The sequence below is a fragment of the Geotrypetes seraphini genome, chromosome 3 (assembly GCF_902459505.1).
Source record: "Geotrypetes seraphini chromosome 3, aGeoSer1.1, whole genome shotgun sequence".
Classification (NCBI taxonomy): domain Eukaryota; kingdom Metazoa; phylum Chordata; class Amphibia; order Gymnophiona; family Dermophiidae; genus Geotrypetes; species Geotrypetes seraphini.
In genome coordinates this window covers 186,740,927-186,813,015 of record NC_047086.1, presented here as the reverse complement: position 1 = coordinate 186,813,015, position 72,089 = coordinate 186,740,927, and positions in this window count along the sequence as shown.

Below are 72,089 nucleotides of genomic sequence, written 5' to 3'. Positions count from 1 at the left end.
GACCTTTGGGTACCAGTCTGCATGTGGGAGGCATACTAATAGTTGACAATGTAGGCCCTTACTAATAAAAAATCATTGGGGGTGCATGGGGAGAGGAGGAACACATATGGATATAGGTGGGGTTCTGTAGGGTTGGGGGAGGCACAGAGGGAGAGAGTGGATTAAGGGAGGCCATGTGCTGAGAATATGTAATGGGCTGCTGGTTTTGGACTTTTAGGTATGTTTTGCAAAGCAGCACCTTAACCTATGGAGCTGACGGTGGTTTATACAGTGAGTGTAGTTTGAGGGGTTATCAGTTTAAAGGTCCAGAGATATAGTGAGTGCCCACTGTCATTGTACTGTCTATCATCCCTTTCCCTTCTGTCAGCTAATTGTATGGTGTAGTGGTTTGGCTGAGGGGTTACAGTGCCAAGGTTTGGGGGTTAATACCCAGTGTTGTGGTGACTCTTTTTCTTCACCACCCCCACCTGCAGCAATGAATAATATATGAGTGTGTGGAAGAATGTATCCTTTAGAACTGATGGATGGTGCATATATGCCTCCCCCTCCCCCTGCCCCAATCATTCCTATATTATCCCATTGGTTGAGCTCCTGGGGGTAGCAGGTACAGAGAAGAGATGAGTGCATTACATCTATGACATGATGTAGGACCAGGGAGGTGTAGGGTTACATGCATCAGATAAGGACTGGGTTCTCCAGGCACACCATCCTATAGCAGCGCCTGAGGGATTCCAGGTCCTGGTGGATGCTGAAGCACCTGCAAGACATAACTTGGTGGAAAATAGGGTCAGGAACGGGCCTTCTTGGCTTCACATACATGATTATTACTTGTATCATGCTATTCAATGCTCCACATATGGCCTTACACCAGTGGTCTCAAACTCAAATTCTTTGCAGGGTCACATTTTGGATTTGTAGGTACTTGGAGGGCCACAGAAAAAATAGTTAATGTCTTTATAAACTATAAAGAATTTTACCTCATGCAAAATTGTCATTTCTTTAATAAGACATTAACTATTTTTTTCTGTGGCCATCACAGTTAAAGTTTAATATCTTTCTCAAAACTGACACATTTCAATTACTATATTGAAAATAAAATTATTTTCTCTACCTTTGTTGTCTGGTGACCTTTATTATTCTGTGCTTCTAACTATGTTTTCAGGGCCTTCTTGTCTTTTGACTGTTTTTCTCTCCATCTTCACTTTTTGCCTTGCATCCATTTCTGGCATTAACTTAACATTCAATTTTTCTGCTTTCTTTTCAAAATCTACTTTTCCGTGTCTTACCTTCCTTTCTTATCTCTCTCTCCTTCCCTCCCTATTTCCAAGGTCTGACATCTCTCTCCTTCCTTTCTCTCCTTCCTTCCTTCCTTTCACCTGGTCTGGCATTGTCTCCTTCCCTCCCACCCCATGCCCTGGCATCTCCTTTCCTTTCCCTCCCTCCCATGGACTTGGCATCTCTCGTTCCTCTCCTCTACCCTTGTCTTCCTTCTCCCTCCTTCCCCCTTCTCTCCACAATTGGGTGCAGCAGCAGCATTTCTCTTCCCCCTTCCCTTTCTCCCCCCTCCCCTTCCCTTCCCTGTGCAACAGCAGCAGCAGCAGAAGCATTGCTCTTCCTCCTTCCCTCCCCCCCTTCCCTGTGCAGTAGCAGCCTTTCTGGCGGCTCCCTTGCTGCAGTTGGTTGTTCTATTCAAAGCCGCAGGTTGCGGCTCCTCATGTCGGAAGCCTTCTCTCTGACGTTGTGATGTCAGAGAGGCTTCCAACACAGGAGCGGATCGCACAAGGAGCGGCCACTGGCTGCGACTTTGAATGGAACAATCGACTGCAGCAAGGAAGCACTCGATCATCGTGTCCAGAACGTGGACCACAAAATAGCACCTGGAGGGCCACATGTGGCCCATCATTGGGGCCCCTCATATTAGGAGGCCATGGTGTTATGTGGGCCCTCTGACAGCTCCTGAGGCCCTAAGAAGCACAGCTTGCCTGTGTCTAAGGCTTCGATAATGGAGGCCACTAGATGACACTCACCTCTGGAGGATGCTCCAGATAAATCTCCAGGCCCTCAGGGAAACACTGCAAGGGGGCCTCCATTGATTAAACTCAAAGAGGTGCCTCCTTTAACAGAGGCATAGTTCCACCAGAGCCTCTGCCTCCCATGGGGAGTAATTGGCTTCCTTTCTTTCCCCCATCACATCCTCTTTCACTCACACATCACTCACTCGCATACTCTCTCGCGCTCTCTCACAGTCTGTCACTCTTACACTTCCTTTGTCTGTCTCTCTCTCACACACATTAGCACTTTCTCAGTTTTTCTCACTGTCACTCTCACTCAGACTCTTTTCCCACTAACTTCTCTCACTACACCACTAACTCTCTTCTATACACCAACAACTCCTAACTACACCCACAAAGAATCGGCATTCAATGTTCAGGGCTATATATACAGTACATGTGTAGAATGTCGTAAACAACCTGTTACTACCACGGTAACATCTGATGTCACTGGAGACATTTTAAAGAGACTTCTACTTTGAACATCTTGCGAGCCATATTATTGAAACTTATGAGACATATAACTTAGACATTTAAGGGATGATATAATCGACAATCTTGGACATCCAGAAGAATGTGTTTATACAGCGATCATCTAAATGTTTATCTAGTTCATTTTTTAAATGTCCTGTCTTCCTGGATGCCTTTTCGATTATGGCCTGATATTTTAGACATCCAGCTTTGGCCGTTTCGATTTGAGCTTAGATATCCTATTGAAAATAGCCCTCCACATGTGCATTCCCACATATATTGCGATTATTTGTTTATGACTAGAGTTTGTCTGCAGCCTCATTTACTCAATGCGCTAGAGAAAGACCTAAGGCTTTTCACAGGGAACTGCTTCATGTCCACAGCTCATAGATGAATCTACTTAATGACCCAGTGCATGAATGTGTGTGTTTGTATATGTATTTGTGCTTGTGAATGTGTGTCTGTGTAAATGAATATGTGTGTGTGTAGTGAATATGTAAGTGCGTGTGTGAGAGTACAATGCAAGTATTTGTATATGCACACACAGAAAGAGATAGGATTTCTCTGGCTTTGCCCCCCCCCCCCCCCCTTTCACAGATGTTCTTTCCAGATGCTCCTGTCTTGTGCTGGTGCTGCCTTCCGGAATCTCCTGTGCTTTCAGCACTGGTACAGCAGTGTATAAAATGTCATTGATCGCTATAGTTGTGGACAGCTGACTCTGATATGACAGAAGGGCTGCCAACCAACTGTAAATTTACTGTCAGTAAAAAAAGGAGAAAATGACATGTCCATAAAAAAAATTATTTCAAGTCAGTACAAACATCATGAGTGATGGGTCCGTGCCTCCAGTGCCATGGGCTCAGGCTCAGGCTCAGGCTCCGCAAGAGTGCACTATTTGGGAATCATAGACTACACCTCGGTGGAAAGGTGGGTTTGTCAAAAGCCAGACTGTCAGTGAAAATCTAGAAGACCATCAGTAAGGAACATGTCCATGAGTGGTTGGGGCAGCTATACAGGCCTAGCACAGTCTGAGTTTTGTAGTTCTAGTTTTCCTCAGAAAAATAAGACTATAAATCTCAGAATCCCTTGAGATGCTGAACTAACTTAGCTATCTCAGAGATTTTGTTTGGATGTGGGGGGTTTTTTTTTTCATGTAATCAGTTTTATTGATGTTCAAAAACATACAAGGGGGGTGTTGAAAAGTTCTCAGCCCAACCAAGAACAGAATGACAAGGATGTGGTTCAATCAGTGATCTGAAACAATCTGCAAATTGGCACTTAATGAAATAAGATAACACTCTTTTCAGCTGCAGTGGCAAAATAATGCTCAGAATTTAAGAAGTTGGTTGGTTGGGCTGAGAACTTTTCAGCACCCCCTCGTACAAAAAAACCCAAAGATAATGACAAAAAATTTCAATAAGATCTAAGGTCTCCTTTTACAAAGATATGGTAGCAATGTTGGCGACGGTAAATGCACCGAAGCCCATAGGAATTGAATGAGCTTCGGTGCATTTACCATGGCAGCTTCACAACCACAGCTACAATAATGAAAGAAAGAAATTTAGTTATAGACCACATTATGGGATTAAACCTACTGCCATAAAGGCCTATTTAAAACAAAATAAATAAATATTACAATGAAAGCAAATTTTAATCTTGAATACAACAGAAAGAACAGGTTCATCCAAAAGAAATGACTCCAGATGGGCAGAATCTTACATAAGAATAGCCTTACTGGGTCAGACCAATGGTCCATCAAGCCCAGTAGCCCGTTCTCACGGTGGCCAATCCAGGTCACTAGTACCTGGCCAAAACCCAGAGAGTAGCAATATTCCATGCTACCAACCCAGGGCAAGCAGTGGCTTCCTCATGTCTTTCTCAATAACAGACTATGGACTTTTCTTCCAGGAACTTGTCCAAACCTTTCTTAAAACTAGCTACACTATCCACTTTTATCACATCCTCTAGAAGACATACCTATTCATTCCATATCTAATCAGGCATTTACATGGGAATTAAGGAAAAAAAAGTAGCCTCCACAACTAGTGAACAAGAGAAGCTAGACTATACAATGTCACCAGGACTCTGAGACTGACTTTAGAATGTGAGATAAACATTAGGATAGGAGCACTTTATCCTCTTATGACTGACACTTGCCTAGTAATGTCTGAGATGCTGGAAGCAGTGTGGGCATGAGAGGGTACTCTGTGAGCCCTGAGAGCTGCACCCAGCTGCTACACTAGAAGCTCAGATACTCCAAATGACAGTAGCCCTTTGTCTCAGAAGACCCTAAACAGGTGCTGACGGTGTCAGTTTTAAACCAGCTGAAACTAAGGGGGTAAAAAAAATGAAGAGGCACTGAATAGCTTGCACCACAGAGAAGTGCATGTGAATCCCTTGTTTACTCTTTCCCAAAATACTAGGACTAGGGAACATGCAATGAAGCTATTATGCAGTAGATTTAAAACAAACCAGAGAAAATATTTCTTAAAACAACATGCAATTAAACTCTAGAATTCGTTGCCAGAAAATGTGGTGAAATCAGTTAGCTTAGCGGGGTATAAAAAGGTTTGGATAAATTCCTAAAAGGGAAGTCCATAGACCATTATTGAGATGGCTTAGGGAAATCCACTGATTATTCATAGGATAAGCAGCATAAAATATGATTTATTACTTGGAATCTAGCTAGGTACTTGGGACCTGGGTTCGATCTGTCCCAGTATGGCAATTCTTATGTTCTTATTTATTTATGTTAATAAAAAAATTGAGATAGAGAAATTAATATGTAAAATTGCTGCTTAAATCCTTCTACAAAATCTAACACACTTATTCTGCTGCCTTCACTATTATCACATTAGTATGCAGAAAGAGAACCTGAACCCAATGTAACCTTAGTCTACCCTTACACCTATATTTATCCTACCTCTCACCCAATCATTGCTATTAACCCTAACCCTAAGCCAACTTGGAGCAACTTCTAACTCTAAACTATAACCTCTTCTTTCTCTTTCCCTTTGCCTAATATAAAACAACCTCTGACACTAACCCTGACTCTTTTCTATCCCATCCTTGTCCTAAACGTGATTGTAATCTACCCTAATCCCTACTGACTACCACCAGGTAGTCAAACTCATGGCCCACGGGTCATTTTATGCAGCTCCGTGGGCGGCGGCAGCTCCTCCTACCCGCATCCTGCGCCTGAACCAGAAGCCTTCTCTCTGACGTCACAAGGAAAATGAGAGGTGAGGGATTAGGAAGGAAGAGGGATAAGAGAAAGAAAGTTTGAGATTGTGCAAGACAAAAGGAAAGATGGAGAGGGCTAGGAGAAAGGCAGCAAGGCTGAAGATAGCTAGGGTGGGAAGGGAGGAGAAGAAGATCAGCAGCTGGAAGATGAACACAATGTATGTGTGAGAATTGGGTGTGGGAGAGGACTGATGCTGGTAGAAGGAAGTTGACTGGGTTGGTTTCAGAAGTTGTCCATTCCTGAAGAAAGGCAAACACTGATCTCACACAGTGAGCTGCGTTCTCATCTCCTTGACCTTGCCAGAGCTTGGAGGGATGCATCTGCAGTACTTCGAGAAAAGGATAAGCACAGTTTTAAAATGAATGTTTGCAAAATACAAATGTTTCACAGTTGCTACCTTTTCCATGGAAATTTATCTGTAGCCATATTAATACAAAATCTGCATGGACTTACCAAGAGCTTCCTTTATCTACATCAGAGGTCTCAAAGTCCCTCCTTGAGGGCCGCAATCCAGTCGGGTTTTCAGTATTTCCCCAATGAATATGCATGAGATCTATGTGCATGCACTGCTTTCAATGCATATTCATTGGGGAAATCCTGAAAACCCGACTGGATTGCGGCCCTCAAGGAGGGACTTTGAGATCCCTGATCTACATCCTCCCTGTTGCTGTGTCTTGGGGATGGCATATGAAAGCCACCAGTAGAAAACTGTAGCCCAAACATTTAAGATTCCCCTCTGCCGCTGAAGATGTTATCTTGAGCAAGGCATGTTTATCTACCTGCTCCTCCTGAACAATATATTTATACAGGTACTGTACAAACTAATTCACCCCGCCTTCTTAGATCATTAAGGTTAAGTGGGCAGTTCCTATGATCCTAAAGGAGCCAGCAGTTCGCTTATTTATTTATTAAGAAAACATAGCATCCTGCATAGCTTGCTCCAACTGAGGTTATGCTGGAAATGAGAGTTTACGAAACTCCTCTTGGATTTAAAACCCAGTGTTGTCACTTCCAGCCCATTTTCTAGTAATTCCTTGTTCTACATTGGGAAAATTGGGTTCAGTTTCCAGCTCAGATCTTTTATCTCTGGGTCAGTGGGGCTAGGCTACTGTGAATGCAGAATCCACAACCACTGGGGAGGAAAAAGCCAGTCATCATACAAGGGCAACATCCCCACCTAGTGGCTAGATTTAAAGCCCATGGACTGTGCTGAACGGATTTAATTTTTATTGGGATTTATTAATTGCCTTTATGAAGAAATTTTCCTAAGGCAGGGACTAAAATAAGTCAGAGGAGGGTTAAAAAACAGGAGGAAAATCCTAAAGCAGTTGTGAATAAATGCTCTTCATGCTGGATTCTGGCCTCATTTATAATTGAGCTAGAAGCCTAAAAGAGTGCCAGGATAAAAACCTTTGTCTACTCTTACCAGCAGTAAGAATGAATGAAGAGAGACAAGTGAGAATGAGAAAAAGAGACAGATCCATGGGTTCTCTTATTCAATGAAGAAAGACAGGGCAAAAGAGACAGAAAAAGAGAGAATGAGAGAGAGGAGTATAGCGGTAGAGTCAGGAAGGAATGTGGGATATAAAAAGAGAGAGAAAGCGATAGAACAGGGAATGGGATAGGAGAGACAGTGAGAAATGGATTGGGAGAGATACAGAATGGTGAGATTACACAGAAGGGATGGTAAAGAGAGGCATGAGAGAAACAGAGAAGGAAGGATAGAGGAAAATTGTGCTAAAAACAAGAAAGAAAATGGGGATAGAGAGAAGAGACAAATTTCTGAACTTGCTAGGGAGGGAGCCTACAGTTCCTCCCTTTGTATCTTCTAATTTTAATCTGCAAGGTCAAAACCATCCTGATGTTATTAAAAATATAAATGTTGCCAAAAAAAAAAAAAGGGCAGTGAGCAACAGCAAAGGCGAGGGAGCTGGTAATATTTTTGTGAAGCTCCGTAAGACACTGAGTGCTGGCAATGAAAAACATACACACTACACTGATTTTTAATTTAAGCCGTTAAGGTCAGTGGCAACAAATGGGACAGAGTTTGAATAAAAAATTAAAAATAAAACATGAAACAGAAAAGAGGAAAATTCTGCTCACAAACAAAATAAAGCATAATAGCAAATGTACAGTGTCATGTCTGCATTATGTGGGTGTGAATTTTAAGCAGGGAGCATGGCTTTTAGCTTTTATACCTCACTAGCCAGCTTCTGGTCTGATGGCTTGTTAATTAATTAGTGGAGTTTCTCAGCTGCTGGCTGTCACAACAAGAGAATGAGCCTTGTGTTTTACTAATCACTGTGAGATCTCGGGAATATGAACACAATGCATGCATAAATTACTCCTGAGAGATTTCTGTGCAAAAAAAATTGAAAATTCTGTGAAATTTAGCAGACTTTGGATTGCTTTTACTAAACTGCAGAAGAGCTTCTTACCACGGCCGGCGAGGTAAATGCTCCGATGCCCATTCAATTCCTATGAGCATCGGAGCATTTACCTGGCTCTTCCACGGTTTAGTAAAACCCAGCATTTATTTGTAATTTTCATATGCAGAATTCCATGGTTATACGGTTGGCTTCTCCCCTCAAACATAAAATATCACCCTCTCTACCACCATCACATCAGTTTCTCTCCTCAGATTCCCCCCCTCGCCCATTTCTCTCTTAGTTTGTCTCCCCTTCCACTGTTAAGTTTAATCCTCAGCTTTCTTTACCCCTTCTTCACAGTGAGTACCTCCAATTTTACTCCCCTTCTTCCACCCTGTTTTTGTTCACCTGTTCTCTACCTTCTAGCAGCACTCAGCCTTCTAGAGTTCTCTCTCCCCCATCTCTCAGCCTTCACTACCCTCCCTTTACTCTCCCCCTAGGTCCCAGCAAGACTCCTGTTCTGTACATCATCAGGTATCGTCCCCTTCTCTCAGGCAAACATCCGCCTTATTTTTCTCTGTCCTAATCCCCACAGCACACACACTCCATCTAGGTTTTGCAGCCCCTGCCCCTCCCCCTCCCATGGTACACCCATCCTCCATCCACATGTTTCTAGCCTTCCACTCCATAACACACAAATTATCCACATTTCTCCAGTCCCCATGACAAACGCACACTATCCATCTTTCTCCAGTTACTTCCTATCCATGACACATAGACATACACCCCATCCTCTGTTCTCCAGCTCCCCTACCCCCCAAACACACACACACACACATACAGACTATCCAATTTCACTTTTCTCCAGCCTTCTCATGGTATACACCACATTCATCTTGCTTCAACCCTCCTCACACAATACACAACCCCATCCACCTTCCTGTAGTCTTTCACCCCCTTCCCATGCGCACATGCACACAAATCTCATTCACCTTTTTATAAGCTTCTCCATCCATCTTTTTTTTTTCAGCCCTCCCCCAACAACACACATACTCCATCCACCATTTTTCCATCCACCTCCCCTCCCTGCCTCTCTCCCTGCACACACACACAACTCTTGCACATCAAGAAGAAGAGCGTCCCAGAAGAATATCAGACTGCTTCCCCCTTCTCTGCATCCTGTGTCTGGCTGAGCCACACGGGCCTCCATACAGCCACACAGGTTAAAGGAACTGTCGAGGACAGCAGACGAAGAGGAAGGAAGCAGCCCGACCTGTGGCTGGGCAGCTCTTCTCTCGTGCCTTGCTGAAGTAGAGTGTGTGCAGGACAGGGAGAGAAGGAGGGAGGCAGCTGGAAACAGCACAGATGCTCTAATAGCAGACCGCAAGGGAAAGGCAGAATTCTTCACATTCTGTGGAGAAGGGGAATTAGGCACAAATTCAGCAGTAGCGCAGAATTCCCCCAGGAATAATATATTGCTACTGCTTAGGCACACATACACACAGCACAATATCCATGTGACAAATAGTCATGCATAGGGTTACCATATCGCTCCACAAAAAGGAGGACGGATTGAGACATCCGGGTTTTACTCCCACTGAAAGCAATGGAAGTAAAACCCAGATGTTTCAATCCATCCTCCTTTTTCTGGAGCCATATATAGGGTTACCATATTTGGAGCCTCACAAACCTGAACGCATGGCCCCGCCTCATTTTGCCCCCATCCCCGCCTCGTTCCGCCTCAAGCCCTGCCCCAGTCCACCCCCAGCCCCGCCCCCTCAAAGCCTTGTCTTCTTCCTCAATGAGCTCTAGCTGCGTCTGGAGGGCCTCTAGCATGTGCGGATGTGTGTGACATCATCTGCACATGCTCAGAGGCCCTCCAGATGCGGCCAGAGCTCGTTGGGGCTTTCCAAAACTCAGGCAAACTACCGGGTTTTGGAAAGTCCATCCAGGAACCCGGACAGTCCTCTAAAAAGAAGACATGTCTGGGTTTCACCAGATGTAGTGTGACCAGATGGCTCCAGAAAAAAGGGGACGGATTGAGACATCCGGGTTTTACTTCCATTGAAAGCAACCAAGATGTCTCAATCTGTTCTCCTTACTTCCATTGCTTTCAATGGAAGTAAAACCCGGATGTCTCAATCCGTCCCCTTTTTTCTGGAGCCATATGGTCACACTAACCAGATGTCTTGTAACCTTAGCCATATGGTAACCCTAGTCATGCATCTAGACATTCCACATATCAAAGATATACACACCTCCCACACATAGACACATATATAACTCCATATACATATACACATTCCCAATGCACTGAATTGTACATGGACAGTAATCTGCATCCACCTGGCACAGGACTAAGCTTTCACCAAGGAAGCTTCTACCACTATAGCAACTGAACCCAGAGAGGTGGTAGAGAGTTCCTGATGTATCATTTGGAAGAGTACCTACTTAAGGTTACCGGGTTATTGGCAGGCAAGTCTGGGATACGTGTTTTCCAAGGTCGCCCTTAGATCCAGAATTGAGAAACAGCATAACACAGTCCAGGGGACACAAGTCCTGGTTTGATCACATCTGTTTGCAGAAATCTGGAGAACTTTCAGGAAATATTTTACCAACCAATGGCCAATAAATACCAAGGGCAATTCTACGACAGGGTACTCGCATTGAGGTCCCATTTGAGCGTATAAGGGTGCAGAATGCTGTCACTCCTGCGAATAAGTGCACATGTACAATAGGTGGCAGCAAAACACCTAAGCACTATTCTGGAGTGTGCAGGTAACTGCAAGGGGGCGGAGCATTGGGGATATGGGCGGGGCTGCCACTTACTGTACATGTGCAACTTACAGAATACTGTAAGTTGCATATGCCCCTGCTGCATCGTATTCTCACTTTCGAAATCGTTTGAAAACTTATCGCTTTGAACGTGCTTTCTGTTAACTGTGTAACTAGTAGAGAACACATCTCTGCAGTGATAGATCATGAATGGTTTTCTATTTTCTGTATGAAAGTAGTGTACTATCCTATTTTAATAGTGTTCCTTTTTTTGTTTTTATTTGATGTATTTTCTTGTAAACCGCCTTGAATTACGCTGTAACTAAGGCGGTATATTCTAGTTCAATAAACGATTTGGACACCTGCAGTTATATCAGGTCTATGGCTGGCATAATTGTGGACACCTAAATGTAAGGTACACTGATACTGGTTTACGCTCCATTATAGAACTGGCTCTCTGAGTAGTATCAGGGAATCTATGAATTGTCACTAAAATGTTTTTCCTGGAAAAAAAAAGATGCCAGCACTCATATACAGAGTATGGGCCTGTCTTGTAGAGGCAACAGTGAGCATCTGGTGTCCTGTTACTACAGTACCCTCTTGCAACCAGCCATAAGCTTATAAAAAGACAGCCTGGGAAAGCAGAATAAGCCAGACTGCTACAGATCCTTACACAGAAACTGCATATGAATGCTTCACTTCGGTCACAAGCAGAACATGGACAGACCCTCGTCACATACAGAATAAGGAAGCATGCATTAAAAAAAAAAAAAAATAGAAATCTGCAAAAATTGATTTAGAACCTCTAAGAAGCCAGGCTCTGCATGCCGTACTAGAGACACACAACCAGTAACTGCCAAATGCAAATACATCCAAGATGCTGCACATTCATATTCCCCAAAGTAGCCATGTTTGATTTATGAAGCCAAACATAAAATGGTTTTCTTTCTATTTTTGTCAACAGGACATTGTGAAGCTTAACTTTACATGTTTCCCCCACTCTCTAAACACACACAAACAAGAACAATGAATGGACTGAACAGTCCCAACATAACACCTCCTGCCCGGTGCTTACTAGCACTGAATTTATGAGGTGGCAAACTAGGCGACTGTCAGAAGTTTCACACTGTTAGTGGATCCCAAAACGTCGCAGCTGAGTGAAGGTTTTCCAAAGAAGCGCCTCCAGTCATTCCCACATTTGCATTTTGACACTCAACTATGTAGCTAATTGTTCCAAAGAATAATAAAAACATTCATGACGCAACTTTCAGTGCAGTTTCATGAATAGGGCAAAGCGTCATTGAAACTGAAAATGTCAGGCTTGCTTATAACAAACAAGACAACTTCAAAAATAGTAGAAGCCACAAAGCAAAAAATGAAACCGATGTACTGGATCAACCAAGTTTATTTCAAAATATACTACTATTACTATTAATTATTTCTATAGCACTACCAGGCGAACTTGAAAGCAAGCAAGCTTATTGAACAACAATTTATACAGATGTGATAAACTGCAGCAAGGGGACTCTACACGGTCCGTGTTTCGTCCAAAAATTAGCCTTCCTTAGGGGTCTGTTGCTATCCTGCTAATGGTGTTAAAACAATTCTCCAACGCTGCTAAAATAGCCAGGTGAAATAATCAAGCAAAGAATGCCAAAGCCAAAATTATAGGTCATTAAAATTAAATAAGAAGCATCAAATGAAACTATAACCAAGTGCATGAATTACTCTCAGGCCACCACTGCCTGGTCCTTTTGGTCTGCCAAATTACTTTGTAATATTACATCATACTAACAACAGGGCTGCAATTTTGATCATAAGATTTTTTAGAAATTCAAGTAAATTCTGACTCCCTAATGATCTGCTCCCACCCATGGAGCTGTCTTGGAGACCAGCCAGGGCAGATTACCATATGTAGGGTTACCAGATTTTAATCCTGTAAAATCTGGACCCATAGCCCCAACCCTTGGCCCTCTCAGTTCCACCCAACCCTGCCCCATTATACTCAAGTCACGCCCCGTTCTGCCCCGGCCTTGTCCCCAGCCCCACCCCCTCAACCTCTTCTCTTCCTCAGCACTGCCTTGGGAGGGCACCTGAGCATGCTTGTTTGCAATGTGATGATGTCACAAGCAAGCGCGCGTGCACATGATGTCACTGCGTTGCATCCACGTAGGCGTAAATGCCCTCCTGACGCAGTCCGGACAAAGTGCCGGGTTTTGAAAAGCCATCCGGATACCCGGACATGTCCTCTAAAATGATTAGGGCTCTTCAGCTTCGAAAAGAGATGCTGAAGGGAGATATGATTGAAGTCTACAAAATCCTGAGTGGAGTAGAACGGGTACAAGTGGATCGATTTTTCACTCTGTCAAAAATTACAAAGACCAGGGGATACTCGATGAAGTTACAGGGAAATATTTTTTAAAACCAATAGGAGGAAATTTTTTTTCACTCAGAGAATAGTTAAGCAGGATTAACCAATAGGCCAAGTAGGCACATGCCTAGGGCCCGAAATGGTCAGGGGGGCCCCGATGGAGGGCATCAACATTGTTTTTTCCAAACGGCGATGGCCCCTCCAGCATCGATTGGCAACGCGGGCTCCCCCCCCCCCGATCAGCAACGCAGGCCCCACCCCGATCGGCAACGTGGGCCCCTCCCATTGATGGAAAGTAAGACAAGCAAGCAACGTGGGTAAGAAAGGTAAGAGGAACTGTAATTGTGCAAGCGGTGCTGCTTGCCCAAAGCTTCCCTCTGGCACAGCTTCCTGTTTCCGCCTGTGCGCATGGTGGGGTGGGACGAGGCAGGGGGCCCAGTGTACTTGTGTGCCTAGGGGCCCTCAACAAATTAATCCTGTCCTGCCTTTTGGACAGGTCTTGATTGGCCTTTGTATGTCACCTGTGTATGGTGAGAGAGAGAAAGTGCACAAACTGAACAGAGTAGAGTTTGGACTTGGAGGAGTTTAGATCTGAACTTGGGAAGTTCAGCGGTGCATTTAGAGGAGAAAGAAAAGCAAACAAGAAAAGAAAACTTCCTGGTTGTCGTGTATCCCATCGGCTGATAGGGTGACACTGTTCTGTGTCTGAACACTAATGAACTTTGTCTCTGGGCTGCAACTTTTCCACAAAGAATTAGTAGCTGAGTGCTTTGTGGCTCTTATCTGACTGAAATACCTTCTACTAAAGCAGTGCTGGGATTTTGGATCTTAACTGCTAGGACTTTTGGGCTCACTGGGAAGCTTGTAGCCTGAAGAGCCTACATTTGTTGCTGAAAAATGGTGAGAAGTGATTCTCTTCAGTTTCTATCTAAATAATTCCTTGGCTTGCAAAGGAGGGGCTATTTTCAGCATAGTAGCCAACTTTTCAAAATGACTGGGGTTGCTCAAAAGCTCCACCCCAGACCCCACCCCATAATAGTACTAATTGTAATGACATTTGTCCATTCATTTTTCATATATGCATACAATATAATCATATTAACAATACATAATGGTTAACCACAAAATTAAACTTCACTGTATGCTTCTCAACATTCATTTCTACCAGAACACCTGGCCTTGGTCACACATGCAGAACACAGATAGCCCTTATGCAAATATAAGACCACAAACAAAAAGTAATAATATACACAAACAAAACCCTACGATGCCAGACTCTACATGCAGTACAATACCAGAAATAAAGAAATTAATTTCTTCCTGAATAGTGCAAAATATGGACAGCAGATATAAATTCTCAAAACTGACATATTTCAATCTCTAAATTGAAAATAAAATCATTACCTTTGTTATCTGGTGATTTTATTTTTCTAATTATCTTTTCCCAGGCTCTGGTTGTACTTCTTTCTGTCTGTGCTCTTAACTGTGTTTCCAAGGCCTTTTTATCCATTTGCTGTTTTTCTCTCGTTCTTCACTTTCTACCCTACATCCATCTTTGGCATTAAAGTTTAACATTCAACTTTTTTACATTTTTCTGCTTTCTTCTCAAAATCTAACTACTTTCCCATGTCTTACCTCCTCATCTATCCATGTGTACCATCTCCTCCCTCTTTCTTCTCCCCTATTCCCATCTATCTATAGGAAGCATTTCTTCTATCTCTCTTCTCTTCCACACCCATTGCTATGCACCATCTCCTCCCTCCCTCTCCTGTGGTCTGACATCTCTGTCTTCCCCCTCCTCCCCCCCTTCCTATGATCTGACATTTTTCTCCTCTCCTTCCCACATGTGGCCTGGTATCTCTCTCTTCTCTCATGGTCTGGCATCTCTCTCTCTCTCTCTCTTCTTCCCTTTCTATGATACATCTCTTCCCATCCCTTCCTCCCTTCCCACAGTCTAGCATATCTCTCTCCCCTCCTTCTCTTCCATTTCCTGGTCTGGCATCTCTCTCTTCCTTCTACAATCACCCTTCTCTGGAATCTGACATCTCTCCCTTCCTTGAGTCATCTCTCCTCCCTCCCAGTATAACATTTCTCCTTCCCTTCCTCCTTTTTGCCCCTTGAAGTGCAACATCCCCCTCCACCGGTCTGCATTTCCCCCTGCTCTCATCCCTCCCCCTCCAACCCCTGGGCTAACTTAAAACAGCTCCAGGGGGCTCCACAGTCCAGGCATCTCTTCCCTTTCTGTCCATCTCCATAAACCATTATTAAGATGGCTTGGGGAAATCCACTGCTAGGATAAGCAGCATAAAATCTGTTTTACTCCTTGAGATCTTGCCAGGTACTTGTGACTGTTGGAAACAGGATATTGGACTTGAAGGACCTTTGGTCTGTCCTAGTATGGCAACTCTTATGTTCTTAATACCAGAAAATTCCAAGTGGCATCATACACACAAAAAAAGAAGAAATATCTCAAAAATAATAGCCAAAAAGGGAGGAGAATGAGCATATGAGTATAACTGAAAATACTAAGGAAAGACAAAATAAGAGAAATGAAGAGAAGGGCAACAAGCTGATGAGTGAAGCTCTGGAAAGACTTGAATAAAAAAAAAACACACCATGTCTTCAGGGCTGATTTAAATTTCTGAGAAATGTTTTCCAATTGGATGTTAATAGGTAGCGAATTTCAAACAGATGGAGCTAGGCCAGAGGTAGGCAATTCCGGTCCTCGAGAGCCGGAATCAGGTCAGGTTTTCAGGATATCCACAATAAATATATATGAGATGGATTTGCATGCACTGCCTCCTTGAGATGCAAATCTATCTCATGCATATTTATTGTGGATATCCTGAAAACCTGACCTGGCTCCGGCTCTCGAGGAATGGAATTGCCTACCCCTGATCTAGGCAATTAAAAGCAGCACTAAGGGAAGAATCTGGTCTCAGCTTAGCTTTTGATGGGATATTTGTCTGAAAGGATCTAAGGCAGGGGTGTCAATGTCCCTCCTCAAGGGCCGCAATCCAGTCGGGTTTGCAGGATTTCCCCAATGAATATGCATGAGATCTATTTGTATGCACTGCTTTCATTGTATGCTAATAGATCTCATGCATATTCATTGGGGAAATTCTGAAAACCCGAATGGATTGCAGCCCTCGAGGAGGGACTTTGACACCCCTGATCTAAGGGAACATTGTATGTGATAAGAAATGAGAGGAGGTCTAGTAAACAGGGAAGTTGGTGTAAAAGGTGCAAGGTGCTGAGGGTCAGCTCAGCCTATGGACCAGGTGAGGCACTGGCCAGTGATAAAGGGCACCAAAATCCCAACTGGAATTTCTTCAGACTCCTAGAGGGATAGATGGAATTTTGACCTGATTCAGTGCCTCACCTGGTCCAGCAGGAGGGGAGATTTAAAAACAGAAGAACATAAAAGTTGCTATATTGGGACAGACTGAAGCTCCATCAAGCCTAGTATTCTGTTTCCAACAGTGGCCAACCAAGGTCACTGATACCTAGCAAGATCCCAAAAAGTAGAGCATATTTTATGCTGCTTATCCTAGGAATAAGCAGTGGATTTTCCCAAGTCCATCTTAATAATAGCTTATGGCCTTCTGTTTTAGGAAATTATCCAAACCGTTTTTTAAACCCTGCTAAGCTAACCATCTTCATCACATTCTCTGGCAATGAATTCCAGAGAGGGGGAGATATTGAATCACAGGTGGGAGGGGGGGGGCGAGTGGAGGCAGATATATTAGATTGTAGGTGGAGGGGAGGTGTCAAAGCAAAAGTTGGCGCAGGGCACCACAGTCCTTTAAGCAAGCCCTGAATGTGCCTATATTAGCAATAAAAGCACTGTGTCTTCTTATCTGTCTACTTTCATGTATAGTGTGGGCATCTGACTCTGCATCCCTCAGATAATACCTGAAGAAGAGGATTGTGGCTCACTGCAGAGCTACAAACAATTTAACTCACTGTTTCCCATGTTCCCTATGGACACATCTGTGTCCTGGTTTACATGCTCAAGAGATAAGGGAGACTTACTGCAGAGCCCCAGATAACTCCTCATCTATCTACCATGTAAATGAGGATTCTTGCTGGGGAAAGGGATCTACAGAGAGACATTTTCCTACCTAATGTAATATCATTTATTTATTTATTTAAAATTATTTATAACCCACCTATCCACAAATCTAAGTGGGGAACAACAATCACATACAAAATAATAATAAATAATACATACAATTACAGTACAACAAAACAAAAAATCATAAAAAGTAAAAGAACCACCATCGCTCAAGCTGTCACAGAATTCACACCAAAAAAAACGCTCAAACAACGCAGTTTTCACCCCTTTCCTAAATTGCCAAAACGTAGAAGATTGGCACAAAAACAGAGATAGAGCATTCCACAGCACCGGACCCTGCACAGAGAACATGGAACATGGACTTACGGTTTCCAGAGAGCTTCACAACTCTTAATGATGGAACTTCCAGGCTTAAACTATCTGAAGTCCATAGTTCCTGCAAAGGGCAATGCTGCTGCAACAAAGAGTGAACACTTGACGGACAATTATGCTGAAGCACCTTAAACATCACACACAGGACCTTAAATTCAATTTGCATACCTATCGGAAGCCAATATCATGTACGGTTGCCAACTTTTCAACAGATCATAACTGGACACATACTATGAGGCTCATCTTCAAAGCACTTAGACACACAAAGTACCATAGAAACTTATTATATTTTGTGTGTCTGTTTCTCTGTTTTGAAAATGAGCCCCAATAGTGGGGTGTGGGTGGATTGAATGTAGGAATGGGGAAGCAGGGGTCTTTCCTGAAACTGAAAATGGGAACATATGTTATAGAATTACTGTTATAAATATAATATGAATCTCTGACAACAAAGCGGACCAAATCCACTTTGTTACTCTGCAAGACTATAACACAGGGAAAACAAGGCCTTTGTAGATAAATTAAATGCAGAGTTCCAAGTTAGGAGTCACCACCCAGGAAAAGGATCTAGGCGTCATTGTTGAGGATATGATGAAACCCTCAGCTCAGTGTGCGGCGGCAGCTAAGAAGGCAAATAGAGGACTCATTTTATCATGCAGCGGCAGACCCATTTACTGCAGGCTGGCGAGGTAAATGCTCCAGCGCTCTTAGGAATTGAATGAGCATCAGATCATTTACCTCGCCAGCCTGCAGTAAAACGATTTACCTCTGCTCGATAAAAGGAGCCCAGAATGTTAGTAATTATCAGGAAATGAATGGAAAACAAAGATGAAAATGTTATAATGCCTTTGTATCGCTCTATTGTATGTAGAGGTCTGCACGGGAACGGGGATCGCGGGAATCCCACGGGAATCCCCCCTAACCCATGGGACTCCCACGGGGACCCCCCTCTAGCCAACGGGACTCCCATGGGATGGAAGGCTTTGGAAGCAGGGTTCATCCATATAATATAATGGACACGTCAGCCTTAGTAAAAGAGGGGGTTTATAAGAATTAACTGAACAGAAACAAAAAAAGGGTTCCACCAAAGAGATTCCAAAAGGAAAACAGCAGCGCAAACACAAAAGAAACTGTGGAATTGATGATCCTGTCAGAAGTAATTGCTGTTTTTTATGGGGACAGGCGGGGATGGAGATAATTCCTTGCGGGGACGGGTGGGGACGGAGAGGATCCTAGCAGGGACGGGCGGTGATGGGTGGGATTTCTGTCCCCATGCAACTCTCTAATTGTATAGTCTCACTTTGAATACTGTGTACAATTTTGGTTGCCACATCTCAAAAAAGCGGAATTAGAAAATGTACAGAGAAAGGAAATGAAAATGATAAAAAGGATAGGACGTCTTCCCTTTGAAGAAAAGTTAAAGCAGCTAGGGCTCTTCAGCCTGGAGAAGAGACAGTTCATGGGAGATATGATAGAGGTCTGACTGGAGTACTGACTGGAGTAAAATGAGTAGATGTGAATCGCTTATTTACTTTTTCCAAAAATACTGACTAGGAGGCATGTGATAAAACTACTAAAACAAAATGGAAAAATATTTTTTCACTCAATGTGTAATTAAACTCTGGTGACCTTATAGAGGATGCTACTCAAAGATGAAAAGACATATGGACCCTCTCCTCAAAAGTGCAACAATCTCAACAACCTAAGCACTTTTCAGGCTCTTACAGGTGTTCTTCCTAGTATTCCCCCATGCTGGTTTTGCCCCTAGAGCAGGCAATAAGATCCAGTGCAGAAGAGCTGACCAGATCAGCTCTAGTGAGCAACTTGAGACTGACTTCACTTGCCCATGCTGTAGGAACAATAGTGAACATGATCAGGTTGTTTATGTGCACACAGAAACACAGCATTTGCACCCTGTCAGTACATCAGCTAGGGTAGCTAAAGCCAAGGTGGCTGTGCCTGTAAGAATAAGGCAAAACAGACAGGGGGAACTTGAGCTGAGACAGCCTGCAGTGGAACCAAAGCCCATCCCCCTCTACGGGCTGAAGGGAGTGGCTTTGGTCTGGTTAAAGGCAGGCTGAAGGAAGCAGTAAGGGGAATGGAGAGTGAGGTAGCAGACGTACTCAAGCAGGCTGAGGAAAGGCAGGAGCCTTGCCCAGACCAGGGATATTCTGGAGTCTCAGACTGGCCCATGGAAGAAGTGGAAGAAAGTTTCTCCACTTCTAACTTCCAGGTTCCAGAGGCTTTGGAGGGAACGGAAATCCAGGAAGCCTGCCCTGTCTCAGAAAAACAAGCAGAGCAAATGGAGATTAGCTAAAGCTGTGAGTAGCTGTGAAACAGCTGGTGTGTTTTTTTTTCTCCAGCCAAAGTATGTTCTACGTTTGTTCTGTGAGTTCGAGTTTGGCATTATTTTTCTTTACTAAGAAGCTTACTTACCTGGGCTTTTGCTGTCTGCCAATTCCATGTTTGGTTTGTGCCAAAGAACTTTAAGCAGAGGAAGTGTTTTTGAATGCTGGATAAATGCTGGGTTTGCCGTTGCTAATAGCAATCAGAGCACACCGTTCAGCTGTGCTATTTACCAATGATTGCTACAGGAATCAGAAAGCCTTATGCAAAACATATTTACTGCTACCACATCTCTATGGGTGCCTCAGAAAAGATATAAACTGTCAGCTGTTGAGTTATAACCCTCCTTATTCTGTGAATATTCTTGATCTACCTGGAATTTACTGCCACAGAGAAGTAGCTCTGTTTCTTGAGAGCAGTTTTGCTTTGAATGCTGAGCAAGAGTGGAGTGCCTCATGCAGGACAAGTTAATTTTGTTTTTCTTCTTTACAAAATACCTTTTGTAATATCTCACTGCAGTCAGGACTGAGGTACATGACCTTATTCAAGGAACTGAATGCTTGTTAATAAATACTGCAGTGCTGGACTGGAGCTGGTTTAAAGCTCATAGCATTATCTGTGCTGTTTGCCAGAAGCATATGTTTTCTTTTGACTTTATGTTGGAAAGCTGTTTTTTGTGAAAGCTGAATGTTATTTTCTTTTGCTATACATTTGACCTCTGGGTCAGAATAAAAACCATTCCTGATTTTGAGAACTTTATGTCTGAGTTTGAATATTTTTGATGAATGCAGCCAATATCCACCTATGCTTCCAGGTCTAGGCAGTTGCCTAGAGCCAAGTAAAAATCCTGAAGATACCCCTGGTAAGAGGGGACATGTCAGATTGCTGGTTTTTGTCATCTTTCAACTCCACTCTGAGTGGTGTTAGTGACAACATTAACATCTACTCAGAGACATCCAAGACAGCATAGACAACCAAAAACTGCTACACCTTCTGAGCATAAGCAAACAGTTCTTTTGACTTCTTCCTAGAGAGTTTAGCCAGTGTTTCTCAGTCCTCCCCTCAGACTCTCCCAATAAGAGGCAGGCTCACTCATTACCATCAGCACTGGTCTCTGATAACATCGGATCAATGGGTACTTCAAGTAGTGAACCAAGGAGAAGCTCTGCATTTGTGGCAGAGACTACCGAACCACCCTCCAAGAGAGTCTCATTTCAACTCCCAACACAGAGCACTCCTCCATCAAGAAATCTCAGCCCTTCTCCAGCTCAATGCCACAGAAAAGGTTTCACTGCAAGAGAGGGGCAAAGGGTTCTGTTCGAGGTACTTCCTTATCGCACAGAAGTCCGGAGGTATTCGTCCTATCATAGACCTCAAAGCACTAAACAAGTACGTGGTAAAAGAGAAGTTTCAGATGCTCTTTCTAGGAACCCTATTATCTCTTTTTGAGAAAACAACTAGCTATGCTCTCTCCCCGCTCACAGAAAATGCCTTTGTTTTTGTTTTGGTGCACACCACTTCCAGTAAAAAGTCCTCCGATTTGTCTGGCTTCAGCACCCAGAGTTTTCACCAAGTGCTTAGTGGTAGTGGCAGTTATACTTTGATCTTTCAGCTTCCAGGTCTTTTCTTAACTGGATGACTGATTGATAAAAGCCTCCACACCCCAGCAAGCTCAACAGGCTTTAAATTCCACAATTTACCTTCTTGAGCTCCTGGGATTTGCAGTCATTCATCCCAGATCCAACCTGGACCCCTCTCAGACTCTGGAATTAATTGGAGCTCTTCTGGGCACAATCCAAACATATGCTTTCCTCCCTCAGCAGAGACTCACTACACTACTTCAACTCTGCCAGAAAGTCTCTTCTCATTACCAGCTGACGACACATCACATGTTATGACTTCTGGGTCACATGACTTCCATGGTGTATGTGGTCTCATTTGCCCATCTTCACCTCAGACATCCTCAAAGGGGACCAACCTCCCAGTGGTCTCAAGCAATTGGTCTTCTATCTCACCATTTGTTCATAACACCACAACTTAAGGACTTACTTTTGTGGTAGATGACTCCAACCAATCTCTCCAGAGGTCTCCTGTTCCAGGTCCCACCCCATCAAAAAATTTTGATGACCGATGCATCTATGTTGGGTTGGGGAGCTCACTTGAATGGTCTCCACACCCAAGGATATTGGAATTCTGTGGAGACACATCTTCAAATCAACCTCCTCAAACTATGAGCAATTCGCAATGCCCTATTCACATTACAAGATTGTCTCCTCATTCAAGAAGTACAGTACTGATTTGAACAACCAAGCAGCCATGTACTACTTTAACAAACAAGGTTAGAACAGGATCTCGCTGACTCTACCAGGAAGCCATCCAAATCTGGTCCTGGGCCATTGCTCACAACATTTTTGTGAAAGCAGTCTACCTGGCAGGGAAACAGAATGTAATGGCCAACAAATTGAGCAGAATTCTGCAACAACACAAACGGTCACTCAACAATTCCATCTTGCAACAGATATCCATGGTGAGGGGGACCCCATAAGTGGACCTCTTTGCTTCCCCTTCAATCCCAAACTCTATCTTTTCTGCTCCAGACTACATCCATTTCCAACCTCCTGGAAATGGATGCCTTTCTACTGGACTAGCAAGGCAAGATCCTCTGTGCATTTCCTCCAATCCCTTTGATCAGGACAGTGCTGCTCAAGCTTCACCAGGAACCAGCTACCATGATACTCATTGCACCTTGGTGGCCTTATCAACCTTGATTCCCTCTCCTCCTGCAAATGAACAAACAAGAACCTATTACTCTGTGAATCTTTCCAACACTGCTGACACAAATCAAGAGATCCCTACTGCATCCCAATCTACATTCCTTGGCTCTCACAGCTTGGTATCTCTCTCCCAACCAGTAGATACTCTTTCACTGTCTACACCAGTCTCAGCTATCATTGAAGCATCAAGAAAGCCTTCCACACTGTGCTGCTACCTCTTCAAATGGACTCGCTTTTCCTTCCGGTGTAGGAACAATTGTTTGGATCCAGTAACCTGTCCTCTTCCATTCGTACTGGACTATCTCCTCCACCTATCTAATTCTGGTCTAAAAACTAATTCAGTTCATCTCAGTGCTATAAGTGTTTTTCACACTCCTCTGCACATTAAGCCCTTAGCAGTTCATCCTCTAATCTCCAGATTCATGAAAGATCTTTACAATGTTAAGCTATCTCTGAAAACTCCTATGGTGACTTGAGACCTTAATATGATACTATCAGTGCTTATGAAGCTTCCATTTGAACTACTGACCACTTAATCTTGCATGCACCTCACTTGTAAAGTGGTCTTCCTCACTGATCTCACATCAGCATGTAGAATCAGTGAACTCTAAGTGCTGGTAGCGAATCCACCCTATACTACATTTTTTCCTGACAAGGTGGTTCTCCAAACTCATCTGAAATTCCTCCCAAAAGTTATTTCAGCGCTTTATCTAAAATAGTCCATCAGCCTTCCAGTATTTTATCCAGAACCACATTCTAATTCTGATGAGGCAGTGCTTCACATATTGGACTGCAAACATGCTCTGAGTTGTTACTTGGATGGAACCAAGCCTCACAGAGCTTCTACTCAACTGTTCCTGTCATTTGACTCAAGCAAGCTGAGAACTTCTGTCACCAAATGAATCATCTCAACATGAATTGTGGACTGTATCTCATTCTGTTATGCTTGGGCTGGTCTGACACTAGAGGGTTGTGTAACCGCACATAAGGTGCGAGCGATGGTGACTTCAGTAGCCCATCTATGCTCCACTCCTATTGAGCTATAACAATAGAAATAGAGATAGTCTTAACTTTTTAGCTGTCATCAAAACATCCCTAGTAGCTATTTTCCAGATCCTCAGCGACACCACTTAGGGCTCAATACATCTCACTGCCCTAAGCTTTATGAGTCTATTCGTCACTGGATCCATAGTTTAAAATTTCAAGAGCATAGATTTACTGCAATTTTTTATTTTCATTAATTTATTTTACTTTGTTATAAGTAAGTGCTTACAAATACTTAGCTTAAAGCTTAGTGGTCTATGGCTAGGGATGGCATGAGCAGTTTTTTTCAAGGCTTGACCCCTAACAAGTAAACCGCCAGTATCTGTGACCATTGAATCCTCCACCACTACCCGACCAGGAGGAGAAAGGCACCCTGGACGCTTCACATGGCTCTGCAATCGCGAAAACAGTTTGGATTTGAAATTTCGGGTTCAGCACGCTAAAGATAAGTAGCTGTTACCCTATCCTAAGTCATTTATTTGTGACTGATTTTGCAACGCAATGCTGAGCTGTGCATAAAATAAAGCCTGCATCTCATCACATCAACAAAGAGATTTAAACATATACATACCGTAGTACAAGGAGGTTTTTTTTATAAGCCAGTGAGGTATTTACCCTATCTAGACTTTCAGCAAGATTTATTCTGACTGAAGACAGGGATCTGAGGCTTTTTCTTCCTTGTTTAAAGAGAGCCCAAGATACAGAACTTTATACTCTTTAAGTTTACAAGATTTCAGAGAATAGAGTTGGTAAATAGTGGGGTTCCCCAGGAGTCTGTGCTGGGACCGCTGCTTTTTAACATATTTAACAATGATCTAGAGATGGGAATAATTAGTGAGATAATTAAATTTGCTAATTACACAAAGTTGTTCCAAGTTGTCAAATCACAGGAGGATTGTGAAAAATTGCAAAAGGACCTTGCAAGACTGGAAGACTGGGCATCAAAATGGCAGGTGACGTTTAATGTGAGCAAGTGCAAAGTGATGCATATAAGAAAGAGGAATCCAAACTATGTGATGCTGAGTTCTGTGTTGGGATTCACTGCCCAGGAAAAAGATCTAGGTGTCATTGTTGAGGATATGTTGAAACCCTCAGCTCAATGTGTGGCGACTGCTAAGAAAGGAAATAGAATGTTAGGAATTATCAGGAAAGGAATAGAAAACAAAGATGAAAATGTTATAATACCCTTGTATCGCTCTTTGGTACAGCCGCACCTCGAATACTGTGTGCGGTTCTGGTCGCCATATTTCAAAAAAGATATAACGGAATTTGAAAAGGTACAGAGAAGTACAACGAACATGGGATGACTTCCTATGAGGAAAGACTAATGCTGCTAGGGCTCTTCAGCTTGGAGAAGAGATGACTCAGGGGGTGATATGATAGAGGTCTATAAAATAATGAGAGGAGTGGAAAGGGTAGATGTGAATCGCTTGTTTACTCTTTCCAAAAATACTAGGACTAGGGGGACATGCGATGAAGCTACTAAGTAGTAGAATTAAAACAAACTGAAGAAAATATTTCTTCACACAGTGGAGAATGTGATGAAATCAGTTAGCTTAGTGGGGTTTAAAAGTTTGGATAATTTCCTAAAAGAGAAATACATAGGCCATTATTGAGATGGCTTGGGGAAGTTCACTGCTTATTCCTAGGATAAGCAAAATAGAATCTGTTTTGCTACTTGGGATCTAGCTAGTTTCTTGGGACCTGGATTGGCCACGGTTGGAAACAGGATACTAGGTTTAAGGGACCTTCAGTCTGTCCCAGTATGGCAATTCATATGTTCTTAATCACCACTTTACAAATTAACAAATAGAAATAAAACAAAAGATGGAAAATAAGATAATATCATTTTATTGGACTAATACATTTTTCAGTTAGCTTTCAGAGGCCAGGGCCTCCTTCCTCAGGTCAGTGCTGTACTGTATACTGCAGTTATGGTATCCTGTCCTGACCTGAAGAACTAACTATGCTCTCTAGATTTAATCAAAAATATATTAAAATTAGTCCAATAGAAAGATCACCTTATCCATTTTCTATGTATAAATGTTTATCAACACAGCTACAATACTACATTATCCTAAAGAAAAATGTCTCTTTTTTTACCATTGTTTTTTCTGGTTTCTGCTTTTTCCTCATCTTCTCTTCTCTCTGTTCCTTCCATTCAGCATCTGCCCTCTCTCTTTGCCCCATCCACTGTCTGCCCTCTCCCCACTTCCATATGGCATCTGCCATCATTCTATGCCCTTCCATAAATTTTCTACCCTCTCCCCCTTTCATCCAGTTTGTGCCCCCTGTCCTTTTTACATGATTCATTCCAGTTAAATCCCTCTCCATTTATAACACTCCTTTCTTTTCCCCATCCTCCCATGCTCTGGTATCTCTCTCATCTCCTTCTTTCCTCCCCCACCCCACCCCATAGCATCTCTGTTTCCTTCCCTTCAATCTGGACATTGGTACAACAATTGAGGTGATTAAATTTGCGAATGATACAAAGTTATTCAGAGTAGTGAAGACACAGGGGGATTGCGAAGATCTCCAAAGTGACATAATCAGGCTCGAGGAGTGGGCATCAACATGACAGATGAGGTTCAACGTGGATAAGTGTAAAGTGATGCATGTCAGTAACAAAAATCTCATGCACGAATATAGGATGCCAGGGGCGGTACTTGGAGAGATCTCCCAGGAAAGAGACTTGGGAGTTCTGATCGACAAATCAATGAAGCCATCCGCGCAATACGCAGCAGTGGTGAAAAGGGTGAATAGAATGCTAAGAATGATAAAGAAGAGGATCACAAACAGATCAGAGAAGGTTATCATGCTGCTGTACCGGGCCATGGTGCGCCCTCACATGGAGTACTGCATCCAGTACTGGTTGCCGTACATGAAGAAGGACACGGTACTACTCGACAGGGTCCAGAGAAGAGCGACTAAGATGGTTAAGGGGCTGGAGGAGTTGCCATACAGTGAAAGATTACAGAAACTGGGCCTCTTCTCCCTCAAATAGAGGAAATTGAGAGGGGACATGATCGAAACATTCAAGGTACTGAAGGGAATAGACTTAGTAGATAAGGACAAGTTGTTCAGCCTCTCCAAGGTAGGGAGAACAAGAGGGCACTTTCTAAAATTGAAAGATTCCGTATGAACGTAAGTAAGTTCTTCACCCAGAGAGTGGTAGAAAACTGGAACGCTCTTCCGGAGTCTGTCATAGGGGAAAACACCCTCCAGGGATTCAAGACAAAGTTAAACAAGTTCCTGCTAAACCAGAACGTAAGCAGGCAGGGCTAGTCTCAGTTAGGGCGCTGGTCTTTGACCAGAGGGCTGCCGCATGAGTGGACTGCTGGGCACGATGGACCACTGGTCTGACCCAGCAGTGGCAATTCTTTTGTTCTTATGTTCTTATCTCTCTTCCCCCCCCTCCAATCTCTGGCATCTCTTTCCTCTCCTCTCCATCCCTCCGCCATGGTCCTGCATCTCTCTCTGTCCTCACCCTTCTCTTCTTTTTTTCTTCCCTTCCCTGGTATCTCTGTCTCTTTCCTGTCTTATCATTCACTACCCCTCCCCCCCCCCCCCCGTGGTTTGGAATTTATCTTCTCTGCTTCCCTTCCCTCCCTCACCCCATGGTTTGGAAACTCTCTCCCCTTTCCTTTCCTTTCCCTGAACTTCCTTCTTTCCTTTCTTCCTTCCTCCCTCCCAATTGGCTTCCTCTTTTATCCCTCCCCCTCCCTTTCTCCCTCAAATCAGGTGAGACATTGAAATACAGGAATTGCAGGGAAAATACCTGGCTTTTTCATCAGCAGCTTGTTTGCTCTAGTTGACTTACTACGTTAAGAATGGTGCATGTGGGGGGTGGTCAGAGGGCTAATATCCAAAAGGGCAGGTCCTACAGTTACATTGCTCTGTTGGCCGAGGTCAGAGGGATAAGGTGGGGTGACAGCACCATGAAGAGGGTAAGCATGGCAAGAGCGTATGACAGGAGAAGAAAACTCGTGGCATATTATGAAACCAAGACTTTCATATGAAAAAAAAAAAAAAAGTGCTGGTTGTGAACGTTTGGAATGGAAGAAAAAATACAATTTGGAAGCAATTGCTTTTATGCTTGGTTGCTCACATGCTCTGCTCCCCCCCCCCCCCCCCATACCATGGGATGGATACCTCTCCTTTTCTCTTCCAAGGCAGGCTGCCACTTCCAATCTTTGAGCTGCCGCCAGCATCAATCAGCTGCACATACTGCCTTTGGCAGCCCTGGAAGCTTTCCCTCAATGTCAATGTCAAGCATTCCTGTCCCTGTAGAGGCAAAGTTTCCAGGCCTCCAAAGCCAACTTGTGCAGCTGACTGACACTGTAAGTGGAAGTGCAGGCTTCCTTTCAGTGGACTGGAGCACATGGATACCAGGACAAAATGAAGACTTTTCAAAAGCCGCTTGGAGGCCCAACGGAGCCCTGAAAAAGAGGACATGTACGGGAAAACCCAGTCATCTGGTAACCCTAACCTTGACCAATGAGGTACAAAACAGGCAACCATGTCTGGACATGACAAGATATTTGCAACAAAAGCAGTGATGCAACTGTTTAGACAGGAAAATGAAAAGCAAAAGACTGAAACAGATAAGGCAAGGTTGTTTAACATTAAAGTATGTTACAGTGGTGAAATGGATATTGAAGCAGGAAGTACTAAAGAAAGTGACATGGAGGTTGACGACTTCATACCTAGAGAAAAGACCAAGGCAGCCAACTTCATAACAATTCAACTTCCATGGAAAATAATTTAGTGCAATGAAATAACTTCTGCAGCTGACAGACTGAAACCATCAGACAATCAGACCACTCTCATTATCTCAGCAGTCATTAAGTCTGGCAATGGTGACCTCAGCGACTTTGGCATCTCGTGACAAATGACATGCTAATGGCTAACAGACAAAAAATTGCTGAAGGTGTTATTGCCACTGTATGAGAGAACCCTCTACGCTACTCTGCTCTTCAATGGGACGATAAAGTGATTAAAGATCATCTCGGAGAGTTTTACGAATGACTTGTGCTTGTATCTGGTGCTCCAGGATACACAGAAGGAAAATTCCTGGGTGTGCCAGACCTATCTGTAGACACAGGCTTGTCACAAGCAAATGCATCTTACAAATTACTTTTACTATGGCAGCTGATTGACAATATAGTGGCATTGATCTTCGAAACTACTGCTAGCAACAGTGACATCAAGAAAGGTGCTGCAAAACTATTGGAAGACAAAATTGGTAAGAAGCTCTTCTATTTGTCCTGCAGGCATCACATCTTTGAAGTAGTTATTGGGGCAGTATGGAAGGGTCTGTTTGGTAAAGCTACAGGGCCAGAAAACGACCTGCTTTCAAATTTCAAGAAACCATGGGACAAACTAGACAACCAGGATGTGAAACCTCTGACCCTGAAAGTTGACAAACCTTGGTTAGTAGACCCTAGAAACAAGGTTATTGAGGAACTGACTGCAGTCCTAACAAGCAGTGACTCAACACTTCTACCACTGATGACTATTACATTACATTAGGGATTTCTATTCCGCCATTACCTTGCGGTTCAAGGTAGATTATAAATGGATTGTCAGGACATTAGAAATATTTAGAGAGTAGTTTGTACATTTCTTTGAGTTGCTATGGATTACATCTGAATTGTCATGACATTAGAAGTACATATGGAGTAGTTGAAGGTGATGCTTGGGACAATTCTGATTGTGTTAATTCGGTTTTATGTATTTTTTTAATAGAAGGGTTTTTATTTCTTTTTTGAAGGTCAATAGGTTGTAGAGTTGGAGGTCAAGTGTTGCAGCTCGATTGGCTGTTGTACTTTTTTTTCTTTTGACGTTTTTGGTTGAAAAGGTGTGTGAATGGTGCGTGGGTTCTCCTATGTCTGGTTGAGGTAGATTGAATTAGTCGATTGTTCCAATAGGCTGGGCTGTCTCCGTTTATTGCTTTAAATAGTAGGCAGTAAAATTTGAAGTGTACTCTCGCTTGTATTGGGAACCAATGTGAGTCGTGGTATGCCTCTGTGATGTGGTCGAATTTCTTCAGTGAGTAGACCAGTCTTAGGGCTGTGTTTTGTATTGTTTGTAGTTGTTTTATCATGGTTGTTGTGCAGGGGAGATATAGTATGTTGTAGTAGTCTATTAGACCTAGGATTAGGAATTGTACCAAGAGTTGGAATTGTTTTCTGTCGAAGAATTTTCGGACTTATCTTAGGTTCCTCATGACTGCGAATGATTTTTTAATTGTTTTGTTGATTTGTGGCTGCATTGTACAGCCTCTGTCTATTAGCACTCCCAGGAGTTTTAAAGTGGGTTGGATGTGGTATGTTATAGAGTTTATGACAAGGTTTGTTACGGTTGGGGTTTTGTTATTTTCAAGTAGGATAAAATTGTTTTGTCCGGATTTAGTTTTAGTTTGTGGTCTTTCATTCATGTTGCTACTGTTTCAGGGGTAGAAAATTTCATGGCGACACCAGGAAGTTCTTCTTCACCGAAAGGGTGGTTGATCATTGGAACAAACTTCCACTTCAGGTGATTGAGGCCAGCAGCGTGCAAGATTTTATTTATTTATTTTTTTTTAAAGATATCAAGGAAAAAAAAGGTTTCCATACAAATTTTCAATTCAACAAATAATACAAAAAACAATCCTTTACAAGCCCACTAAAGGGGAAACATACTGCTTATATCAACTAAGTTTTTAAAGAAAAACAAGGAAATGGGTTGAGTTCCAATGAACCCAAATCATTCCCAACTAAATTAGGACATTGGACATTTCTACCCTAATTCTCGTCAATAAATGAATAAGAAAAGAAAAAAGAAAAGAAAGAGAAAACTTACTTCTGTTCACGAGCTACCAAAAATTGTTGCAATTGAATGGGATCCCAAAAGACAAACTCAGTATCCTGTATCTTAACTAAACATTTACAAGGAAACTTCAAATAAAATGAAGCCTCAAGTGCCAATACTCTAGTTCTCAATTTCAAAAATTCTTTTCTTCTAAACTGAGTAGCTCTTGAGACATCAGGAAACATGCTAACCAAATCCCCACCGAACTTGGTCAGTCTATTTTTAAAGTAAAGTTTCATTAACAACATTTTATCTGTCTCACTAATACATGTTAGAATTATTGTGGACCAGCGTGCAAGATTTTAAAAGGAAATGGGATACACATTTGGGATCTCTAGGGGGGTAAAATCAAGGGGGGTGGGTCATTAGAGTGGGCACACTTGATGGGCTATTGCCCTTTTCTGCTGTCATCTTCCATGTTTCTATGTTTTCTATGTATTGTGTGTGCATGAGTGCATTGAGAACACACTTATGATTCTTGGAGCAGCACCTCCTTATGGTGTTCATTTCATGAAGCCGGATGGCCTGCAACATGTTAACATATCATAACAGTACACTTGTATACCACAACAACCTCGCAGCCCTGTGCGGTTCACAAAAGTGAAGAAGACTGCGCATACACAGAAATATTACAGTTCAGCTACTAAAGGTTTTTCTTAAAAAGATAGGTTTTTAACAATTTTATGAAATTTAAATAAGAATAAGATCTGGAGATCAGCTTACTAAAACTCTTGTCCCAAAGAGCAGCCTGATAAGCCATGATTCTGTTAAGAAGTTACTTATATAAACAACACTTTACTGAGGGAAACACAAAAAAAATCTAAATTCTCGAGCAAAGCATCTTCAGTTTACAAAAGTAAAATGATCAAGAATATAGGTAGGAATTAAACCGAATAGTTTCTTACAACAGAGGGCACTCTCTAAAGTTGAAAGGGAATAGATTCCGTACAAACGTAAGGAAGTTCTTCTTCACCCAGAGAGTGGTAAAAACTGGAATGCTCTTTCAGAGGCTGTTATAGGGGAAAACACCCTCCAGGGATTCAAGACAAAGTTGGACGAGTTCCTGCTAAACTGGAACGTACGCAGGTAAGGCTGGACTCAGTTAGAGCACTGGTCTTTGACCTGGGGGCCGCTGCATGAGCAGACTGCTGGGCGCAATGGACCACTGGTCTGACCCAGCAGCAGCAATTTTTATGTTCAACCAAATTTGAATAGTATTCTTGCTTCAATTTGCAACCAATATAACTTCTGATAGTAACCCATTCATGCTGGATGGCCTGCAACATGTTCATGTTTTCCAGTCAACTGCCATATGACATGGAAATGATGGTGAAACAAGCAAATCAACAGTTTTCTGATGCTCTTTTATGTGCCACTGTGGATGAGAGCGTGCAGAGCACAAGAAACACCAATTCTTTTTTTTATTATTATTCTTTATTAATTTTTATTACTAACAAAAAGTGCAACACAATATTCACATCAGTAATAATAAATAAGCACTTAAATACAATCAGTATTAGTACAACAATATATGCCCTTCCCCCCACACACACAATTACCTTGAAGATCACCCTAAAGATATATCACCCGCCACCCCCTCGGATGTGTCTGAATTACATCAGTAAAAGAAGGCTAAACAAACTATAACAATTGTACAAAAAAATGTTAATGGACCCCAAACTAAGTTAAATATCTTAGAATGCCCTAAAATATCAGCATTCATTTTTTCATACTTGCGAGTCGGATGACTGCGGCGACCTCGGGAGACCCTTGAGACAGCACATCTAGTGCGAAACATGTCGGGTCGGACTCCCAGGTTTAGCTGTGTGTAGATGTTAAGTATACAATCTTATACACTTTTACAACTCTTTATTTATTGACAAGTAAAAAATTAAAATATAAAACCTTTAAATGAATACAATCACGGCGATTTGAGACGATTTACCAGTGATGAAGCACCACGTAAACCTCCCGCTTTAGAAATTATTATTGCGGTGGAGTGGTGGGGCTGAGGTATTTCAACTAAGTCTCTTGAAATATTGATATAACAACCCAGTTATTGTTGATATACTAAAATATCAGCATTCATTTTTTCATACATGTAGCTTAAATATAAGCTCGTCCACCAAAAGGAAAAATTAAGACGATTACAGTTTTTCGAGTTATCATCTATATGGCTACTCCAGTCACCCATTCTTGATCTGCAATTTTTCTGTGACATGTATAGCTACAAATCAGTTGATCATGAAGTCTCTGACATTGTATTGAAGAAGTCATCTAACCACCGATTGTACCTGACAGAAGAAGTTTTCAGCAAACATGCTTTAATCACCGACAGTGCCAAACAGGACATTGCTTCAACGCTTTTGAACGCACCAGTGCCCAAACAGTTTTGCTGGGGCAAGCTGGTTTTCATGTAGGTAAACCAAAGCACCTCGCTGGGAGACTTGGTTGGACCTGAATCACGTTTCCTGTTTCATGCTCTTGGTATTACCAATGAATAGATGGCAAAATCAGTGGAGAGGTGGTCTGAAGATCCCAACTTCCATACCGCTGAACAGTTTGTCAACACAGTGAAATGGTTAACGACACAGCTGAGCAAGGTGTTAAACTCGTAACTGACTTTGCCACTAGCATCGCCACAGACCCAGTGCAGAATGAGGCCTTGTTGCAAGGGGTTGAACAACATCACCCTGACTATCTCAAGAATGCTTGAGTGTTTGGAATGCCATTGGTAGATGACTACACCAAAGTGTACATAAAAACATGACAGAAGATAAAGTCCAAATGGCCCATCCAGTATGCCCATCTGCTGCATCCACTATCTCCTATGCTCCCTAAGAGATCCTACTTGCCTGCCCATGCTTTCTTGAATTCAGACACAGGGCTCCTTTTACTAAGCCGCGCTAGTGGGGTTAACCCGCGTGACTTTTCATCACGCGCCAACCCCCGCGCTGGCCAAAAACTACCGCCTGCTCAAGAGGAGGCAGTAGCGGCTAGCACGTCCGGCGGTTTAGCGTGCGCTTTTACGTGCGTTCAATCGCTAGCGCGCCTTTGTAAAAGGAGCCCACAGTCTGTCTCTACCACCTTTACCAGGTGATTCCACGCTTCTACCACTCTTCCTGTAAAAAAAAAATCAGCAAAGTATGTTAAAATTTTGTTATTTTCCACAATAAAGGTACTTTTAATAAAATACTGCTAGATTTATTGCATAAAATGTATTTTTTTATCAATGTGCATATTATTGCTGAGTGTGAAAACATAAAAGTTATAGCTATAATACCAAGAAATTTGCTCCGTTAAGCAAAAATAATAGCAAATTTAAAGAAAAACAGAGCTTTATGGAATCAGTAGCTTTGAGCGACCCCAGGATGGGCTGTAAAAATGATTTTCTGATCAAGCACAAATTTTTCCAACATTAGGGTTTACTGGACAACCCTAACTTTGCCTAGTTAGTTACTGTTTAACAATAAAATGTCAATTTCAAAATCCCTGCTGCTTGGAGCTCAGGGGTACTCAGTTAAAAATGTTTCAATCTAGGGGGTACTTGGCTTGAAGAAGCTGGGAAACACTGATGTAAACTGTCCATCTATACCAACTACCATATTTTTCAGACCATAAGATGCACCAGATCATAAGACGCACCCACCTGTAGAGGAGGAAAAAACAAGGAAAAAAAAATCTGGTTCAGATTTTTTTTCTTCTTGGTTTTTCCTCCTCTACATGTATGTGTGTCTGGTGGTCTGGTGCGTCTGGTGCTGGGAAGCCAGCAGCTCATAGCCCGAAGCCGGCCAAATCCCAAAGCCGCCTGAAGTCGTCCAAAGCCACCCGCAGCTCCCCCCGGTACCTTTTTTAGTGGCAGTGGTCCATCATGGTCTCCTGGACGGCTGCCTTTTTCTTAGAAGAGCAACGCATAACGCAGGAGCTTGACCTTTGTGCTTCCTGCCTGGTCCCGCGCCGCTCTGTGATTGGCTCCTGCGTTGTGTGTCACTCTTCTAAGACAAAGGCAGCTGTCCAGGAGACTGTGCTGGACCACCGCCACTAAAAAAGGTACCGGGGGGGGGCACGCAGTGTATTCTGTCCATAAGACGTACCTCCTTTTTGGGGGTGGAAAAAGTACATCTTATGGTTCGAAAAATACTGTACTAAACCTTACTATCCCTCAGCAGACCTCTGTGTTTTTCCTGTGCTTTCTTGAATCCAGACACAGTTCTTGTCTCTACCACCTCCACTGGGTAGAAGAAGGAAAGAAGATTTGAGATAAGGAGTGAAGGTAGAGGAAAGTACGACAGAGGAGGGAGCCAAAAGATTTCAAGATATACTGTTATTCATGGTTTATGAACAATATGTTCCAAGGTGTCACTAGCTGACTTAACCTAACCTTGTGCTGATAATTCAGGAGTGCTACAAATCTTGCCTAGCAATTTTCTAGCTAGATTTTCTGAAAGGAGTAACCAGGGGAGCAGCTATTGTCAAGTGTTTCAGAAATAAAGGCCTTTCTTTTCTGTCAAGCTGACAGCCACAAAAGCACTATGGACAGGGTTACCAGACGTCCGGATTTCCACGGACATTTCCTCCTTTTCGAGGACATGTCCGGGGGTCTGGACGGGTTTTGAAAAGCATCCTCAAAATCACGTCAGGCGGGAGGGCATTCGCGCGTGCGCGGATGCCCTGCGATGATGGTACGTGCGTGTGCATGAAGTTATCGCGTCGCATCCACGCCTGTCCGTGTGCCCCCCTGCCTGACGAGAGTGGGCAGCCAGGGGGGCGGGGCTAGGGCAGGTTGGGGGGGCAGGATTGGGGCAGGATGGGTGGAACTGAGTGGGCCTGTAGGTGGGTCTAAGGCCTGAATTTTACTAAAGTAAAATCTGGTAACCCTAACTATGAAGATCATTTTAAAAAACATCTAGATGTGTAAATGTTGGACCCACCCAAAATCACATGTCTGGCTACTCTGATGATTTGGATATCTAGACCCCCCCTAAATGCGCCTCTCTTAGTCTTTCACTGCACTTTATAGTACTATTATATTGCTTTACTGAGACAAATTGTCATTATTTGATTAGCTGATGAAAAGCAACACTTATCTTGAATTTGTTCTGAGATAAGTGTTGCTTTTCATGAGCTGTTCAAATAATGTGCACTGGAAGACTAATAGAGGCGCGTTTAGGGGCATGTCCCCGGTTGTGTTTTCTCGACCGTTAAGGTTCTGAGCACTTCATAGTAATCTGGTAGAATCATTTCTACTGAGATATGTGGTGGTCTTTTTTTGTTAAAAATTCATTTGTATGCTATGTGAACTCACCTCCAGTATAATATTAAGTTCCCAATTAATTATACAGGCACACTAGTAAACACACATACTCTATATAGGTAAGGATATAGACACACACGGAGACATAGATCAAATATCGGGTGGCCACGTCGTGAGAAACTAGTCAAATCGAGGGATTGTAGCCCTGAGGAAACCCCCCAAGGGTGAAACATGTTGGCGATTTTATCCCTCCTTGTCTACCACCCAAGCTAAGTACTATTCACTTTATAACTTAGTTAAGTTGATGGTTTTACTTAACTCATTGAAGATTTAGCATTATTAAACAAGCGACCCGACGACGATAAGGTGCATAAAGCCAACTGTTATGAAAGCTTATTGAACATTTGGTGGCACTTCTGAGGGCCGGAAGAATTACTGACATAGAAGGTATTTAGGGGAGGTTGAATCTAACCGTCCCTTTCAATTGTGATCCAGAGTTGTTCCTTCTACTGAAATTGAATGCTTAAGTCTATTCGGCAATTTATTTGTGTGTATCTTAGCATAATGAACACTCATAGAAATACAACTATACCAGTCTACGGTTTGTTGTTGCCAGGACTGACTCCCAGGCAGGGCCCCTCTTCGTGATTGAGATGCCATTCACGGCTCATGAATATTAAAGACCAGGAAGCGGTGCTGCAAGGAGCGAAAGAAGCATATTGTGATGCCATACGGAGCCCATCCTTCTTCAGGCACAGACAGTAGTGGCTTTGTAAATCACACACTTATGACAGTCCATAAACATATTCCAGCACCGACCAGTAAAATATAGCCTTTGCATTGAGCCTTTCCAGTATTGCTCTTCCTTTCTCTTAAAAAAAAAAGATGAGGGAGGATGTGAATCACAGGAACCCAGATGCAGAGCGTGGGCCTGCAGCAGTACCTGTCTCAGTCTGTACCTAGTATGCCGAGGTCTCATCACAGGTCCATAAACCTTACAGACCAGAGCTGCTATCAAACAAGTATTTTACTTATAGAAACTTGTGGGCAGTGGCCCATTACAAATAAATGAGAAATCACAAAAGTGGGTGTCCTAGAAAGATACCTGAAAAGAACTGGGATGTCAAAAGAAGCAGATATAAGATCATGTGGAGAGAAGACAGGAAACGGATACATTTGTGGAAGTTTCTTAGCACATACATATGCACACAATCGGATAAAACTGTAGATTTGTAAGCTCTAATGGTAGAACAGATCTAAATATTGTGGCTGTCACAGAAAGATAATATAATGATACCCCCTCCCCCGTGGCTAGGAATTGAGCTGTGAAGGGATATTTTAGATAGAACTTAGAAATTGGAATGGGGCATCTAGGTTGGGATGGGTCAGTTTCCAGCAGTATTTTAGGAAGGGATCTGCTGATGTAGGGCCTTTTCCACAATATATGCAGAAATGGATGTGCATGCACCAACTATGTGGAGTGACAGCAACCATCTTGCCATTGTTCAATTCTGAAACATCAATGGAGACATCTCGGTAACATATATGTATATGTCATGCATGGCACTTAGACACATTTGTGTATCATTTGGAAATCTACATTCTGTGTTCTCCCAATTAGGTGTAAAGGCTGTGAACATGTGGTACTATCCATAGAAGGAAAACACTTGGGGATTAAGTTATGAGTATGACCTCTCCTAATCCTTCCTACAGAGTGCTGACCATCCCTGCCCTTCACCCTATAGGTGCAGCATCCATGCTGCTTCCCTCCCCACACACACAATTTTGGTCCAAACTCCCTCCCCCCAATGACCCTCCCTCCCTTCACACAAGTCTTTCCTCTGATAGACCACCCCCACCCCATCTTGTAGAGTTGGTATCTTCCAAAGCAGCAGCTGGTCAGGAGAGGCAGTACTCTAAACAGGTTACTTGCAGCCAGACCTGGCAGGGCCTTTCCTCTACCATGTTGGAAATGCCCTGCCGGGGCTGGAGGAAGGGAGGGGGGACATCAGGTCAGGAGCACGGAGACAATTTTGGAGGTTGTTGGGTCAGGAGCGCGGGAGATGATTTGAGGGGTTGTCAGGTCAAGTGAACAGGTGACAGATTTTATTTTTTTTTTTTTTTTGCTGTGTGGTTGAGTGCCAGTAATGCTGTTTTGTGGGAACTGAATTTGCAATTTATGAGGGCTTGATTTTCAGTGACAGCAGTCAGCAGATTTTTATAAACACTGACCTTGGCATTTAAAGCATAAAGTTTATTCAGTTCTGCTATACATTTAATCAGCAGTGTTTAATATATATATTTGCAAAACAACAAAATGATTGTGGAACAGAAGATCGGATGTACTAGTTTGTAATTTAGAAAGGATCCAAATAACCTAAAAACAATAATCATAAAATCAATCCACAAAGGGTGTATATAGTCACAAGTGACCCACAGGATAGAAACCAGATAATGTATACAATAAAAATGCCCCAACATGGACCATGTGTTTCGGCAAAATAGAAATGCCTTCCTCAGGGGTCTTCTAGGGTCCTTGGCTTGTTTGTAGCCCATTAACTACTTGGATTTTTTTTGTGACTTTTATGTTTTTATATTTAAGACAGTCAAGGGCCCTAGAAGACCCCTGAGGAAGGCATTTCTATTTTTCCACAATCTTTTTGTTGTTTTAACATATGTATTCGCCACTGACCATCAGCTACTATCTACAGAGTACAGCAGTAGTATTTAGTCACTACATGGATAGTTTAAGCAGTTTACATTAGGATTGGGATTTAGCAGTCCTAAATTAGAAGCTTGGATTATCTGTACGAGGGGGTGCTGAAAACTTCTCAGTCTAACCAAGAAGAGTATGATGTGCATAAGGTTCAAACAATGATCTGAAACAATGTCAACACATAGAATTTTGTTTCTGCATATTTGCACTTAACGAAAAAGGATACCACTCTTTTCAGCTACAGTGGCAAAATAGCGCTCAGAATTTAGGAAGTTGGTTGGTTGGGCTGAGAGCTTTTCAGCCCCCCCTCGTAGTGCAGGTGTGGTTAGACAAATTTTAACCCCAGTACTATCAGTACAGGGACTGAATAGCAGTAGATATTGGATTTATTCAGATACTGACCACTTACATCTGTAAATCCTTTCAAAAGTTAGCCCCTATATTTTCAGATTAATTTAAGTTAGCTGGATGGAAATGTAATTCCATGCCTCAATGCCTGTCCAGGAGCAGGACTTTATCTCTCTCCTTGTACCCTCTTTCTCTTTCCAAAAGCTAAAATGGTAATCCTAAAACTCAAACTTAGGGCTCCTTTTACGAAGCTGCGTTAGGGCATTAATGCGCAGAATAGCGCGCGCTTCATTGCCCCCCCGTGCTAGACGCTAACGCCAGCATTGAACTGGCGTTAGTTCTAGCCGCGTAGCGTGCGATGTAGCGCGCGGTAATATCCTGCGTGCGCTAAAAACGCTAGCGCACCTTAGTAAAAGAAGCCCGTAATATATTTTCATGTTGGCACAGGTTGATCAGTCAGTTGATCAATACTCAGTGGAAATTGATAGATTAATTTCACCATAATCATTTTCCTTACATAAAGGTGATATGTGCTATAAGGAAGTTGTGATTTTCAAGTTTTAGAATTTTGAATCTTATTCAGCATCCACTGTTTTGATATCATTATACTCCGGTCAGCCTTTTCCAACTCTGTTCAAAAATCAGCCTCTTAGAATTTCTCTATAGAATTTAATAGTTAAGGGATTATTACAACTCCCCTCCTAGCATTTTAAGGAGGTACATACAGTACATTAGAAGTGTAGTGACATACTGTATTTGCTAGAATGTTTGCTGACATCACCATACGCAGTGGGTCAATTACATCTACAGGCTACGAACCAGGGAAGAAGAGGCATGGCCAACCCTCTGATTTGGGAGGGGCTCAGAAGTTGACTGAGGGTGCAATGGATTTCCTTCCTCCTCTCCTCCCGGTACATTCAAAATAATACCTTTGCTGGCAGGGATTCTGAAACAACCCAAAAAATGTGAGTTTCTCAAATAAGACAATGGTTGATGTTGAAAGAGAGGAAAGGGATCTCAGCAACCCTACAGACAAACCAATTGGAAAATAATGCCTACAATAATCCGGGTTCCGTTGTCTTTCATTGATCCCAAAATCTCCCTGTTAAACTTAATCATATGTTAAAGAATTTAAACTTTAGACATTTGTGTTATTCTTTCATATTTTTCATTGCTATATATATATGCTTTATCAACTGAAATCAGTCACTTGCTGCAAAATTCAAAAAGTGCCACTTAGCTTTAAATGGTCCCAATGTGGTGACTTGGTGGGTCTCTCCCCGACGGGATCTGTTTTACAACTGAGCTTTTTCAAAGGTCAAATTTAAATCGGGCATGCATTTCTACAAAAATGGTATGCTGCCATTTGGGCGCTTCAACAAAATGGCGGCATTATTTTCCAATTGGTTTGTCTGTAGGGTTGCTGAGATCCCTTTTCTCTCTTTCAACATCAACCGTTGTTTTATTTGAGAGACTAAAAACAAGAAAGAAACTGTACAGATGGGAATGTACAAGGACAGGAATTTTTATTAAAAAACCATACAAATTTGTAATCCTTTAAAAATGGCTCTCATATACATGGAATATGAACCCTACACGGTCTGTGTTTTGGAGAAACACTCCTTCCAATGTATCATATATAGAGAGTGATGCGGAAAACAATGTAGTGATATGGTCATCAAAATTTTCAAATCTGAAGCAAAAAATTTTCCTTCTGAGCTAACACACGCACGGGATGAGTCTGGGTTATTGCACATATTTTTGGTCTCTTTTTCCTATTTGTTTGTCGGTATTATATTAGGGATTCTGAAACCCCATCAGCAAAAGAAATTTTGCTGCCAAGCTGCTCCCCTCATCCTCATGCTACTTCAATAACTCAAAAGTTGGTGGGATGCCTTCAGTTGCTAACTCTGGGATTCCCTGAGCATGCGCAAAGTGAGCACGTGTGAGGAGTCCCAGTGTCGGCAGCTGGAGGCATCCCACTGACTTCCGGGTTACTTCAGCAGCGTGAGGAGGAAAGAAGCAGCGTAGCAGATAATTTTTTTTAGCTTTCAGGGCTTTGGCATCCCTGCCAGCCATTTAATGGGTGCAATGCAGATTTGGAAGGGGCCTGGTCAAAAGGAAAGGAGCCCAGGCTCCCAAGATCCCCCTTCCCCTCCACACGGCTACGCCACTGCAGGGAAGCCAGGACAAGTCCCCCTGCCATTCCTTTGGATCTTGGTAGGTCACTTAACTCTCCATTGCTTCAGGTACAAACTTCACAGTTAATATTTGGCCGGCATCTGTTGGCATTTCATTTAAGCTGGCCAACATGGGACAAGTTAGGCCTAGATATTTGTTACCGGGCTATATCTGGCTTCTGGCGCTAAACACCCAGGTCATCAGCAGCCATCGGAAGTCCTTTAGTAAAATTGTACATTCCTACCCATACTTATTAACTGTGATATGGAATGGACTACCTCCTCAAATTAGATCGTGTTTATCTCTTCAGATCTTTCGCAAAACCTTAAAAACCACTATGTTTCATCGCTTTTTAGGCTATAGCTCCAATGGATGTTAATGGATCTTTCTTTGTGATCTATTTCTAGGAGATGATTTGGTATATAAAACTAAATAAAATTTAGACATGGAAATATATTTAAATTAATATGGGGCCCATTGGCATCTTATGTTACCTCATTGTAATTGTTTGCTGACTGTGAATCAGTTTGTTCTTTACTATGAGACATATCCAGGGCAGGGGGGAGGAGGGGATTCTTTATGTCATAAATTGATTTTTGAATATTTATAAGTGGGATGGGTCAGAAGATATCATTATTCAGAATAGATAGGATATTTATGATAATATATGTTTGTGTTATACAGAATGATAATTGTTTGGGTAGATGGGTGGGAGGGAATGGATGATTATGAAAATGAGAAAGATGATTTTGCTTTTATTGTATTACTATGAGTTGCATTGGTTGGATTGCACTGTTGTAGTTTTGAAAATTAATAAAGAATTTAAAAAAAATAAAAGTTAAGATTAGATTTTATCTGAGTACCACCAATATTCAGTGCTGGTACCCAGATAGTTTTCTGGGTAGATGAGAACTACTATTTTGAATATCAGTAGTGTCCAGATACTTTTTATTTGTTTGTTAGGTTTTGTATCACATCCTCCCAGGAGAGCTCAGAACGGGTTACCCTGGGTTGGCTTTGTCTTTGCTGCACCCCTGGACCATGCCAGCACTAACCAGATAGTGTTACAGTGGGATGTGTAAATATTCAGCAGCACTCTCCAGTTAAAAGCCACTGAATATCTGTCTTAGATCAGGGTAGGAGTCATTCCAACCCGATTAACTCACACTGAATATCAACCCGTTAAATTGTAAGCCCTCTGAAGAGAGGGAAATGCCTATTTCTGTTGTGAAAACTCCCCTCCTCATGCTCACCTGAATATCTACATTACTTGTAATTCTAGTTTATTGTAATTTCTTATTAAACTTTGTTTAATTGATGTGAACCGCCTAGAACTCCCTGGGTATGGCGGTATACAAGAATAAAGTTATTATTATTAGACCTGAATATAACTTGCCTTGAGCAGTAATGTTACTGAACAGGGAGCAAGCTAAATCCAAACTCCATTCCCTTCATTCTGATTTAGATATTTTAATCTCAGTACAGCAAAATGTGAGCTTGGGTTTTAGTAATCCAATACAAAATTTCTTATATTCCGCAACACACCCATCAAGTTCGATGGGGACCATAGGTCTAAGAAAACCAAGCAATCCCTGGGAGCTAACGAATTAACATACAAACTATACATGATCTATTCCAGTGGTTCCCAACCCTGTCCTGGCGGACCACCAGGCCAATCGGGTTTTTAGCTTAGCCCTAATGAATATGCATGGAGCAGATTTGCATGCCTGTCATGTCCATTATATGCAAATCTCTCTCATGCATATTCATTAGGGCAAGCCTGAAAACCCGATTGGCCTGGTGGTCCTCCAGGACAGGGTTGGGAACCACTGATCTATTCAACCTTCAAAAATTGTCTAAAAAGAAAAGTCTTTAAAAGTTTCCTGAAAAGCAAGTCGTTTTGAGTCTCTGATATGAACAGGAAGCGTATTCCAGATCCCTAGGGTTTGCATGCAAACCTAGCTGAGAAACTGGATCTATTTCTTAATCTTAAAGGATTTAGAGGAAAGTCACACTGTAGTTATTGACGTTCCTCTAATGTGATGGTTTCATGTATGCGTTCTATTCACCACTGCTAATAAACAGTTATTTAAAAAAAAAAAAATTTAAGGATTTAGAAAATGTAATAACAAAGGGCTCCTTTTATTAAGCTGAGATAGCGGTTTTAGCGCATGCTAAATTGCCACGTGCGCTAGACGCTATTGCAGCTTAGTAAAAGGAGCCCAAAGTATCTTGAAGACTTCTATTTCTTAATGACATTTGAACCCAATCAGCTAAATGTGAAGGAGCCATACCATAGAAAATTTTATATACCATTGTACAGATTTTGAACTGAATATGTGCTTCAACTGGCAGCCTGAAAAGAAGGCATTAGTCCATTTCATTCGATAACTGCCATCATTCATCTCCCTATTAGGAAATCTTCACACAGTCAAAGACCTTCTTATCCCATCAGTAGGGAAAATGATCAAAATTTGTAGTGGCAGTTTGACTGCAAGGCTTAGACGATAATATTCTTCTAAACCTTTCCTGTCAGTTTTTGACCACGACACAATGTTAAAACATTGTCTCAGCCCTGATAGATGACTTAAGGAGAGAGATGGAACAAAAGCAATGACTCGTTTCTCATTTTATTAGACTTAAATGCAGCCTTTGATATGATCGATCATCAAATACTGTTAAATTAGCTCTCAGGGACAGATGTGTGTGGGGAAGTGGGTGCGGTAAAACCTATTGGTGCAAATCCTTCCTGACCGGGAACTTAGAAAGTGAGTTCAGGAGATGGCTCCTGCTTCTCATGGCAGCTGAATTTTGGAGTTCTCCAAGGATCTATCCTATTGCCAATCTTAAAAAAAAATCAAAATAAATATTACAATATTGGACGATCCCCGATCCTCTGAGGTTTTGGCATTGGCGAAACCAATTACATCAGCTGGCCATTTGGGAAGCTAGAGATGCTGGAATTATAAGAAAGCAAAAGATGTTATTTATACAAATATTGGGTTCTTATTTGCAAGACTTACATCCTAAGGGCCGTAGTGCGATTTTAAGTTGGATCTCTTAATTGGGCTTTTATTTAGTTAAATGAAGAGAGTATCATTGGGCAGAGAGTACTATAGGGTAGGGAGGGGTGGGAGTGAAGAGGGATGGTAAAGGTTCAAACACATATAGATATAGTGGGGGGTTTATTGAAATTAGAATTTGTCTTTTATTATGTACATTATATTATAATAGTTGATGCATTATTGATGTGCTTTGATGTTGTATTTGCTATATTTGATGATGTTTGCATCAATAAAAATTGTTTGAATCTAAAGTGCTACATTAATGATGATGATGATGTACTGCACATGAACATTCTACTTGCTTTCACTGTTCAATGTTTGATTCAATGCTTCCATTTATTTTGATATAAGGCATTATAATAATCTCTATACAGTTTGAAAAAGAGGGTTCAGAATTTTAAAAAAAGACACAAGACCATAGACTAAGGGAGACAGAACACACGTTTCAAAACATTTTAAAAAATGGATTACAATAGCTGAAGTGAGGATAAACGGAATCTCTTCAAAATCAAGAAGATGCAAATAAAATTTACAGACTGATATTTGAACCAAGCGATACTTTCACTGGCAGACAGTGAGGCCCTGATTCTATAAAAAAATGCCTAACCGATCTAGGTGCCTAACTTAAATTTTTTAATCGGTGCTAATATTTGAAAGTGACATTAAAAACCTATTTTAAAATGATTTTAAAAATTAATTAGCCGGTAGTCGCCTAACTCAGCAAGCACCTACCACTTTGATGTAGGTGCCTACACTGATGCACCTACTGGCAAGAAGGCATAATTAAGGGCAGATTTGGAGCAGAATTTGGGCATGGATTGACTTAGGCGCTGGTGTTTTAGGCCAAGAAAACCCTGGCTTAATATACCAGCACCTAAGATTTTAATGCCTACTGGCACCTAAGTCAATTTAGGCATTGCTATGCGTGATTCTACGAATGGCGCCTAACTTTGGTTGACGAGCGGCAGGTGCCACTTTTCTAGTCGCCTATCCGTGCATTTTCAGTCAGTATATTGATAGTGTTAGGCCAATAATTCATCTAAAAGGCCCATAGTAACTATACACTTCTCCCTCGGTATTCGCAGGGTTTAGGTGCAGAGCCGGACCGCGAAGTGTGAAAAATCGTGAATAACTTCTCGGCCGGCTCTCACCTACATCCCCGGACTACAACGGGAACTCATGGCAGCCATTCTAATGATGGCTCTGCACGGGGCAGGAGCATAGGAAGATCGCTCCTGCTCCGCTTTACCGCTAGACCACCAGGTAAGGTTCCGGGGAGGCTTGGACGTCTTAAAAATAGCCAAAAAATGAAAATAGTTTTTTTGCAAAAAGTTCACGAATAACCGAATCCGCGGATACTGAAACCGCGGATTCAGAGGGAGACGTGTACAGTAGAAAGGCAGAGGGAGGGAGGAGCAAGGGCAAGCCATAAATCATATGTGGGTAGCATTGATGCAAATAAGGTATATGCTGAGTTTTAAGTCTGCAGATTATCAGGCCTAAACTAAACAAATAGCTGTAGCATCAGTTGACTAAACATGTGAAGGACTGTTCAGTTATAGAATACTAACATAACCCAATATAAATACGCCTAACCTATATGCACCTGCAATTACACCAGCCACAGATCTAGTGCAACTGTCGACATAAATGCTTCTCCGATGTTCACAGATTCCACCATTGCCTTTCGAGAGCGTTAACTGCTGCTATCACAGAGCATTTAACTTTGCATTGATACAGAGCACCGCTGCCAAACTCATTTTTGGTAAGAGTAAATTCGATCATGTAACCCCATTGCTCAAGGTATTACATTGGCTTCCAGTGTATCTTAGAATTCAATTCAAGTGCGTTTGTATTGCATTTAAAATTCTCTTTGGCATCTTTATTACTTTGGTTCCTTAAGACTGGAATGTACACAGATCTCATCTTGCTAGGAGTTTAAATAAATTAACCGCCTCTTCTATCAAACTGCGCTAGCAGTTTGTAGCGCGGTGAGCCACACTGAATGGCCCGCGCTGCTCCCAACGCTCATAGAGTTCCTATGAGCGTCGGGAGCAATGCAGCCATTCAGTGTGACTCTCTGCGCTAAAAACTGCTAGCACAGTTTGATAGAAGAGGCCCTAAAACTTACATTTCCTTCCCTTAGGGATAAAAACAGAACTTTCAAGAGTTTTAGCCACTCTTTCATTTTCAAACTAACTGAACTTTGGAATGAGTTACCGCTTTCACTTAGAAGTCTAGGCCCCTTCGTTTTATTTTGGAAAGCTCTGAAAATTTTCTTGTTTACTACACACTTTGGAAACTAAGCCAGTCTAGATTACATTCTTTTTCTATATTTATGTACTATATTTACATTATTGTAAACCGAGTCGAGCACCTTTTTGTTGAAGACCTGGTCTATAAAATTAAGTTTTAGTTTAGTTTATTGTACAGACTAGAGAATGACACAGGGACAAATTTTCCCCCATCCCCGCAGGAACTCATTTTCCCATCCCGACCCCGTAAGTTGTTTTCCTGTCCTTGCCCCATTCCTGCAAGTTCCGTCCTCATCTGTACAAGCCTCAAACACTTTAAAATCATAAGTGTTCAAGGCTTGTGCAGTTAAGGCAGAGCTTACAGGAATGGGGAATGGGGACTGAGGACGGGATGGGGAAATTGAGTTCCTTCGGGGACGGAGACAAATTAGCCCCCATGTCATTCTCTAGTATAGACCAGATGTTGTGATCCCTGAGCATTCACACTAAAGATGGCACTATTTAACTCTGTTTTCATTAATGGTTGGGAGTTATACAACACAAGTCTCCAATACTTCACCCAACCTCCACAATATCCAACATCCCTCTCCACAAAATTACAAGTTGTTCCACATGCTCTCATATATTTCAAATCTGGCAGAATGTGGCCTCAGGTACACCTCCTCCACCCTTAGTAATGCTCAATAGAGGTAGGGATACTGGTGTTTTTATTCCTCATTGGCCCACATTCTTTTATTGCAGTTATTGAGGTAAACTTTTTTTTTTAACTTTTTAACTTTTTTATCCACCATAATCTTTTTAGAAGTTTCCTTGAGATTATTCTATTTAAATATATTCAAATAAATTGTATACTTAGCTTAGTATGCTACTGGGTTACATGATCCGACATGTTTCGCAACAATTTGCTTTATCAAGGATCCCCCAGAGCCATTATATCCACCATCTTACTCAGAGTTTTTTGCAGGCATTTCTGCCAAAATACAGATCTGTGTCGGGTTCATCTGTTCAATTGTACTATCTCTCAGTGGGCAAGGACTTATCTGCTCAATTGCGCCATTCTTTGGCTGACATTGTTATATGAAACTGTTTGGCCTTTCAGCCTTTTTATAGTGATTGATTTTATTAAGGGGATATAGAACTTTTTTCCTCAACCTCCCCTTTCTCCTTTCTGAGTAAAACCCACGGTCCATCCCTACTTGAGATATTTGTTGCTGCCTCTTTTGCAAATACATGGCATGTAAGCTAAGCAGGTAGTTACAGAATAGCTGGAACTTTCTCAGGTACATGTACATGAAAGTGTGTACATGAAAGGGGGTGCTGAAAATTTCTCAGCCCAACCAATCAACTTCCTAAATTCTGAGCGTTATTTTACCACTGTTGCTGAAAAGTGGCATCTAGTGCCAATTTGCAGAAATGAAATTCTATGTTTTGGCATTGTTTCAGGTCATTGATTGAATCATAACTATGTCATTCTTTTCTTGGTTGGGCTGAGAACTTTTCAGCACCCCCCCCTCCCCCACCCCTCCTTTTAACTGCTAGTGTTCTGGGCATGTATATATGCAAGGGGTGGAAAAATCTGGGCACTTAGATTATAGAATTGCTCTTTTTTGCAGCATTGAATATCCAGTGGCTTCCCCATGTCTGTTTCAATAGCAAACTACTCAATAGGAGGCAGTTTTAATCTAATCTAATCTAGTCTAATCTAATCCTTAGGTTTGTATACCGCATCATCTCCACGTTCGTAGAGTTCGACGCGGTTTACAGTAGGAGAAATAGGAAGGAACTACAACAGAGGGTTAGAGATAGAAGTGTGAAGAAAATTTAGAGGACTTGGGATGCCAAGATATAAGAGTTTCCTTGATTCCTAAATTGGAGGGAGACTTACATTTTTTTACAGTTTTAAAGTTGCTGACACCCATAGGCTAAATTAGAGCTGGATGTTCAGTGCTATGCTATAAGACTGAGCACTGCTATTGAATATGTGGGTCTTTAGAGGGCCTGGAAATTATGCAAGTGCCAGCTGATACTCAGTGCCGGTAATTGCATACTTAATTGGGCAAAGGTAGGATTGCTTGTATGGAGTGGAGGAGTGGTCAAAGCTGCTGCCTCTACACCCTGAGGTTGCAGGTTAAATTCCAGCACTGCTCCTTGTAACCCTAGGCAAGATACTTAACTTTCCATTATGCCAGGAGCTGTAGTTAGATTGTAAGCCCACTGGGACAGATAAGGAAACACTTACCCCCCTCTTCTATGAAACCATGCTAGCGGTTTTTAGCACAGAAAGCCATGCTGAATGGCCCGCGCTGCTCCCAACGCTCATAGAAACTCAATGAGCGTCGGGAGCAGCATGGGCCATTCAGCGTGGCTCTCTGTACTAAAAACCACTAGCACTGTTCTGTAGAAGAGGGTGTTAGAGTACCTGATTACAGCTCAGTGTGAGTCTAACATTCCAAGAGACAGGATGTCAGAAGAGTCCTCATGTGAATCAAGAAACTGCTAGATTTGGAGCACCGTTCAGTAATAAAATTTCTCACAAAAGAAGGGAAAAAGCCAAAGGAGATACAAGAACGCATGACTGCAGCTATGGTGCGTCTGCCCCATCATCCTACAAAGTAAAATTTTGGAGCAAGAAGTTTAAGTGGGGTAGAGGATCCACTGGAGATGACCCTCACACAGGATGACCTATGGAAATAACTTCCACAGAGATGTGCAAGAAAGTCGAGGATTTAATTTTGTTAGACAAATTAAGGTTTCCCAAATAGCTGAAGAAATAGGCATCTCGGCAGGTACAGTTTGGAAAATAATTCATGAAAAGTTGGGCATGTCCAAGATTAGTGCAAGATGGGTTCCAAGAATGCTGATGCCATATCAGAAGGCCATGAGGCTCCAGTGCTGTCAGGAGAACTTGGAGATGTTCCGTGAAGACCAAGTGAATTGTTTTCATCGTTTGGTAACTGGAGATGAGACTTGGGTCTATCACAGAGATCCTGAGTCCAAAATGGAGTCAATACAGTTGAAGCACAAGTCATCCCCCCACCCCCAAAAAAATTCAAGACAGAAAAATCTGCAGGCAAAGTCATGGCAACTGTCTTCTGGGATGATGAAGGACTTTTGCTTCTGGAGTTCATGCCACATAACCAGGAAGAGTTACACCAACACAATGAGGAGAATAAATGAGGAAAACTTACAGCAGGCATGCTGCTTTTTCATGACAATGCGCCGCTGCACATATCATGACAATCACAGGCTGCCATTTGAGAATGTGTGTTTCAGCAGTTGAACCATTCACCTTACAGTCCTGGCTCCCTCAGATTGTTCTGAGTTTTGAATAAATCTCTCCACAGATAGCAGTTTTCAAGTGATGAAGACCTCAAGGAAGCTGTGATGTCCTGGTTTGAAGGTCAAACAGAAGAATTATTTTCAAGGGGGTTAAAGTCATTGCAGGAAAAGTGGCTGAAATGTATGGAGCTATCAGAGGACTAGACTGAAAAATAAAACAAAACATTTTTGAAAACTCTTTCCTTTCCTGTAATGCTCTTCTGTTGCCTGCTTAACTCACAGGAGGCTGAATAAGACTGCCTGCAAGTCATGGTGAAGATATTTAATTTTTATTTTTATTTTTTTGCAAAATATGCAGCAAAATCATTGCAGTTCATTTTTGACCAGGCATGCTGGTTCTGTTGTAGAGGTTGTGGTATTTCCTCTATGGTATCCCTATTTCCTGTTTCATTTATATAGACTTTACCTTATCACCATTGGTAGCTGAATCTATCTTCTGCAACTGAGATGAACTTTCTGTCTCCACATTAAATCCTAGAATTGCCTCATGAGCAAACAAGCAATCAGGAATTTTTCTGGATCTTATCTCAATGCAGAGTTCAGAATGTATTTCAGAAACGTGGCCACTGGATGGCAGTGGCGAGTGTCATTTGGCTTCAGCAGCTCTGGTTTCTGTCAGGCTGGCAACACAAAAATCTTTTAGGTCTGTGGACCTGCTTTTCACACAGAAGGACGGATGGGGCTTGGAAACAGAGTGGAAGAAATGGGTAGGTAGGATAATGATTGCTGCAGCCCTTGACAGCAAGAAACAATTAAGGATAGGGAGAAAGTAAGGGACAATATTAAACATAGTCCTCGATTCTGCAGACTTCATTACCGTTTAGAGTGGCAGGGTTTTGTTTACGAAGTTAGAGTGTCCAATTAGCTGATATGTTGTAAGCTGCCATGAGGCAAGAGCTGTAAAAGGGAGAGGATTTCATATCCTGTCTTTCTGTGGTACAACCAAAGCTGTGCATGTATCCAAATAAAAATTGGTAAACTTTTTCTCCAATTTTAGAAGTGGAGCTGAGGAGATTATTGCCTAAAATAATCTCCTCAGTGTAAATCCAGTATTTTTATTAAAAATTATTATTTTCAATCTGTACTATATTGGTTGAATAATTCCTTGGAAAAGGGAGGTTTTCCAAGCAGTAAGGGAAAATACTACTCTAATTCCTTAAGGTCAAAAAGGTGATATGAATGATGTTAAGAACATAACATAAGCATGGCCTCTGCCGAGTCAGACCATGGGTCCATCATGCCCAGCAGTCCGCTCGCGCGGCGGCCCCCCAGGTCCATGACCTGTAAGTGATCTTATACCTAAAACATTCCCTAATCATTTAATATCCTGTATGGTAACCCTCTAACTATACCCTTCAGTCCCCTTTTCCTTCAGGAAATCATCTAATCCCATTTTGAAGCCCAAAATCGTACTCTGCCTTACCACCTCCTCTGGTAGCGCATTCCAGGTGTCCACCACCCTCTGAGTGAAGAAGAACTTCCTAGCATTTGTTTTGAATTTGTCTCCTTTCAATTTTTGCAAATGCCCTCTTGTTCTTGCAGCCCCTGCTAGTCTGAAGAATTTGTCCCTCTCTACCTTCTCATACCCTTCATGATCTTATAAGTTTCTATCATGTCCCCTCTAAGTTTCCGCTTTTCCAGGGAAAAGAGCCCCAGCTTCTCTAGCCTTTTAGCATATCAAAGATTTTCCATGCCTTTTGTCATCCTTGTTGTTCTTCTCTGGACCCTCTCGAGTATCACCATATCCTTCTTAAGGTACGGCGACCAGTATTGGACGTAGTACTCCAGATGCGGGCGCACCATCGTCCAATACAGTGGCAGGATAACTTCCTTCGTTCTGGTAGTGATACCTTTTTTAATAATGCCCAACATTCTATTTGCCTTCTTTGTGGCCGCTGCGTATTGTGCCGCCGGCTTCATTGTTTTGTCCACTAAAACCCCCAAGTCCTTTTCCAGTTTGCCTTCTCCCAGTACCATCCCCCCATCATGTAGTTATACATCGGGTTTCCTTTCCCTATGTGCAAGACTTTACATTTCTCCACATTGAAGCTCATCTGCCACTTGTCTGCCCACTCACTCAGTTTGTTCAGGTCCCTTTGTAGTTCTTTGCATTCCTCCACAGTTTTAACTCTACTGGAAAGGTTTGTGTCGTCCGCGAATTTTATAACTTCGCACTTCGTCCCTGACTCCAGGTCATTTATGAATATATTGAACAGCAGCGGTCCCAGTACTGACCCCTGCGGGATGCCACTCGTGACCCCTTTCCAGTCAGAGTAATGTCCCTCTGTTTCCTGTTTGCCAGCCAATTTTTGATCCATCTGTGCACTTCCCCTTCCACCCCGTGGTTCCACAGTTTCCTTAGTAGGCGCTCATGGCGTTCCTTGTCAAAGGCTTTTTGGAAGTCCAGATATACGATGACTATGGGGTCACCTTTGTCCAATTGTTCGCTTATCCCCTCAAAGAAGTGCAGTAGGTTCGTTTGGCATGATCTTCCTTTACAGAAACCATGCTGGCTTGTTCTCATCAGATTATTTTTTTCTATATGCTCATTGATACTGTCCTTGATTAATGATTTGGCCATCTTCCCCGGAACTGAGGTTAAGCTCACCGATATGTAGTTCCCCAGGTCGCCTCTTGATCCTTTTTTAAAGATAGGTGTAACATTCGCTATCCTCCAGTCCTCCGGAATTACCCCTGTTTTCAAGGATAGGTTGCAAATCTGCTGCAGCAACTCCGCCATTTCGTCTCTGAGCCGTTTCATCCACTTCATGCTAAGCTATTAGAAAGTATAGTAGTTGCAATTCAGCTTACAGAATATTTGCATTTTACTCAGTCAGGATTAAGGAAATGTTTTAGAACAGGAACTTTGCTGGGATCATTAATTTCAGAAATTAGGAAACTGATGAGCTTTGGTCAACAAGTTCTCTGACTACAATTTGATTTGTCTAGTGCATTTTGACATTGTGGACCATCATTTCTTGTCACTTGTGGGAATCTTTAGGATTAGTGGAAAGGTACCTGCATGGTTGGAGGGATTTCTAATTGAAAGATCATACGAAGGTGAATCAAAAATTAAAGGCAATTATTAAATTACGTGATAACCGGAACAGAGCTAGCATAATACAACATATGTAGTTCGTCCACATATAGTGCAGTGCTTGGCCTTTAGTCTTGTGGCAGCCACGAGGTCAGAAACATGGATGCTCCATTGTAAGATTGCACCATTGAAGAACAATGTGCAGTAGTGTGCTTTCTTTGAGCAGAGGGAGTGAAACCTGTGGAAATTCACCGTCGGATATTAACTCAGTATGGACATAGCACCATGAATCATTGAAAAGTTTATGAGTGGGTAAAAAAGGTTTAAAGTGGGAAGAACAGGTGTAACCGATGAAGGTTGTTCTGGTCACCCATCAACATTGCACACACAAGAGCACATTGACAGATGGATGCCTCGATTAGAGATGACCGATGGATAATGGTGTCTCAATTGGCTGCAAATTTGGATATCAGCTAGGGATCTGCATTTTCCATAATGCATGTTGATGTGGGATACAGGAAAATCTGTGCATGATGGATTCCCAAACAGCTTACTGATCTGCACAAGCAACAGTGTGTGGAGATGATATGAAGAAGATCCGGACATTCTAGAGAGAATTGTCACCAGCGACAAGACATGGGTGCATCATTGCAACCCGGAGAGCAAAAGACAAAACACAATGAAGTACAGGATGTGGTGTTCACCTGGCTTCGGGAGCGGCCAAAAAACTTCTCTGCAGGACTGCAGAAGCTAGTTGAACGATACAACAAATGCATCGTCTTGCATGAGGACTATGTAGAAAAGTGATATGTTCAATTGCTCACAGTTACTTCTATTACAGTCGTTAAATTTATTTTGCCTTTACTTTTTGATTTACCCTGGGTTGTTTTGGTTTTGATTTTTTGATAAGGAGAGTATTTTATCCTTTCCCTATGCAGATAACATCACAACATATTTACCTTTTAACATTCTTAAGAACAATATTGTTAACCTTGTTAATAATTGTATTAATTTATCAGAACAATGGGCAGAAGACCTGAGACTGAAATTGAACATGAATAAAACTAATTTTTTTACTTTTGAGTCCCCCACAGATTGGTATTAGTGTCCTTACAAATAAAAGTACAGGATAGGCCTTTGAAATTAGGCTGAGCTTAAAATTCTGGGAATTGTGTTGGATAGCCATTTGACTTTTAAAGCTCAAATACAAGCCAAGATTAGATGAACTGTTAATATACTGAAAACGTTGAGAAGTATTCACCACTTTTTGACAGATAAAGTTTTAAATGATTAGTACAAACTCGTATACTATCTCAGATAGATTATTACAACAAAGTATATGTCAGTTTCTGCGTAATTAATTTTTGTCATCATCAAAGTATGAAAGAGTGATGACGTTTTATGTTAAATTACATTGGCTAACTGTGGAAACTAGAGGGATTTTTTAATTGTGTACAATTTTTTTTTAATCATTCAAGGAGAATCCCTGGAATATATGAGTCATTTGATTACTGCTCCACATTTTAGGAAACGGGGGCATTTTCAATAGGATGTCTAAGTCTGAGTTTGGACGTTTTGGAAAGACGTTTAGAAATCCAGTAGAGATAATGTCCATTCTCAAAACAGCAAAACATCTATCTTTTTGTTGTTTGTTTGTTTGTTTGTTTTTTTAGAATAACCTATGTAGGCGCTTTGGTCCTTAGTACGTCTATATTTTTGGTCATTCTCAAATATTAAGACGTCCATATGAAAAACACACAAAAGCAACCTTTTCAGATGCCCAAGTAACCAGCATTCTTAGCAAACTGTTCATAGACAGCTGAGCATTCCTGAGCACAGCAGAGGGACACTCTAAGAATTACTGCAGAGAATGTCACATTAAAAGTACCAGGTACAGATATCACTATAACTTGCTTATATTGTATGGTGAGCCTTCCAACATCCACCCAAAACTTACTGTACCCACCTGTACACCACAACAATAGCCCTTATGCTTGCAGGTGTCATCATTATATCGGTATAGTTGGTTTTGAAGGGCTCACCATACAATATAAGCAAGTTATAGTGACAGCTGCCTAGGACTTTTAATGTGACGTGTCTCTACAGTAACTCTTAGAGAGCCCCTCTGCTCTGCTATGGAGATATAGGAGGGGATGCTAAAATGTTCTCAGCCCAACCAACTTCCTATAGCTGAAAAGAGTGTTAGTTTAATTTTGCAAAGTGCCAGTTTGCAAACTCTTAACAAAATAAACTAAAATATCACTCTTTTCAGCCACAATGGCAAAATAACATCAGATTTAGGAAGTTGTTTGGGTTGAGAACTTTTCAGTACCCACTCATATGTGAGCCATATGAATCTGTCAAACAGGCTGGGAAATATTAGTGTTGGGGGGGGGGTTACATCTGTGGGTGGTGGGAGGGGGTAGTGACCACTGGGGGAGTTAGGGGAGGGGGTCATGCCTTAATCCCTCCAGTGGTCCTCTGGTCAGGTTGGCCACCTTTTTAATCCTTATTCATTTTTAAAACAGGTTTAGCTCCAAACATCTAAATGGTGCCTCAGATGTTCTGTTAAAAGTTTGATTATCCCTGCAGGATGTCCAAGTCCTAAGCACACCCAAAACATGCCTCTTGCGATTTAGACACACTGGAGAGAAATAGACCAGAAAGACATCTGGAAAGTCTGTTCTGAAAATGCCCAGTTTTGACTAGTAAGACGTCCATGTGCTGGTTTATGCTGTCTTTAGACATCTATCTTTTTTGAAAATGAGCCTGAAAGTCGTCTTGGGTATTTGAAACTGGGGTTTCTGAACCCTAAAGGGGTGAAATATAAAACATTGCTTTCTGTTACCTTTTCATATCTTGCAGCAAAATGGTGGACTATAATCCCTATTCAAATAAGATGTATTTCTTCTTATACTGTATTTCGGAAAGCTTTTAAAACCAACCTTTTTCAAAAATATGTGACATAGATAAAAGTTAATACTTTGAAAGATTTTCTGTAAATGTTTGAAATTTTATTTTGCTATAATTTCTGGTTATGACCAGTTTTTATTAATGTAAAACGCATTGAACTCCTACTTGGGGCACATTAGCAATACATAAAGAATAAAGGTAATATTACATGTAGGTACTATCATTGTCCCATGTGGGCTCACAATCTAAGGGATTTTTTTTGTTGTTATACTTGTGGCAATGGAGAGTTAAGTGACTTATCCAAGGCCACAAGGAATGGTAGTGGAAATCAAACCCAGCTCCTTTGGTTCTTAACATACTATACTAACCATTAGGCTACTCCTCTACTCCAACACCTACCCAGGGACACTTGTAGAGCAGAACCAGACCTGGGAATTGTCAGCATTACCAACTGGTCCAGATTTGCTTGATCCAGTCCTGGGTTTACCCCATTGCGTGCAGGGGCTTATAGTTCTGATTTCTTTAAGTCATTCCCAAAGAAGAGCAAAAGAAATGTCCCTGCATGTAGTGTCAAGCAAAACTAAATCAAATTGTTCTTGTTACTGGTTTCTTTGTACATTATTTTAATGGGTTTTTCTTATCTCTTTTCTTTTTGTGTTTGTTTTCTTTTCTTTACCTTAACTTGGATTTTCAGGATATCCACAATGAATATTCATGAGAGAGATCTGCATGCAGAAAGCAATGTTTTATATTTCACCCCTTTAGGGTTCAGAAACCCCAGTTTCAAATACCCAAGACGACTTTCAGGCTCATTCATTGTGGATATCCTGAAAATCCAAGTGGCTGGGGTGCCTCCAGGACCAGTTTGGGAATCATTAGCTCCTAAATATATTACTTTATTTACTTATTCAATTTCCTATACTATTCTCCCAGGTAAGCTCAGAGCAGTTGAAATGAATTTATTCAGGTACTCAAGCATTTTTCCCTGTCTGTCCTGGCGGGCTCACAATTTATCTAATGTACCTGGGGCAATGGGGGGGAATTAAGTAACTTGCCTGGGGTCACAGGGGAGCAGTGTGGGTTTGAACCCACAGTCCCAGGGTGCTGAGGCTGTAGCTTTAACCACTGCACCATACTCTCCCCTTTGGGTTTAGGTCCTAACTTTTCAGTAGTAGCTCATGCTGCCTACTTAAGGTTGCCAGATTTCCTCTTTTAAAAAGAGGGCAAGACGAGAAAAACATTCGCAAAATCAGCGCCTTGGAAACCAAGCGTGCCTCGATTTACGAGCGCCTTCCCCCCCCCTCCCGCGATCCGGCACCCCCCCCCCCCCCCGCAGATGCTCAAGGCCCAGCACAGAAGAGGAGGCCGATCTTCAGGCACCGGCACAACGCACAGGACATGCTGCTGCCAGTGCCGAGGCCGAAATAAAAGTAAGAAGCGGGTTCGGGTGGGTCTGGGGGACTTCAGATCGCGGCGAGGGGGTGCCAGATCACGGGGGGAGGGTGCCAGATCGCAGGGGGGGGCCTTCGGCGGGAGCAATGCCGGTTCTCGGGGGGGGGATAGAGCAGCGCTGCTGGCCTCAGGGGGTGGGAACGTATCAAAGTGAGTTTCCATTATTTCCTATGGGGAAACTCGCTTTGATATACGAGTATTTTGGTTTACGAGCATGCTTCTGAATTATCCTCGTAAACCAAGGTACCACTGTAAATATATTGAACAGCAGCGGTCCCAGCACTGCGGGACGCCACTCGTGACCCCTTTCCAGTCAGAGTAGTGTCCCTTTACTCCTACCCTCTGTTTTCTGTCCGCCAGCCAATTTCTGATCCATCTGTGCACGTCCCCTTCCACCCCGTGGTTCCACAGTTTCCGTAGTAGGCGCTCGTGGGGTACCTTGTCGAAGGCTTTTTGGAAGTCCAGATATATGATGTCTATGGGGTCACCTTTGTCCAATTGTTCGTTTATCTCCTCAAAGAAGTGCAGTAGGTTCGTTTGGCATGATCTTCCTTTACAGAAACCATGCTGGCTTGTTCTCATCAGATTATTTTTTTCTATATGCTCATTGATACTGTCCTTGATTAATGATTTGGCCATCTTCTCCAGAACTGAGGTTAAGCTCACCGGTATGTAGTTCCCCAGGTCGCCTCTCGATTCTTTTTTTGAAGATAGGTGGGATGGAATTCCATGAACTGAAAATCTCCCTTTTAAAACTTACTTTCTCCTGGCAGCTCTGATATTGAGCGGAGCTATGGTTAGATATCACTGTTCCCATTCTTCACAAAAATTAAAATATTATTCCCCCATTACATTCCACAGGAGGTAGAGATGGTGGAGGCACTGAGTTATATGAGCCTAAAGACATAGCACAGCAGTTATAGCAGGAAGAGTGGCAGGAGACCATTGACAGTATTGGGAAGGGGGGAGAAGGGGCTTTTTACTTGCTTAACTACTGAATCATTCTCTCCTCATTGCGCTTGGTAAAACTTGCAACCACCTCCCAGGTCTCAACTCGGCTCCTTTGGCCACTGGAGTAGGGTTATCATGTGGCTCCAGAAAAAGAAGGATGGATTGAGACATCCGGGTTTTACTTCCATTGCTTTCCAGATGTCTCTATCTGTCCTCCTTTTTCTGGGGCTATATGGTAACCCTACACTGGAGCAATATCCTACAGTCAGCCCAGAACACAGTGGCTTAGTATGAGTGCATGCTCCTATGCCCTAGGCTGTTAGAACATGTTCTCCCACTCAGCATGTAATCTTTGAGGTTTCAAACTGTGATCCTTGCTGGGCTTCCAGAGCTCAGGGTGAGCATGTGGCCAAAAAAAAAAATCTGATGTGGACTGTGTAAGCAGAAGGTGGCCATTGGCCTGGAATCTGAGAGTGCCAGGGGAGGTGCTGCAAAAGGGGATGGGGAACCAGTCCTAGAAACCAGGAATGTGCCTGGAGCCAGGGAGAGCAGAGCAGAGAAATGATCCAAGCCTGTGGTCAATAGGGAGTCACAAATATAAGATGAGTTAAATCTACAAACATTAGGAAGTTTAACTTGCAATAGAGGAATGTGAGAAGTGGAAATCAGTAAAGGGATGGGTAAGCCAAACCTTCATTGAACAGAAGCTGGCTAGGGAAAAGTGGATTGGAGTGTGCTAGGAAGTAGAGGGAAATAGGAAGTTGGGTCAAGGGAAACAGAGAAGAACAGGCTAAAATTTAAATTGAATCAGGTTGGGCAGACTGGATGGGGCCATTCGGATCTTTATCTGCCATCATCTACTATGTGTTTAAAAAAAAAAAAGATTTAGGGAGTGGAGCAGGAAGGCAGCTATTAAACTCCCTGCCCCCAAATATAACACATCAAATTATACCTAGGCAGGAGGAGTACGAAGGGGGGAAAAGGACCAGGAGGAAGAAGAAATTAGGGGAAATGAAGAAGAATTGGGGGAACAGAGTATGGTGTAGATGGCCTGAGGGAAGAGAGGGACCATTTGGAGAAAAGTGCTATGAATGACTTGAATGAAGAGAGAGAGAAAGTATGATGCTGACAAGCTGTGAAGGGAAAGAGAGAGTTACAGGACCTTAACTTTTGATATGTCTACATTACCTGTCCTGCTCTTGACTTTTAGATACAAGCTGGTCACTCAAAACCAGGTGTATTTTGTTTTTCCTATGGTTTGGTGTTTTTTTTTCCTTTGCTGGATGAGAGGAAATTTGTTGTGTTATGAGTTGAGCACTCCCAATCATATTCAAAAGTTGGCGCCCATGTGCAACACTGATTTCAATGGATAAAATCAGGGACTACAAATACCACACTGCTTTCAGATAGAAGGTTAAAAAACAGAACTAACCAAGATTCTCCCTTCCTGGAACTGAGTAACTAGGCATCTCTGTCTTGCTGTATCACAGTACTGATTCACTGAACCTGGAAACCCAAAACTGCATGAGGAACTTGCTAGCTGCCTTATAATATCATATGAGGTAGTTTTCCTAGGACAAGGGTAGGCCAGTGGTTCCCAACCCTGTCCTGGAGGAACACCAGGCCAATTGGGTTTTCAGGCTAGCCCTAATGAATTTTCATGCAAATTTGCATGCCTATCACTTCCATCATATGCAAACCTCTCTCATGCATATTCATTAGGGCTAGCCTGAAAACCCGATTGGCCTGGTGTTCCTCCAGGACAGGGTTGGGAATCACTGGGGTAGGCAATTCCAGTCCTCGAGAGTCCCAGGCAGGTCAGGTTTTCAGAATATCCACAATGAATATGTATGAGATGGATTTGCATGCACTGCCTCCTTGAGATGCAAATCTATCTCATACATATTTATTGTGGATATCCTGAAATCCTGACCTGTGTGTGGCTTTTGAGGACCGGAACTGCCTGCCCCTGTCCTAGGGCAACCTGTGGTTTAAGAGTGTTACTATCTAATTCAGTGGTTCTCAACCCTATCCTAGGGGACCCCCCAGCCCAGTGGTTCCCAAACCTGTCCTGGGGGACCCCCAGCCAGTCAGGTTTTCAAGATATCCCTAATGAATATGCATGAGAGAGATTTGCATATAATGATCCCTAATGAATATGCATGAGAGAGATTTGCATACCTGTCACTTCCATTACATGCAAATCTCTCTCATGCATATTCATTAGGGATATTTTGAAAACCTGACTGGCTGGGGGTCCCCCAGGACAGGTTTGGGAACCACTGCTCCAGCCAGTTGGGTTTTCAGGATATCCCTAATGAATATGCATGAGAGAGATTTGCATATAATGGAGGAGGCAGGCATGCAAATATGTCTTATGCATATTCAGTAGGGATATCTAGAAAACCCAGCTTGCTGGAGGTCCCCCAGGACAGGGTTGAGAATCACTGATAGAGTTGCAAACTCATTCCAGGTCAACCAGACAAGCTGATCCAGTCCTGGTTTTGCTTCCATTGCATGCACACATGTGTAGTTCTGATTTCCTCATTGACTTCTCTCTGTTATGGAACTCATTACCACAAGAATTAAGACAAATTCCAACATTGTTACCTTTCCATAAAGGTTTTAAGGTTTGTTTTTAGCTTAGATTTTCGCGATGATATTTGATTTACAGTTTTATTCCCAGCACATGTCCATGACTCTAACCTAACTTGGTTTTATGTTTATATTTTAAGTAGTGTATATGTTTTAATTTGTATGTGCTGTACTATTATTATTATGGATGCATTTTTGTACACCACGTACACTATTAAGATGTAGTGGTAACTACATTTGCAAATAAATAAATACCATAACGTGCCAATCCCAGGCAGACACAGAGACAAATGTTTAGAATTCTAAAATATATGTACATATGTATGCAGATAGGCACATATATAATAATATTTAACTGGCTATATGTTTCCACTTAAAGACAGAACGGACTTTTATATGGTCCTAGTTAAGCAGATAACCAAGTGCCGACTCCGTGCCTGGAACGCCCCCCAAATAGCCAGTTTTCAATTCTGCGCTGAGCAGGTGTAGAGCGGAAGCTAAATCTCTCTCATGCAGATCCATGACATTTAGGGAGGGTCAGGGCTGATCTGTCTTCTCACCCCTAGTAAGCACAGTGTGACAGCGTGTAAGCATGCAGGGTCTGGGAGAAAGTCATCCTTGACCTGAGAGATGCAAGAACAAAGGAACCACTGAAGGCTAGAAGAGAGGTTACAGCACCACAAACTTCCCAAATACGCATATTGCCCCACCACAGACAGCGGCAGTGCAGGCTTCTCTCTCTCTCACACACACACACACACACACACACACACTCACACACACACACACACAGAGCCCCACCACAGATGGCAGCAGTACAAGTTTCCCTCACACACACTGCCTTCCCAGACAGGTGCACTTTTACACATTTATTTTTAATGTAGCTATACTAGCAGAAACCCACAGGGCTCACAACCTAACTTTGTTACCTGAGATAAATGGCTTGTTCATTCTGCCGCCCCTCAATATGTCTCCTCTTTTCTCTCTCCTTATACACCTCCCAGAGAACTCTGTTCTCAGATCAGCTGCTCTTAACTGTACCCTTCTCCTCCACTGCCAGTTCCGGACTTTGTTCCTTTCATCTAACTGCCCCCTATGCCTGGAATAAATTACCTGAGTTTATCCACCAAACCCTTTCCCCTTGTTTAAAAGCAGAGTGAAAACTCACCTTTTTGATATTTTTTTTATTTGATTTTCTATACCGTTCTCCCAGGAGCTCAGAACAGTTTACATGAATTTATTCAGGTACTCAAATATTTTTCCCTATCTGTCCCGGCGGGCTCACAATCTATCTAATGTACCTGGGGTAATGGGGGGATTCAGTGACTTGCCCAGGGTCACAAGAAGCAGCGTGGGTTTGAACCCACAACCTCAGGGTGCTGAGGTTGTAGCTTTAACCACTGTGCCACACTCTCCCCTAATCCTTCAATCCATAGCCCTACTCCCCACTGCCCACCAACCTAGCCAGCAGATTAACCATTCTCCTTAACTGTATCCATAACATCCTGTTTGGCTTGACTGTTTAGATTGTGAGCTCCTTTGCGCAGGGACTGTCTTCTTTGTGACTCTGTACAGTGCTGTGCACATCTGGTAGCACTATAGAAATAATGAATAGTAGTAGTAGTACAAACTTGCCCAAGGTCACAAGGGGCAGTGGTGGGATTTGAACTTGGCTGTTCTGGTTTTCAGCCAATTGCTTCAACCATTGGGTTACTCTTCCACTACAGGCAGCAGCAGCAGCTTCCCTCCCACACATTCCCTAGTAAGAGGATAATTCATTATCCGAGCTCAGTCGTTCTTGGCTTCATCCCTGATACTGCCAACAAGAGTGACAGTTTGTGCCCATTGTGATGATGAATTTATAGTGATATGGCCGCGTGCCCATTGGGAGCTGGATTATGGCCACCAACTGAGTATACACAATCTCCTGAACATTCTTCAACTGGTAATAACTTTCAGTCTCAGCTCTGAATATTATAGTTGCCCTAAGGTGCTGGTTCATAAATCCACTTAGCTGGCCCTCAACACTTTTCCTCAATATCCTGAGAACAAACTTGCATGAAATCATGTCACAGATTACATCAATTCTACTAGCATCTAATTCTTCAATGCCGGTGGAGATATCACAGATAACATCACAATTACAATGAGCCTTAATAAGTATTTAGCTATGTGGCAGCTATGTTTCAATTTGAGACAAGTTGAAAATGGCACACATGTAACATGGCATATGACATGTTTTCACTTCCTCCATCTGCAAATTTATGTATGTCTGTTCAAGGAATGGGTATGAAAAGATATGGTAAAATGTGGCTTAGGGTGATGGGGAATATGAGGTATACAGTACTCTCCCGCAAATTCGCGATTCAGAGTTCATGCCCTCAATCATTGGCCGGGGGGGGGGGAGTTCTTATTCCTCCTGCTGCTTTTGATCCACGCACACACCATCACCTCATCCTATCAATTATTATTAGCGCGGCCCCTGCGAGGGAGATTGGGGAGGGGGCAGAGAGAGAGAAGAACGGTGGCAGTTGCAGTAGAGCGAGCACAAGCGATGGAGCCTCCCAGCTGACGGCGACCAATGGCAGCAGCTGCTCGGCTGAGAATGACATGCCATCACTATGGCAACGAGAAGCCAAAAACGGAGTGGGGAGGTGGGCCCTAAAAGAAATTAGGCATTTTTGTACCACATCCATTTTTCACGGTTTTTCACAATTTGCGGTCGCTCCTGGAACGTAACCCCCGCGAAATTTCAGAGGCATACTGTATGTCTTTCTGCACAGTATGTTTCTGTCTGTGTATCATCTTTGCGTGTGTGCATGAGTGTCTTTTTGTGCGTGATTGTATGTGTCTACATGTGTGCATGTATCTTTGTGTACTATATATGTTTATGCCCCTCCCCCAATGAGTTTTTGGAAATAAGCTGGTTTGAGAAGTAACGAGCAGGACTACCGGTATTACTGGGAAACTGGAATAAACTGCCAGCACAGGAGATAAAATCTGTAATCTGATACATCATTGGAGAACTAGGTACAGTGGTGCCTCGCATAACGGCCGCCTCGCACAGCGGACGCTGCGCACAACGAACTTTATGTCGTGATCCGTATAACGTACTTCGTTTCACACAACGAAGTCGCCCGAGCTGCATCCTTCCGGGGTTCCTGCGGGGTTGGATCGCAGCGGGGTTGGTCGAGGGTAGTCTCCTTCTCCTTACCTGCCCTGTCGCAGCACACAGCCGAACGGAAATCTTCCCGATGTCAGTGCTGACGTCGGAGGGAGGGCTTAAGCAAAGCCCTCCCTTCCTCCGACGTCAGCGCTGACATCAGGAAGACTTCCGGTCGGCTGTGTGCGGCTGCGGCAGGGCAGGTAGGAAGAAGGCAATGGCGAACGAAAGAGGGGGGAGGGGGCGGTCCGCCCCGAAGAATGTGCACAGCTGGTCAGGTCCCCCGATCGACCGACAACAGGCCCGGCCGACAAACCTCCCTGCCCTGTAGCCGCGAATCTAAATTACCTCTTACAGCAGCTTCAATAATCCAGCTGCTGTAAGAAGGTAATTTAGATTCGCGGCTACAGGACAGGGAGATTTGTCCGACCGGGCCTGTTCTGTTGTCGGTCGGGTGCAAAAGCGCCACAAAGGTGGAGGCAGGGAGGGAGGAAAGGTGGAGTGGAGAAGAAAAGACGCTTAAGGGGGGAGAAGGCCGCTGAAAGCACATGTTGGAGCAGGGGATGAGAGGGAGGGAGAGAAGGGGAAATATTGGACAAGGGCAGAAGGGATGCTAAATCATAGGGTGACAGGCAGAGAGAACAACAGGAAAAAGAGTGGAAGCAATCTTGAACCCTGAGGGTGAGGGCAGAGAGAGGTGGTGAGATGATTGATCATGGGGAGAGGGACAAAAGGGAATAGAGATGGGATAGGAAGATAGTGGAAGTAAAAGGACAGGGAGATGTATGTTTTTAGATGTATCTAAATAAAAATAATAACAAAAAATTTATCTTTTTTATGTCATCTTAGCATATTTTATGCTGCAGAACGAATTATTTTTTTTTACATGTATTCCTATGGGAAAACGCGTTTCACATAACGAACGTTTCACATAACAAACTTGCTCCTGGAACCAATTAAGTTCGTTGTGTGAGGCACCACTGTAATTGCTACAAGCAGACTGGAGGGGACAGCAGAGGCAGAACATGCAAATTCATGATATTCACTGCTGTAAGAAAACCAATATGCCACTATTATTTACAAATAATGATGTCATTCAAAGCTGAAGGGGAAAGATATGTGTATTAGATTATACATATAATAAGAAGGTGAGAGGAATGTGTTGGGGGGTGAGGAGGAGGAGAAGGCAAACTTTCACCACAACTAGAAAGGCTAGGATAGTACCTGGCTTCAGAGTTGTTAGGCCAGAGAAGGGAAAAAAAAACCCTCCAAAACAGATGAGATCTTACACTGTAATTGCTACCTGACTCTTAAGGCCAGATTCTATAATATCACTGGTAAAATCTGACAGGTTGCTTTAGAATCGCACATGGAAATGAGTTTCGTGGAGGGTCACCAAATTTACATGAGATCACTCACTGGTGATAGCGATCAGCACATGCACAGAATAGTCAACGTAAAGAGGCACTTCGTTGTGTCAATCATAGGCATGCCAGCGCTATTGGATGAAGGGGAAGGGAGGGGAGGTGCAATCGGCAGCTTTCAACAAGCGCGTAAAGAGGCATGGGTGGATAGGAGGGGCGAAGAACTACCAGCAAACACTAATTGGATGGAGGGGAGGTGCAATCATCAGCTTTCAACAAGTGTCTATAAGACACACCTTTAATATAATTTTTCGAGACGCATGCTTTTGAGATTTTTTTCCTCATCACTATATTACAATAATTTATGTCAGGGGTGTCAAAGTCCCTCCTCGAGGGCCGCAATCCAGTCGGGTTTTCCCCAATGAATATGCATGACATCTATTTGCATGCACTGCTTTCATTGTATGCTAATAGATCTCATGCATATTCATTGAGAAAAACCTGAAAACACGACGGGAATGCGGCCCTCAAGGAGAGACTTTGACATCCCTGATATATGTGAATAGTGTTGGGTTTTTAAAATTTTTATCATGTGACACAGCCAGAAACACGCGCCCGAGACACGCTTTTCACAGTATTGGCACCCCCAGACCAGCTGGTATTTTTTGGTCATTAAAAGCCAGCACTTTGTGTGGAGAATCACCCTGCGATGATAGAGAATCACCCGGAGTGCTCGTTTAAATGTTAATGAGGCCATTTTACTACCATTTTAATAGAAATGGCCTCGTTGTACTACATTTACGTGGCAGAGTTGGAGACTGCTAGAGAGCTCAGAAAAGATCACAGTGGCCCATTCTGATAATCAGGTGGTAAAATACTGGCACGCTAAATTGACTGGAACCGGTTTAGCGACCATTGTTAAAGGCAAGTTTTGAGAACTGGGCCCTTAGTCTTTTGGCAGAGAAAGGAGGGGCCTTTCCAGGTGGGTGAAGTTGAATTATAGTTCTTAGACTTTCACAGGCTGGAGATTGGGTGGTAGTGGAGAGGTAATATCAGGAAAACACAGTCTGGAACCAGGGTTGCAACAGTGGACACCTTCAGCTAGCTTGGTTGCAGTGGCAGGGGAGGTGGAAGAAAATAACCTGGAGGCAGAGAAGCTGGGAGCAGTGGCCGAGAGAGAGCAGAAAGTTAGGAAGTACAGTGGTACCTCAGAATCCGAACTTAATCTGTTCCAGAACCCCGTTCGAGTTCCAAGACAATTTTTCCCATCGAAAATAATAGAAACTGGATTACCGTATTTTCACGTAGATAACGCGCACCCGTGTAAAACGCGCACACGGGAATAGTGTGTGAAAAACACAAATTTATGTACAGAAATTTTTATTTACTGCACACACCCGTATACCGCGCATGCTGCCCGACTCTCCTTTTGCCCGCCCCGACTCTCCTCTGGAGACCCTGACTCTCTTTTCGCCCGCCCCGACTCTCCTTTTCCCCTTGAAGTCCTGTCCCTACCCTGAAAGCCTGATGCCCCCCCCCCCCCGACATCCGATTCACCCCCCTGCAGGACCGCTCGTACCCCCACCCCGAAGGAGCACTCGCACTCCCACCCCGAAGGACCGCTCGCACCCCTACCCGAAGGACCGCTCGCACCCCCACAGCCTCCCCCCCTCCCCCATGGAGAAGCTGTCTACCTTGTTTCTGGATGCCAGCCCAGATGTTTCCTCTGCCGGTGGTCCCGCCCCTTCTCTGAGCCCTGCTGCGCTGCTTTTTCTTCCGGCGGTCCCGCCCTTTCTCTGACATCAGAGAAAGGGCGGGACCGCCTGAAGAGGAAGCAGCGCAGCACAGGGCTCTGAGAAGGGGCAGGACAGCCGGCAGAGGAAGCAGCTGGGCTGGCATCCGGAAACAAGGTAGACAGCTTCTCCATGGGGGAGGGGGGGAGGCTGTGGGGGTGCGAGCGGTCCTTCGGGTGGGGGTGCGAGTGGTCCTTCGGGGTGGGAGTGCGAGCGCTCCTTCTGGGTGATGAATCGGGCGTCGGGGGGGGGAACTATGTAAAAAAAATTTTGTACAACGCACTCACGCGTATAACGCGCAAGGGTATGCGCGGTTTGTAAAAACCACGTATAACGCGCGCATTATATGCGAGAAAATACGGTAATCCATTCCTTGGTCCCACAAACTCAGCAAACTCACCGGCATAGACAGCAAGATGGGCCCCCGCTGGCATAGGCAGCAAGATTGACAAAAGCAACTGCATGCAGTGCTCAGCTCAAAGCTTCCCTCTGACGTTGAGGACGAATCAGAGGAGAATCGGAAGTAAGACCTGCATGAAAATGTAGGCGGAAGAAGACGCAAGCATAAGACTTGCATATATTGTAAGCGAAGACCCCTGAGAATTCCAAATAGTTATATTTTTAAGAGAGACATTGTGCATATGAATTCAAACTTCTAAGCAGTCATTTTCCTCTCTGCCAGTAAGAGAGAGATTCACCTTTGATCCAGAAACCAGCAGTCAGATCTCCTGACTGTGGCATCACTGTTTTGGGACTTTTCAGAATAGTACAATACATGATAAGAAATCCTCCTAAGAAATGCTAGCGAAGGACAGTGTAACTCAGGAAGGTGGGGGCTTGCTCTCTGGAATTATTAGCCTTAGTATTGGGAATGCATTTGTCAGGGAAATACAGAAAGGTCAGTTTTGGCACCAGGTGACGTCACGCTTCAGTATGGCTCCATGATAAGTATATAGACCATTCAGCCAATAAAAATGACATATGTGACAAACTAATGAGATGTGAGTAACTAGGAGGTACCCTAGTCTACTAATATAATGTATATAAGTGACATGCTGGAGGGCATAAGAGGAGAAGGAGGGGAGAAGAGTGAGGAGTCAGCCTCAAAAGAACATCAAATTGCTATTTTGTATGTATGCTATCCTTTGTAGCCAATATGCTGTACTTTGCTATTTCATGTGAGTTGAATTTTGCTTATTACTAATAAACCTATCTTATTGTAACTGTCACAAGGTCTTTATTATGGGCTGATGATAAGATATCACAGCAATCTTATCAACGTGAACCGCCCAGGCGGAAACAGGAAGCTGCATCAGAGGGGAAGCTTTGGGCTGAGCAATGCTTGCAGTTCCCGTTCATTCGGATTCCAAAGCAGCGTTCAGATTCCGGGACAAAATTTAATTTTTTTTTTTTTAAAGTTCTGATTCCAAGTTCAAGTTCTGGGGTACCACTGTACTTTTACAATATGAGCTTTTTTGACTATATCATCCTATTTCTTTTTTAGATCACCTTTGCTTTCCTTTGTGCCTTTGCTGGTTTTGCAGAGGTTGGACTCCTGTTTTTTGGCTGTTGGACCTTATGCAGACTGGATGGACCTGCCATTGTCTACTATGTTACTATGGGCTCATTGAAAAAAAAAAAAAAAAGTCCAAAAAGTAGCATAAAGGGGCAGGTGGACATTTTTCATGCCAAACCCTTCCAATTCTCTATTTTCAAAACTTATTTTCTAGACACATATTTATGCTGTTCATCTGCAGTTTATCTAAATCTCAGTGGCTAAGGTTACTTGCTTGTGTTCCCCAGGTGGAGGGTTCAAATCCTCACAAAACACATATAGGGTAAAATATTCCTGCATACACCCTAAGCTTAGCAAAGCAAATTTTTTGGACAAGTTCCTGGAGGAAAAGGTCACAGTCTGCTGTTGAGACAGACAAGGGAGAAGCCACTTCTTGCTCTAGATCGGTGGCATGGACTGCTGCAATTATTTGGGTTTTTGCCAGGTACTTGTGACTTGGATTGGCCTCCATTAAGATGGGATACTGGATTAAATGGACCATTGGTCTGACCCAGTAAGGCCATTCTAATGTTCTTATGGTGCGTTAGAGGCATGGCATGGGCGGGACTAGGGCAGGTTGCCATAACTGAACATTTAAGAATACATCCAGGGCACAATTTAGACATCTGGGGCTCAGTAGCATAGTGAGGGTAGGAGGTGCCCATGCCAGTGGAGCTCCCTGCCCCCTCACCTCACATGCGCCTTCCCTTCCTCGCCAACCTGCTGCCTGCACCAGCCTTGGCTCTCCCTCTGACATCACTTCCTGTTCAGGAATAGACACAGAATTTTTAGTATAAATCATGTTTTATTGGCACATCATCAGTAAATACACAATACAACACGACCATACAACAAGGTCGCGAACATCAAATGTACCATCAAACACATTTTCACCCCACCCAAAGAATCCCCCCAATCCCCACCCACTCCAAAGCCCAAACCCCCACCCCAACCCAAACCCACACCATGAGACCCAATCCATACCCAAAAACCCCCCAGCAAGAAAGGATTATGCTGAGCAAGCTGTTTGCTTATGCCGCTCAGCATAGATCAAACAAAACAAGAGAACCAAATCCCATCCTCCCACCCACAATGTGTAATCCCACCCTACCCCCTGAACTCCACATACGTCCAACCACTCATACCCACCATTCACACTCTCCCAAACATCCACCCACCAACCCGGGGAAAACAGCTGAGAGCATAAGGTATCAACAACAGAGTGAATTCAAGACCAGACTTCTGGCCCTAGGGGAAAGCGAGGAAATGTAGGGGTCCCAGGTCTGCAGGAAAATCTTCGACCGCCGGACAGATAATCGAGCATGGCGCTGCTCCAAGAGCATCAAATTATGAAAACGATTCCTCCAAGCCCAGTAAGCAGGCGCTATGTCTTGCGTCCAAACGCTAAGAATGATCTTCTTTCCTATAACAGCACCCTTCCGGATCAGCAACCGATGTCTCCGAGCAGGCACTCGCAAAGATTCATATCTATCCAAAAGCAAGCCTACCGGAGACATCGGAATAGCGTGACCAACCAGCCGCTCCAAAAAGCGGAGTATGGCTCTCCAAAAGACTTTCACTCGAGGGCATCCCCAAAATGCATGAAAAAAGGAGTTGCAACCCAGTGTACACTTAGGGCAGATTGGAGAAGAAATGCCCCCAACCTTGTGGACCCGCTCTTGGGAAAAATACGCTCTATACACCACTCGAAATTGGCATTCCCTCAGTTCTGCACTAATAGAAATAGAAGAGATACGACCAATAAGGGAAGGAAAGTTCAAGGACTCACCAGGTATGCCCAGATCTCTACCCCAGCGGTTCTCCAGAGCCGTATAAGACTTCTGAGGAGTAAGCCGCCGCAAAGCCCCATGCAACGCAGACACCGTCAAGCCACAAGCATAAAATTGGGCAAAAAATAGACGAAATTGGTTACCCAATCGAAACCGTAAGCCCGGGCGCGCCAAGGATCTCACATAATGATGAATTTGCCGGTACGCAAACAGACCTCCCACACCCAAAGAATGAAGCATGGGAAAATCTCCCCAAGGTCTCATCGCCCCTTCCTCATCCAATAAATGCTCAAGAAGAAGAAAACCCTCTCCAGTCCATCGCACAAAGACCGAGTTATCACAGCCAGGCAGAAACTGCGGATTCCCCCGTATAGACAACTGATCCGAAACTTGATGGTCCCCCCCCAGTAACCCTACCAATGCCTTCCAAGAAAAACGCCACGACCTAAGGATGAAACTAGATCGGAACGCGGGGGGCAAGAGGCGAACAGGTAACTGAGACAGCGAAAACAAGTGCCAAGGAGAGAAAAGAGCATGTTCAAAGTCCCGAAAAAGATAGTCATCACTCTGTAAGCACCAGTCTCCCAAAAATCGCAGCAAGCAAGCCAGATTATAGAGGCCAATATCCGGGAGCCCCACACCACCGATCCCTCCCGAGCCGAACAGATAAGAGATCGATATCTGAGACTTCTTGCCTTGCCAGAGGAATCGGGTCAGCTGCCTATGAAGCCGTTGAAGATCGCTACGACGCAGACAAAGAGGCAGCAACTGGAGTACATACAACCAGCGGGGAAAAATAACCATCTTATACAACTGAACCCTACCATAAAAAGAGAGAGGTAGAGACATCCACTTTGCAAAACAACCCTCCGTAGCGGCCAACAAAACATCTACATTAGCACGATATAACCGTCCCACACTGCTCGTGAGTTGCACTCCCAAATATTTGAATACACCAGCCGCCCACCGTAAAGGAAACTGCCCCGGCCACTCCAAGCGCACCGCCTCGGCCGTAGCTAATGCCAAAGATTTATCATAATTCAATTGGAAGCCCGAAAAATCGCCATACTCCGTAAAAAGCGACATAAGAGCAGGAAAGGATTCCCACGGGGAGGTCAAATGAACCAACAAATCGTCTGCAAATGCCGAAATCTTAAACTCTCAGCTGCCAAGAGAAACACCCCGAACCGCCGGATTAGCAGAGATTTCGCGAATTAAGGGATCCAAGGTGAGCACGAAAAGAAGAGGAGACAAGGGGCAACCTTGTCTAGTACCCCGCTGAATTGGAAACACCGCCGATGAAACTCCATTAACCAGCACCCTGGCCAGCGGATCATGATATAACGCAGCCACCGCATCACTAAAGAAACCTCCCATACCATAATGTTGAAGAGTACAAAACAAAAAATCCCACAAAACCCTATCAAAGGCCTTATGGGCATCAAAACTGACTAACAAAGAAGAAACCTGCTCCCGCTCCACCCACTCCAGCGAAGCCAATATAGTACGTAAATTGCGAGTGGACGACCGACCCTTGACGAACCCAACTTGAGGCTCCGCCACCAGTGAGGGCA